At 38.7% G+C, this 72,089-nt stretch overlaps 2 protein-coding genes across 2 annotated transcripts; one reads left to right on the forward strand and one right to left on the reverse strand.

Moving 5' to 3' along the window:
- Positions 1–15,824: 15,824 nt before the first annotated feature.
- LOC140237500 (uncharacterized) lies at positions 15,825–46,704 on the reverse strand. Its single transcript, XM_072317427.1, has 17 exons — positions 46,686–46,704; positions 41,686–41,857; positions 41,156–41,267; positions 40,066–40,171; positions 38,951–39,108; positions 38,209–38,308; positions 32,673–32,842; positions 31,558–31,925; positions 30,298–30,548; positions 28,801–29,015; positions 27,787–28,332; positions 26,771–27,011; positions 22,596–22,780; positions 22,000–22,202; positions 20,558–20,660; positions 19,216–19,394; positions 15,825–18,990 (listed from the first exon to the last, which is right to left on the reverse strand). The coding sequence occupies exons 2-16, from the start codon at positions 41,817–41,819 to the stop codon at positions 19,245–19,247; spliced, it is 3,042 nt and encodes a 1,013-aa protein (XP_072173528.1). The 5' UTR covers positions 41,820–41,857; positions 46,686–46,704; the 3' UTR covers positions 15,825–18,990; positions 19,216–19,244.
- Positions 46,705–51,761: 5,057 nt separating this feature from the next.
- On the forward strand, positions 51,762–70,523 carry LOC140237934 (uncharacterized). The gene is made up of 9 exons (XM_072317864.1): positions 51,762–51,855; positions 53,400–53,539; positions 54,343–54,540; positions 55,627–55,725; positions 57,826–57,900; positions 58,416–58,569; positions 59,746–59,838; positions 69,347–69,546; positions 70,416–70,523. The coding sequence occupies exons 2-9, from the start codon at positions 53,432–53,434 to the stop codon at positions 70,521–70,523; spliced, it is 1,035 nt and encodes a 344-aa protein (XP_072173965.1). The 5' UTR covers positions 51,762–51,855; positions 53,400–53,431.
- The last annotated feature ends 1,566 nt before the right edge of the window (positions 70,524–72,089 follow it).

The following is a 72,089-nucleotide window of genomic DNA, read 5'->3' on the forward strand; positions in this document are numbered from 1 at the left end:
TATGGTATGCCTTTGGTCATTCACTGAGAGGTAAACACTGCTAGTTTGTGCAATAACTCTTTAACTGCTAGTCAGGTTTGGCAACAGTATCAACCAGAGGAGGAAAATTTACCAACTAAGTTTGTATTCATTTACATTCTCTCATAGAAATCAGCAAACATTTTTTGCAACCACTTCACCTAGAGTCAGCAAAACTTGGGCTGATACCTACACCTGTATGTAATTATGAATATTAGCTTTCGGATTGCACAATCTCTCAAGGAAGTTCCTCCACATTGCAGTGATACCTACAGTATAAACCTATTTTGTTTTTACTGGTGCTGGTGTCTGGTCTATGTGTACAAACTTTATGAAAACAAAGTAATATGAAAATTACTAGATGTGACTCAGGCAGGCGTGATTACACTAAGGTTGATTGATCAAATCAAAAGACACTAGTCAAGATCACATTCTAAAAGTTTGACATTTATGAGGAGAATTATTCATACTTCTTGCCCATTTTACCATCCCATTTATTCATACTACCAGAGCAGACAGGATGTAATGTCTAAACCTTGGGAGTCTGAAATCAAAGTGATATTTAAAGAGACATATGTCTGTATGAGAAAGTACCACAAATATTTGGCAAAGTCGGTGAATATTGTTGATGGAATAGACCATGGAAAATAGGATGCAATCAGGTAGATTTGTGGGATTGTTATATAAAATGGTCAGCGGGAATTAAACGCAATTACATCTATTTTGCTCCTAAAAGCATGCTATGGTTGAGAGTGAAAATGCAGGCAAAAGGGTCCACACTTTTGTGTCTGGAGTTTTTGTTTGTATTATTTAGAAGATGTATGAGATGTTGATGTGATTTTGTGGCATTTTAGTGCTGCTTGTATAATTCTATGAGATTATCATGCAAACTTGAAAAAGAATTGTATTTTTATCCACAGTGTGTTGATACAGTTGCAGTGTGTCTGTGAATATCCCATTCCTTGTCAATGTTGTAATTCAACTCTTACAAAAATATTTTTGCAGCAGCATTCTAATCATGGGAACTAATGCTCTGTGTCTTCTACATATTCGTTTTCCAATACTGTAGGTGCATCAAGCATTCAAGATTATATAAGACCACATTCAGTATGATGTCATTTCAGGCCATGCTTATCAATTGGTTCTAGGCTCTGTGAGTGTATTGAAGATCAGAGGTCATGCTTACATTACACATCAATCAGGTACAAACAATGATGGGCAAAGAGCCATTCAGATCAGAAAGGTAGTAACATCGAATATTGTTTTCATTCTCTAGAGAGTTATGTAGAGTACCATTCTTTGGTCATTAATTGGTACGGTACTGATTGCAGTATTCATGATGTGTGTAACCACTGTCAGTTTGAATCTCTGGCCCTTTGTCCAAGGCCTACTGGTTACTGAATCTTGCAAGCACTAATTACAAATGGGCTTCTAGGTGACCACTTATGGCATAATGTTTGCAACTGCATGTCATGATGAAGCAGCAGAAGATCCCTCTCCAGTGCCCATTACCCTGGTGATACGTTGGAGAGCCTACCCAAGAACAGTGGCAGTGTGAACAGGATTGACTTATGACTTTTAAGTTGGAATGCAGAACTTGATTTATTTTTCTACTGTAAAAGTGGATATTTTCGCGCGACTAATTTTTCGCGCTAGGCCGGGTCAGAAGAGTTTCGCGTGTTTTTAATTCCGTGGAATCAAGACATCACGCACAGGAACGTATGGCAAGCAAAAATATTCGCGTGTTTTTATTTTCGCGCTAGTTTCTGGTTGCGCGAAATGCGCGAAAATTTCAACACCGCGAAAATTTCCACTTTTACAGTATATCAAAGCCGACCATTTATGCCCTGTGACAAACTTTGCCCAGACAATGCATAGCCAACTCCCATCCCTACCACTGTATGCCATGGCAACTAAGATTTTATCATTGTGTGCAATAACATGACCGATGACCTTTTATAGGATATATAACACCTTCATTTGGAATTGTGTGATTTGGCAGATATTTCTATCATGTCTACCTATTGAACTACCCCTGTTTAGCCACAATATCAGGTTTGGTTTATGGTTGTGTGTGTCATTGTTGCAAGTAATGTTATTCAGGGCAAGCTTCAGCATGCTGCTTAGGCCCTATCAATGTCCTTTGAGTTGAATGACATCACCTGCATGGTATGATTTTTTTTTTTTTTTTTTTTTTTTTGTATGATGTATGGCATGCTACACAGTATCAAGTAGTTTGTAGGTCCATGTGTGGGTACCTGCTTGTACATGTATTATTATCCTGTGTTTCTGTGTTTGAAACAAGAATTCCAACAGTTAAGAAAGCTTGAAGACACATGTAACTAAAAACTGAGTCCATGATAGAATCATAGCAAAGAACAGAAATATGTGAACATTGTGACAGAACAATATACTCACAATGTGCGAATGTGCTAAATGTGAATGGTAAGAAATGGAACACCTGACAGAACTAGAAAGCATCAAGAGATGATGAAACTCAAGTGCAATCAAAGTGGTCAAAAAGACTGATAGGAAAAGAAAGGTACCAGTACTAGTGAGTGAATGTAAACTGTGATCTGGCTCATGTTTGGCTGTCTTTCATCTAAAATATCATGTGTAGTTCATATATTACAGACCCTTGGGGAGATGATGGTTATTAAATCAAATGCCCAACAGAATGTTTTTGGCCACACAGTGTCAGCAGAGCCTGAACAGGTCATCATCAGGCAGAACTGGATATTTGGGGGGGGGGGGGGGAGTATAATTTTGGTCTCATCATTTTAGTATGTGTGGATGAATAAATGACCAATTTGGCAGTAAGCCTACATATTGCCATGTTTGGGCTTTACCAGCTCTATGTTGACAAAGTCGTTATGCAGTGCTTCTGTGTAAGGAAGAGAGACATCAATGCTGCAATGCACCCTTACAGGAAAGCCTCATTCTACTTTTGTATGACCTTTAACCCATATTGCCTCTGAGATATTGTACTAGTAACTTGCACAGGGTCATTTTACATGGCACAACTGGTTCCTTTGAGAAGTGGATTTAAGCTTTTTTGTGTGATGCATTACTTTACTGCGTTCAAAAAAATGTGCACACCCTCTGATATTCAATAGTTAAAATGTGAAGTTATCTGTCATAATCCTTCATGAGAAATGCCTTGTGGAAATACCAGTATATACAAATATGTAGCTTTGAAAGGACCAAGGAGGTTTAAGAGATGGAGTTGTAACTGGCTGTAATTATTGAAACAGATGTCAGATTTCCATTGATGTACAGTAGAATTTCACAGGTGCATTTGTGCCTTTGATGATCAATGTTCGAAGCTGCTGTCTTGCTGAGCAATCTGAAGATTCCTTTTGAATGTTTTGAAACATAATATTGGCCATATTTTTCTTATGTATTTATTAAATGAAATGAAATTTCACTTAATAATAAAGCATGTAAAACAAAAGTCAATCCCGTGCAGAAATTTTTTGCAAAAGTGTAAATCAGAGCTGTATCATGTGAAAATGCTTGAAACTGTACCATCCTGGAAAGCCGGTTTTATCACTTTTCCACTCAATTCCGACAAATAAAACTAACATGGAATAATCTTCAAGTATAATTCCTTATTAGTAGATATATCAGATTGGTGCCCGGGTATGCCTAGTTGAGAAATTTTCAACTTTATTTCAGCATTTTTTGCGCAATTTCTGTTTGCACATCCTCATGTCTCTACCACCTACCCTTTATGAGAAGGGATAGCGAAAAGTAATTACCATCACAAAGACATATTATCTTCCGTAGAAAGTGGTTGGTAATTATGCAGTAGGCGTTTTCACATCAGCCCAATGTTTCGAAATAGCGTGCTATTTTCTGACTTGGGAAATTTTCCCGATAGCGAAATAGCGCGCTATTTGATAATGTGAACACAAATTAACGCGCTAATTGTATCGCTCTGATCGAGAAAATTTCTCGAGTCCAACTCGGGAAATTTCTGAAATAGCGGGATAGTAGCGCGCTATTTGATAATGTGAAAACGACTTGAGAAATTAGCGCGATGCATCCCATTATGCCTAGCGTGTGTGACCCGATCGATCGAGGCAAACTGCACACAAATCGCAAGGAATTTTTGACAGGGCACACACATTACTTATGCTGTTTGCACATACTCAGCTGTCGAATTAGCTCGACAAAAATTCGGGCTGATGTAAATAAGAAATGAAATAGCGCGCTAACTCGCAATCGCGAAAAATTTCTCGAGCTTGAATTTTTATCGGGCTGATGTGAAAACGCCTAGTGAGACACGAGTCAATAATTGTCTTCCTATCTGGGTGGCAGATCCTGTTTGGCACATGCTTCAAATTTTTTTGAGCGGTGGCATTGAACATTCAGCAAAGGAAATAAGACGGTTGTGACTCCATTCTCTTGAACCTCCTTGATAGGACCATATTGCACATGTTTCAGAGAAGCCCCACACTGGTAATATACCACTCTACATTTACTTTGTAGGGGAAGTGTGGGAGAGTTGAGCCAGTGGGAGAGTTGATCCAGGCCACCTCACGTCTTCATAGTGACTGACAGCAGTCAGCTGCTGCCATTTCTTGTTCATGCCTATGATTAACTATATACCAGTGTATGAGGCAGCGACGTTGGACGAAGCATGACAAAATAGTCAAAGAAAAACCATTTTTGGTCACCAAAAGTGAATGTCCACTTGTCAGATAAGTGGTTTTCTCTCACACCTATGGTAGAGGATAAGTGCGAATCAGTTGGAGTAGCACATAGTCTGTATATCATTTGTTTCTTTCAGCAAATTTCAACATGTTTGGTGTGGTCACTTTCATAGGTTTTGAGGGTTAGTTTGAATGGCGACTGTGGGGAGAGTTGTGCCAACGTGTCGAGGGAGAGTTGTGCCATGGCTAAACCCTGTATTTCAATGGCTCAGCCCTCAAGTGGCTCAACCCTTCCTTCAAGTGGCTCAATGAGTGCCATTTTTTGGTCAAAGAAACGGGTCTGCAATTGGATGAGGTGAGGAAATATTGGAAAGGTATGTGGTATTCTCGCCAGGGGTGACGCCCTACAGGCGGTTTCTTCTTCCTAACACCAACAGTTGACTCATTACGCAAATCCAATCAGGGTGCATCTAGAAATCCTGATCATGTGATTGTAGGTGGACACCAACAACATCCACATTATCAATCGGATGACCCGTAAGTCAAACAGGTGCCCCGCCCCCTCTATTACCATTACACCATCTTTCCTTAGATAGGTTTCCATAGTCATTTTCTTTTATAAGCCTGAACTTCTTAATATGATATGTAGGGCCTATAGCATAGTGGCTCAACTCTCCCAACCCCATGGCTCAACTCTCACCACATCAAGGGAGACTTGAGCCATTTTGCAAAATATTTTTGTTGAAGTGTCACCCCCAAGTTGTTTGTGCTAGGTGTCTTATTGGGCTATCATATTATGCCTGAATAGTTGTAGTATATACCAGCGAACGAATAATCCATGAATTGTGTATAGTTATTGAACAATATCACTAAATGTAAAAAGTGGCTCAACTCTCCCACACTTCCCCTACAATGTACATGCAATGTTCCAAGTCAGACGGTGTTTCTATAATGTGTGACCATTATGATAATCTGGAGAAATAATTGGCCATCACATAAACTGCCAGTAGAATTTGACCATTCATCACTGATGAGCAAAGAACATGATCATTATGCTATCAGCATAAATTATATTACAGGTAGGCCTACCAAATTACAAGTGATTTAGCCGATACAGAAAATATAACTAAGTCGTGTCTCCCTTCATGGCTTGCTAATTAATCACTGTGAATCTTTTCGACATACCATTCAAACACTCCATGCTCTTAAAATTTCTAATGATGATAGCACAATGTTTTATGAAGAAGCACCTCCCTTTTTATACGTGTATGTGTAATTATGACTGACATAATGAGTAACATCCTGTGTGAACAACCAGCTATTTCCTGCGTAGATTTGCGTTGTTTGTTGTTTGACAGGGTGAAGGATGTGCGACTTAACTTTATTTTTATTCAATACCTTTTGGCATTGTAAGCCAGTTGTTATTGACTAAATGTACAGTGTGGTTATCTTTCTGTCACAGAAGAAGCAATTAAGGACTATGATATGTGGTACAGTTCGGCCTTGATTATCCAGCCTCCTTTTATTTGGAAATCTCTATTATCCGGACGCGTTTAAGCAGCGAAGGTCTTTTTTTTTTTCATCCAAAATTTGAGAAAAAACAGTGACTTTCATGGATCTATTTCACTAATTTCATAAGATGTGCATGATAGGTTTCTCAATATCTAATGAGGTAAAACATGTATGATTTTCACATAAAGATATACTTTATTTTTGTGAAGAAGGGACTACAATTTTGCGCAGGCTAGCAAAGATTACACCACCGTTGCGGGGTATGCTACCTGCCTATAGCTGCCAGTGCACTGGGATGGCAGCATGTACGGCAGCTATATACATTAACATTTTGTCTGCCATATCCGCCCAATTCACTTATCTGTACGAGCGCCGGTCCCGACATGGCCGGATAATCGAGGTCGAACTGTATGTGCATGTAACTATCAACAGGGAAGGAATGTTGAATCTATGAATAATGACATAACTTTGATGGATGATGTCTCATGTCTTACGGAATCTCAGTGTCATACCTCAGATGTTCCTGCCGCTAAATATCTAAGAAATGTGTAAATTTGTTGTAGGTTTTTCAGTACTGTTAATGGTACTCCAAACCTATGATGAAAAACTGCAAAGTAACAATTGTTTGATGCTTTGCTTGTGGAGCTGTAAATGTTCTGATATGTAACGATTACTATGTGAAGATTGAATGTGGATTTTGGTGAAAAGGGTTTTGGAAGATATATGAGGTTTTAAATATTTATGGAATTTAACAAATTATAATAAAGTACAGGCATCACGTCTGAGAAACATCAAATATTTCTAAGCCAGTGCTTGGTTTATATGACTCCTAGTCATTTTACAACGTGATGGGTACAGTGGACTCCTGTGCTCGGGACCACCAGTGTTCTTTTGTTATATCGAAATTTTGTTATAACTGAATAGATAAACAATAAATAACATAGAGCTGATAATGCTGGAGCCTAGATTTTTACTTTGTTGTAACCGGAATTTCGTTTTAAACGTGTTCGTTATAATGGGAGTGCCCTGTACTCATTTACCACTGTCAAGAAATTTCCCATTCACGTATGTAATGAGTGAGTGAGATTGAGTGTATGTGGTGTTCCTCTTACGACTACAGCGTATCATCATAAAAAGGTGTTGGAAAAATTGTTTCATGTTGTGTGTCTGTCCGCCCTACCCAGATCCTGTTATAGTGAGTAATAGAAACCGTTTTGTAGATTTTGTATGGTGTACTTTGCTTGATGACTAGATTTGGGGCAAAGTCACTTAGGATTATAGGTCAGAGGTTACTTCAGTTTAGTTAAAAATTGCATTTTTCAACTATGATTTAATTTAGGAACGTCAAGTTGTAATATGATTTGGTAGAAATGAAAAGACAATTGTGAATGAATTATGATTACAGTGAAAGGTCAAAGGTCAAGGCAAAACTCCCAGTACTAATTAATGTCTATCAGGAATGCCAGTGGTGTTTTACGCTTGTGGACTGGGTAGATATGAATTGGCTTTTTTTTTTTTTCATGAACATAATGATAAAAGTAAGGTAGGGTCAAAGGTTACTGTACTTAAAGAAAAAGAATAAAGGGAGATTTCCAGTGTAACTGCAGATGGAATGTCCAGCGGTACAGTATATCATCTGGTAAGAAGAGTGTGCACATATGTATCATCCGAATTATTTGGGTGAAAGCTCAAAGGTCAAATATTTTCTGATGGAAGCAAGATTAAATTTAAATATGAGTTTATGGCCATTAATACTGTTATGTATGTCCAATGCACATTAATTTGTGTGTAATGCATCACAATAAGCTGGAAAATATTTCTTTTGTGCAGACCTACCCTTAAGATGAATTATTTCATCAAAATGAACCAGCGTTCATGTTCGACATTTAAAGATCAGGAGCCATGGTACCGCCCCCCCCCCCCCCCCACACACACACATACATACACACATCTTATAGGCTCGTACAAAACAAAACATAATCAGAAGAGAAATGATTAAAAGACACGATAAAATTCATGATCTACGGAGAGTTCCAACATACAGACATTCCTCCGGTCGAAGCGGGGCTTGGCGGTAAGCCGCATTCACACGTCCATCATTCGTTTTTGCTATGCACATAGAATCAATACATGTATTGTGAGGGTTACTGGAAGTAGCCTGCACTTAAAATTTGGAAGCAAATTGGTCGTTTACTAAGGGTGGGATTTCACGGAGCACGCAAACGATTTGCGAAGGACGCGAATAGCAAAATCCAGCATTCGCATTTTAGTCTGCAAAAGATCGCCAAACGAACGTGAGGGTTCGGAAACGTCGTCAATTGTTCGCGAATGTCGTTTTTACTTCGGCGAGAATTTTTAAAAAGTTTGAAATTTTTTGTGAACCTTTTCCGCACACTTGGTCGTGATTTGTTTGTGAATTGTTCTCGAAAGTGTCTTTAAAGCCTCCTCATTCGTTTTTGCTATGCACATAGAATTAATACATGTATTGTGAGGGTTACTGGAAGTAGCCTGCACTTAAAATTTGGAAGCAAATTGGTCGTTTACTAAGGGTGGGATTTCACGGAGCACGCGAACGATTTGCGAAGGACGCGAATAGCAAAATCCAGCATTCGCATTTTAGTCTGCAAAAGATCGCCAAACGAACGTGAGGGTTCGGAAACGTCGTCAATTGTTCGCGAATGTCGTTTTTACTTCGGCGAGGATTTTAAAAAAGTTTGAAATTTTTTGCGAACCTTTTCCGCACACTTGGTCGTGATTTGTTCGTGAATTGTTCTCGAAAGTGTCTTTAAAGCCTCGTCATATGCGCAAGACCTTCGCAAGACACGCGCGATGTTCGCAAAATGTTCGTGAAACCCCAAACAGACTCCAAAACTTTGGAGAATGTCTCGCGTATGTTAAGTGAAATCTGCGAAGTTTTTCCGATCATTTTACGACGTAATCGCAAACTGTTCGCGTACCTTTTGAGATATTCTTGCAAACATTTAGCGCACGTTTGGGGGATATACGACCTATACGTTTTCTACAAATAAAAATCGTAACATAATACATCTAAACATCAAACAATTATCAACAACTATAGTAACAAAAGAAACTAGACTCGGAATTTGTCAACACTGACAAATTAGGTGATCCGATCTATTGGGAAATCAATGATTTGAGTCCTGATCCCAATAGGCATGATCATACAGGTTTCATCTGTGTTGAGGGGACATTGGCCATGTGATGTTTGGAGTCTCATTTAGAAAAAGGGAGTCAGACCTGCCATCTTTGGTACCGAATTCCGTATGCACTAACGAAGATACAGAATGAAGTATATTTGACCTTTGACCCAATTTTCCACACCAAAGATGGCATCTGAGCAAAAAGTAGTTATTTTGTGAAATGATTCTTGTAACATGGTCTTTGCGTGTGCAAAATATGGGAAAGATAGGACAAGTATTCACCAAGATACAGGATGATACATTTATGACCTTTGACCCTAATTTACATACCCAAGATGGTGTCCGATCAAGTAGTTGTTATTTTATGAAATAATGTACGTAACGTGAACTAAACATGTGCAAAATATGGGGATGATAGGGGCTGTCTTTCTTGAGTTATTGCAAAGAAAGTTGCAGAAAGGAAGAAATATCTCAATACATCGAAGATAAGCTTTATATTCAACCAAATTTTTTGACGAAATGCCGACGTCGTATGAAAAAAATGAAGGGCACATCTACGATAGCCCAAAGTCTCAGCTACAACATATTAAAATTTGGGAGAAATTCACCGAAGCATAAGTGAGAAGGGAATGAGACCTGCCATCTTTGGTACCGAATTCCGTATACACTAACGAAGATACAGAATGAAGTATATTTGACCTTTGACCTCACTTTGCACACCCAAGATGGCGTGTAAGCAGGAAGTGATTATTTTATGAAATGATTCTTGTAACATGGTCTTTGCGTGTGCAAAATATGGGAAAGATAGAACATGTATTCACCAAGATACAGGATGAAACATTTATGACCTTTGACCCTAATTTACATACCCAAGATGGTGTCCGATCAAGTAGTTGTTATTTTATGAAATAATGTATGTGACATGTACTAAACATGTGCAAAATATGGGATTGATAGCCATTGTTGTTGTTCATCTATTGCACAGAAAGTAGAAGAAAGAAATAAAAATAAAGAAAAAATTATATTATTTTATAGAAATTTGAAGGAAAAGCATAAAAAAATCAGAAAAAGATAAAGTAAGGAAAGGGAGATTAAGATTAATTAAAGAAAAAGAAGAAAAACAGTGTTTAAAAAAATTAATAAAAATATTGGCAGGGGTGAGCCTCGAACCAGGGACCTTAGGATTACGAGTCGGATGCGCTATGCAATGACCTATTTCATTCTCCATAGGCCCTGTGTATTCAGCAAAATGACGCTGCATCGAAGCCTCGTGCCATTTTCAACCAAGTTTTTCGACGTGATGCCGACATCGTATGAAAAAATGGAGGGCACACTAACGGTAGCCCAAAGTCTCAGCTACAACATACTAAAATCTGGGAGAAATTCACCGAAGCATAAGTGAGCTAGTGCTCGAAAAAGAGAGTCATGTCAATTTTCACTGCCAGAAAAACTGCTCTCCCATAGAGATAACACGTAAACTGGTCAAATTTGACAATATTACTTTCAATCCATTTTTACGAGGTGATGCCGTCATTCAATCAAAATGTTGTTATTATATTAATGAAAGATCATTTAATAAGCTACAACATACTGAAATCTGGGTGTAAATTGACAAAGGATAAGTGAGATACGCTCGAGTGAACTTGAAATTTGATGACGTCATTTTGAAAATTTGCTTTTTTTACTTCATTAAGAAATTTGATATCTTTTAATCATTTTGTCAGCATCGCCAACCCATGAACTAACATGTCCAACTCATCAGCTTTCAGAATATGTAAAGAAAATGGGGGGTTACCGTCCATTCAGACGAGTAAAATCGGATTTAAAATTGGCGTTTTTTTGGCATCTTTGCACTGTATATCGCCATTGACGCGCGCGCAGAATTTCAACTTTGACGGGCCCGTATGACGTCATATTGAGTCGGATTGACTTGAAACTTGGTAGAAATATTCCTTGACATTTTAGGCATCCGATTAGAGTAAAAAAACGGGAAATTTCCATTGCATATGAGCTGTGTGTGCGAATATGTGCGCGCGCGTACGCGTCCGTCCAATTTTTTCAATTTTTCAAAAAATGCTCCAAATGGTCTGAAACGTGTGCAAAAAAAATTTGAGCTCGATTTGAGGATACAAATATTTCGACGCGCGCGTACGCCCACGTTTTGAGAGAAAATATGAATTTTGAGAACATGAGTGGAATTAGCATAACTTGAAATATATGTGACGTGAATTTCATCAAAAAACTCCATTCCATTAATGAGATATGAGTGAGAATGTGTTTTCATATAATGATGTCATAGTGACGTCACCATCGACCAATCACAATGATATATAAAATTTGTCGTCTTTGGGACATGATACATATATGGTATGAGTTTGATGTTGATACTGTGAGTACTTTCTGAGTAAGTAGATACACAACTTTTGTCCAGAAATAAAGAAAGAAGAAGAAGAAGAAGAACAAAGAATCCGTACAGATACAGAAGGTGATTCGAGAGGATACTCGGATCACCTAATTAAAGACTAGCAAGGATAAATAAATGTTTGATATACAAAAAAAAAATCGTATTATACACTTAAAATTAATCTAAAGTATGTAAAATTTCATTTGAACTATAGAGATTATGTGTTGGAGGAACTGTAAAAAAAAAAAAAAAAAAGATCAAAGGCTTTACTAGTGGAGATATGTCCTAGGAAAAAAAAAAATGTAGGCAAGCACACGATAGAGAAATGAGAGAAAAAGAAAGGAGAAATAGAGGAAAGAAAAAAATTCAACTCAAGACAGCTTCCACCTCTCCTTGGGTACATTTTCTCCCATGATTATTGAAAATTTTTCGTTGTTCGCATTTCCGTCGCGTGTTCTTCGTGTACGTAACATGCTGTACTTTAGCAATGATACACACGACATTCGCACATACGTCGTGGAAACTTCGCGCAAATTGCGCAAGAATAGTTTTCGGCTTCATTGTCAGAAAACATTCGGAGAAAAACTTTTCCGAATGTTGGATTTTGTCATTCGCGTCCTTCGCAAATCATTCGCGTGCTCCGTGAAATCCCACCCTAACTGATCAATGTCTAATCAATATTAAGCTTGCTATCGCGAACTTTCAGAGGAACCTTGCAATGTGGATGAAGGTGGGTTTTTTTTTTCTTCTTTTTTGAAATACTTTGATGTCATCACGGATCTATATGCTAGGTGTTACAAAAAACATTTCCCACTTTTGATCCTTAATAGTTCAAAAACTATACATCAGATAACACTGGCATTGATATGAGTCATAGCTGAATAGTGTACAATTTGGTTGGAGGTGATTTTAATTTGAAACCAACAATCAGTTTCATTAAATTTATGATTAATTTTAAAGTTAAGTTCCAGATTTTGGTAAAATCTAAACCCTCTGTACAAAATTGAACTTTACACAAGAAACAATGATGTGTATGTGAGTGTGTGCTTACAATGACACTGAACAATAGACATGAACACCACGAATACCACCTTTTCAGAGCTCTGCTGACTAGGCTTCTGGACTCCTGCTCCAAGGCACATGCTAATTCATGATGGCTTGCCCTGGGCGCTACTAGTCTGAATTTATGGTAAAGGTTTACAGAGACTCCAACCCAAAGCACCTTCTGATCTGGAGATTCTCCCGCCTGAAACCCCTAGCAAACGGGAGACTCCAAGTTGATGTGTGCGAAGCGCGAAATTCCTAGGGTTATAGATGCTCTCTAAGGCTTATTTCTTCAACATACAATAGCAATAAGTAAGAAATCCGTTCCAACGGGAGACACAGAGCCAGGGCGGGAGAAACTAAATCTCAAACGGGAGAACGGGAGATTTTGTAAAAATGAGTTTTCGGCGGGAGATCTCCCGTCGAAAACGGGAGAGTTGCATGGAGTCTCTGGGTTTAATGCATGCACATGAAAAAATATAAGCACATGTTTTCATGTGCTTGCATGCTCTACATTTCAGGATGAATAAAGACTAGCTGTGACAGTGGAATTTCTCAGGAATATGTAATAGAGCATTCAAATCCTGGCCATTGTTCAGGACCATTGTCAGGGTGTTAACCACACACTACCATACACACCAATTGACCCCTGTGCAAAATTACAATTTTGTACAGAGAGTTGAAAACAGAGCAAAACCTGAAACCTAACTTCAAAATAAATCTTGAATGTAATGAAACTGATTTATGCTATCATTTTTAAATTACCTCCAACAAAATTGTACACTATTCAGCTATTGCTCATATCAATGTCAGGGTTATCTGATATACAGTTTTTTAACTATTAAGGATCAAAAGTGTTTTTTTTTTTTTGTTACACCTAGTAGTTCTCTAACCATTGCATTCTGGGTAAACGTTTAAGAGCAGAGTTCCAAGAGCTGTCTCGGAGTTGCTGGATGATTATCATATCAGAAAAAAATGCAATATTGCTGAGATTCGTAACTGGAAATCAAATCCACCATAAATATGGAGTAGGTCTACGACATCCCCAGAAAATTACATTCTGGATGAAACAACTGTTTTTCATTTTGGAATCGCCAAGGAAAGCGCCTGCAAAAACAAAACAAAAATAAAAACAAAACAAACAAACAAACAAAAACACCTGCTACCATCCACCGTCTGTACCCAACCTTTTCCTAATCTGACTTTAGCGCTTTGTGTCTCGAGGAAATAAGATTGGACAGTGCTGAGTGTCGAGTGCGTGTGTATGTATGCACGTCTTCGTGTTCATTTTTTTAAAATGTTACCTTCATTGTATAACTCCACTTCCATATTTTGTCGAACATGAAAGCGCATCTCATTCGAAAGGAGTTAACATGCTATCAACAAACACTACATCATGACATGGTGATCAACGTAAGGTTGATGCTGAAGGCTTTCTTCTGTCTTTCTTTTTTCCTTCACCAGATGGTTCATATTCAAATTCGTGATTATTACGTCTGTTAAATGTAAATGCCTCATATAAATCACATTCTTTAATCCATAGGAATTGTCACATAATTTCAAGTACATTTGTAGGCCTATAATGCATATCGATGCCAATAAATGAACATATGCGTAATACATGTGTAGGCAACCTAGCGGGATATACTGTGCATTAAGGCTTGAGAACAAATCTATACAACGTATGTGTCACCAAGGTGGTTTAGGAGATGGAGTTCCGACTGACTGGTTGATTATTCAAATACATGTAGTTGTCAGTTTTCCATTGGTTCATTCACAAAAGAATTCCACAGGTGCATTTGTGCCCTTGATGATCATGGTTCGATGCCGCCGTCTTGCTAAGCTATCTGAAGATTCATTTTTAACGTTAGCATAATGTTGGCTATAATTTGCTTGTTTATCAAATTAAATGAAATCATTGAATGATAAAACATATAAAACAAAAGGCAATTCCGTCCAAAAATATGTACAAAACTGAAAAATCAAAGCTGTATTATGTGAAAATGTTTAGAACTGTATCCTCCTGGAAAGCCGGTTTTATCACTTTTCCACATAATTCCGACAAATAAATCTGAAATGGAATAAACTTCAAGTATATAATAATGGATATGTCTGATTACGTCGGGTGAGAATGTGAAGGGCGTTAAGTTGTCACTAAGCCCATAATGTCCTTCTCATTCTCAACAGACGACTATTGTTAGTGCCCAGGAATGCCCAGTCGAATAATTTCCATTTTTATTTCATCGTTTTTGCGCAATTTTTATTCGCGCATCCCCGTGTCTTTATCATTAGGCCCTATACATAATCTCTTATAACTTGTAGGGATGGCGAAAAGTAATTACCATCACAACGACATATATCTTCCTTACAGAAAGTGGCTGGTGATTACGCGATCAGTTGCCTTCCCATCTGCGCGGCAGATCCAGTTTGGCACATGCTTCAAATATTTTCGAGTGGTGACAAATCAAACATGGGTCCAAACAAAGGAAATAGACAGTTGTGACTTCATTCTCAATAGGCGTTTTCACATCAGCCCGATAAAAATCCAAGCTCGAAATATTTTCCGCGATTGCGAATTAGAGCGCTATTTCATTTATTATTCACATCAGCCCGAAGAGGGGGTAGCCCGAATAGTTAAAAATTTTAAAATAGCTAATTCGACAGCTGAGTATGTGCAAACAGCATCAGTAATGTGTGTGTCCTCTAAAAAATTCCTCATGACTTGTGTGCAGTTTGCCTCGATCGATCGGGTCACACACGCTACGCATAATGGGATTCATCGCGCTAATTTCTTGAGTCGTTTTCACATTATCAAATAGCGCGCTACTATCCCGCTATTTCAGAAATTTCCCGAGTTGGAGTCAAGAAATTTTCTCGATCAGAGCGATACAATTAGCGCGGTAATTTGTGTTCACATTATCAAATAGCGCGCTGTTTCGCAGGAAGCAGGAAAGCAGCAAAGGAACTGAAGGGAAACATACTATCTCCAGCACATCTATGAATGACCACTGCAAAACACTAATGAGATTTTGGTAGCATTCATGTGCTCTTTAATAGTATTGTATTTGATTTACAGTATTACACTGTACATTTGTACTTACATTTATGGTAAATATACTTTCTTTTAAGATATATATGTATAATATATATTTCACAAGGATCAAATCTAAGTAAAAAAGACAGTGATTAAAAGTCAAAGAGTACCTCACAGTCAGCACATACAGGAAGGCTTTATATAGGGGTTTGTTGAAGCTGAACATCACGATGAGCTCAACTTTTGTTTGCGATGCCATACACAATATATGTAAGTGGCCATGTACTGTATGCAGGCATAATAGGCATAGCTATCCACGCTTGTCTGACCTTTTCAACCTGGATACCAGTCCACATACAGTGGACTCTTGTTATAACTATGTCCTCTGGACTGTCAGTTTTCTTTCATCATATTACAATTTCATTATAACCAAACAAGTAAACAATGAAGAACATACAGCCAATAATGTTGCAGCCTGAATATTTATTTTGTGATAGCCGGAATTTTGTTATAACAGTGTTCATTAAAACGGGAGTGCACTGTATACAATATATTCTGTAGGGTGACCACATGAACATAACCTGAAATCTTTACTGCATTCCAGTTTCAACTGTAAATTATCAGCCTTGCCATTACTTTATACTTTTGAGAAAGGATTTCAGTCTATCACACAAAGTTGAGCAAAATGAGGTCAAATTTCTGGCCAGGGGTGATTTTGCACACTAATGACATATTTCACAGCTGCGTCTATGTATACGCCATGCAGGGAAGTAGGTGAAATCTTCCACCTTCCCTGTAGTACGCTGCTGGTATTGCGTACACTTTGCAAATGCAGTGCTATTGTGCTGTACATACAAAAATTGTCATTATCTTTTTATACTACAGGTTTATGGTACAATGTACTTTGTGTAATAATCTTGACAGTACTGAAGGAGAGGCAGCTAGCTTTCACAGGCCCAAATCATAAGTTTCTACCAATGTCTATGTGCAGAGAATAGGTGTGACTGCAAGCATGCTAATTTGTGATTTGTAAATTAACAAATATGTTTAATTAAAAATAATATAATTAATTCAATTGTAAATTAAAAAAATTAACAAATATGTCGGAAAAAAGGAACCAGCGGGACTTCCAACTTTTTTCCGACATATTTGTTAATTTACAGATCAGCAGTTGCGATCTCAACAAATTTAATTTGTAGAGGGAGACAAAGTGAAAAAACTCGCATCTGAACCTTCACCCCTCTGAATAATATCTTTCTTTCATTGTGATTTGCCTGTTTAGCAAATGTCTGATTGGTCCGTTAAGAAAACAAGCGTAAAATTCAACAAAAACGCTTATTGCCAGCTTTTCTCATATTCATTTTTGAATCATTAATGTAAAGTTTTGAGGCAATCATGGACCGGGGTGACAAAACTAGGCAATGAAATGATCGTAGCATTAGTTTTACATTGCTCAGGCCACTGAGACTGTGAAACGAATTGGTCTACAGCTCTGTCGATGGTGTCACACCAAGAGATGGTGGTATATCAATTTCAGCGATCTTAAATGGGATGTTCCCAGGGCGATTGGCTATTAACACATTACAACTGATTGATGTTATTAGAAATTATTGCCAGATTCAATTTCTTGAGAAAATAACAACATATAGAGAGACCTGTAATGTGAAAAAGGGCCATCTGGGTCCTCTAGGTCCTTTAAAAGAGCAAGAATTGCGTGTATTTTCACTGGATGATGTTAAAGCAAAAAACAGAGTGTCACTTTGATAAAAGCACTAGGAAATGAGTAACATGCCAGAGAATTGGAATCATGATGCTTATCTATAACACAACATGCATTCATACATGTACATACTATGATATACTGTAACCTTCATTCTTGCACACACAGTTTCACAGTGATTACACATCGTAAGATGGATAGAACGGCTTGCCCACAAAATGTTTTACCTTGCCCATGTGTCCTTGGGTGTGTCAGTACCACTGAGTACTAATGTTGTATTTTACACATACATTGTAGTCCAATCAGTTGTTTGTCTTGTACACTGGTGAAACCTATCATGAGATTCTAAACACTGCTGTTATTGGAGCAGAGAAATTGAACATACTGTATATACCCACTGGCATCTGATGTTCACCAGTTATTAGCCGGGTTCACACGTACAAAATAGCGGGATGACGATCGCGCTCCATATCTCGAGATTTTTTGCAACCGTTCACACGCTCCAAATTAGCGGGATAGTGATCGCGCTCGGAATCTCGAGTTTTTTGCAACGGTTCACACGTACAGAATTATTCCGCTAATTGCCGATCGAGATAACAGCAAAACCTGCAAACTGGGTAACACAGCGCCCTTTTCTATCACTGCCTGCGTGCGCTTCTCTATGCCCATTGTTTTTTGCGAGTAAGTGGTGTGGTTCTCGCGCTGTTATTGTGGTGCGCCAGAGAGGTTAAGGACCTCTTCGCAGAGGCCTCGCTGTTGTGATGTGCGCATTGCATGATGGGATATAAAAACTTGAGATTCTAAACCCGGCCGTTCACACATACCGGCGCAGGGCAAATTATCCCGCTAATTGAGGAATTAGCGCAAGATTTCTTGGGATTAGCACTGTGATGCTTATAATATCGCGCTAATTTTCAGGTTTTTTCTGTCCACACGTGCAAAAAACTTGAGATACCGATCGCGATGCAGATCTCGAGATTTGTATCCCGCTAATTGGTGTACGTGTGAACCCCCCTATTGACAAAAAGGACAGAGCAATCTTGGAATATTGAATTTAAAAAATTGCTGACATTTTATTCTATATCCTTGAAATTAAAAATAAAACAAAGAAGATTACTGCAGGAACAGCAAACATTGGGATGTGACTGATACTTTTGACTTTCACCGAATTTTGCTCTGCTTCCCCTTTTCAGTGAACATTTTCACATTTTTACCTGGTAATTCAATTGCTTTGTCATACTCAAACCATGTGCAGCAGAATTCAGATCGTCACCTAACAAGCAATTCAATGCACACAATGGATCTGGAAGACTGTACATGTGTATAGAAAACTGGAATGGATGGACTGATGATTGGTGGAAAGACATATAAAGACATCCTGTGTCCTTGATGGAAATAGAGCTAGAGGCTTGAATTCCTTCACTGCTATGATGACAATCCTGGAAATATTGAAAAGGAAGCAATGATCAGGGAGGATTGATTACAATGCAATCCAAACAGTTACAAAAATAAATGGTGAAAACAGTCATGAAGTGATACAAAATGGAACTGTGCTATAATGAATCTACAATATCAGTATTGTGTGTCATTTATCATTTCATTTTTAAGATGATAATACTCTAATCAAGTCTAAAATTTACTTATAGCATGGTCAAGCTGTTCACCTGCATATTGTGAAGAAAGGGTCATTGGTCTATGGCTGTGGAGTTGTACTCTTGAATTTGCTAGCCTTGTGATCAGCCACTTCTCTCTGTTTCTTTTCCACCATAGCTTGCTGCTCCTCTAGGTACTCTCTCTTTCCTCTTTCCTCTTCCTCCAGCTGCTCCTGGAGTTCCTTCCTCCACTGTTTAAATGAATTAGAAAGTGAATGCAGTTACACCGAGACTCTGATGGAAATACTACCACACAGCACACATGATAGTTCTCAATGGACCAACCATACTTATAATTCTTCTTTTAGTGCATAGCCTTCAGCATCGTACCAGTACAGTCCATATATTCAGTGACAAGGCATCATATCTTGCAGAGTTTAATAAAGATGGCACTGGAAATGCTCGTCTATTGAACTCTGTGTTTATGCAACAACACAAACAAAATGTGATTCATTGAAAAACAAAAATAAAATAGAAAAAGCAAGGGAAAAAAGATGGAGGAGATTACATAATCTCCAAATCTCTAATGAAATGATTATGAATGTGAAATTGAGAAATTTCCACTTTGCAAAAAGGAATGCCAATATTGCAAACTTGAAGTACTCTGAAAGAGTATGCCATCTGATGGAAACTATGTACAGGAGGTCATCACAATTTTTCATTTTTTATTTATTTATTCATTTTTTTGTTGGTGGTGGTGGTGGTGAAAATGGGGTAGCTTGGTGGAAAGTGGTGCCTTTGCCAATTTATTAGCATGTTTTCATTATTGTCATTATCATCAATGCATATGTATTAGTATAATAATTTCCTATAATACACTTAGTTGTATTATTCAGATTGTGTAGAGGATTCTTTGTCAAAAAGACTTTTATAGAAGTATGTAACAGAGGTCAGGGCCTTGTTTCACTAACATAAGAAGTACACAATGTAAAGCAAACCAAACAATGGACTGTAAAGTTGGGACTGATTCAGATCAAATCTAGTTGGAAAGGATACATAGAACATGGCCAGATGGGCACTAAATATTGCTTCCAAATGGCTCAGTGAAACAATTCATAATTTCTGAAGACTGATTAATCTCAAAACTGTCCTGAAGATCAGATGAACTGAACTAATGATTGATTTTATGGCTTAGTGATTTCACCTTGTCTGAATTATACCTTGTCTGAATTGTTGGAATGCAATTCCACCTTGTCTGAAGTATGTTGTAACAAAATGAACAGATGAAATAACAATACTATAATGCTAACCATTAGATAAAGCTTTTGGGGAAAAACACACACTTCAGACCATTCTCACACTGCAAAGGCATAGGCTCTCTAAAAGACAAACCATACAATCTACCCTGATGTACCTGATCCTCCACAATGCGCTTGAGGTCCATACTGGTCCTAGAGTAAAAGTCAGCCTGGGGAGTCAGCTGGTCTTGCAGGGCTGTGGCTAGTTGAATCTCTTGTCTAGAATGAGGGGACGAGACAAAGTCAGGAGAAGCCATTACTACAAAATCATACAAGGAAAAGTAGAAATTACACGGTGCGTAATATATGTCCCCGCCGGAAGTAGCATTTTGTAGCAAAATGTACAATATAGGTAAAAAATCAAGGTCAAAGGTCAAAGAAGTCAAAGGTCAAAATTCTGTGTAGAAGTTTTGAAGCCCTCACCTAGTGCCATCACATAAAGCAAACGGAATCGAAATCGGGTTAGAAATGGCGAAGGAGTAGCATTTTGTAGCAAAATGTACAATACAGGTCAAAAATCAAGGTCAAAGGTCAAAATTCTGTGTAGAAGTTTTGAAGCCCTCACCTAGTGCCATCACATAAAGCAAACGGAATCGAAATCGGGTTAGAAATGGTGAAGGAGTAGCATTTTGTAGCAAAATGTACAATACAGGTCAAAAATCAAGGTCAAAGGTCAAAATTCTGTGTAGAAGTTTTGAAGCCCTCACCTAGTGCCATCACATAAAGCAAACAGAATCGAAATCGGGTTACAAATGGCGAAGGAGTAGCATTTTGTAGCAAAATGTACAATATAGGTCAAAGGTCAAGGTCAAAGGTCACAACTGAAATTCTGTGTAGAAGTTTCAAAGCTCCCATGTAGTGCTATCATATAAAGCTAACAGAATCAAAATTGGCTCATAAATGACAGAGAAATAGCAAATTGAACATTTTGCACGGACGCACACACGGACGCACACACGGACGCACACACGGACACACACACGGACGCACACACGGACGGACACACGGACACACGGACACACACAAGTACGGAGCCCGTTTCATAGTCCCCTGCTCAAACTCATTCGGCGGGGACAATAAGTGCAAACTGAGTGGGGCAGAGAATGTCTGATTTGACTTTACAAAGCACTGTACATCAAATAACCAAATAGATATTGTTGGCATTTTTCTTCAATAATACTGTGTAAAATGAGAAATGTATCTCACATTCATCCAGGGAACTCACAGAATCAGAGTTTCAGACTAGATAATATATAAAGCTGTACATGCAAAGTTTCCATCCTAATTGTCGAAGGCCAAAACAGGCAAAAATTAGGCTAGACAAGAAACTTGTTGCAGAACTTAAATTAAGGGGCAAAGCTATAAGCTGATCCTTAAAGAAATGTTGAGCAAAGACCAAGCAAATTATTGATGGACCTTTACGGCAGCTTAAACATCACAAACAGCAAGATCTATCAATGAAGATGTATATTTGACTCCACGTGTTTTTCTAATACTTTATTTGCTCATCATAAGTCACACGATATTTGAAGGAAAAAAAAATGCAATGGTTCCTTACCTAAGAGAAAGTCGATTGGGACCTTTTCTGAGTGGCTCAGCTGGCTTAGGTAGGTCCACCTTTGGGTATTGGGGTCTTTTGGGCTGAGATACTGCAGGGGTGAGAGGTGGCAGATATGTGGTGGCAAGGCCAGCTGCCAGACGAGAATTCAGGTTGTGCAATGCTGGATTCTTCTGCATGGCACTTTCCAGGTGGGCATCAACCTGAATGCAAGGTCAGTGTTGGAGAGCCTTCATTCCAATAATCACATCAATGGTTATTTTGATGCTTTCCATAGTGACGTGGTCAAAGTCATGAAACACAGCTTCAAGAAATTGTTGAACACATACAAGTCCCTTCTAATAAACATGAAAGAAAAAGAGGAAAATTTTCCTATTTGCCCCCTCCCCTTACCTGTTTTGACCATCTCCATGTGTCATGTTTTAAACATACAATACATTTCTTTCATAAAGTGTGGGATTTTTTTCCTGCCAATAGGGCAAATTGAATACAAAAACTCATGTCCTAGTCTCTCTGCAAAATAGACCACTCATAGTTCAGTCATACGATACAATACAGTCCAAAGAATTAGTCTAGCACTCAGACAGTCAACCCACCTGGCCCACCCTGAAGGCCTCCATGACACGGTCATCCTTTTCCCGGCTGTGTCTGATCATAAGAAAGTTCCATGCCACAGTGCGCAAGCCCTCTTTGGCTGTGTCACCCTCACAACAGCGACAGATTGTGACCAGAGCCAGCACTGCAGCATAGCGCACCCTCCATGACCAGTTCTCACGCAGGCCTGAAGAAGATGTTGTTTTACGACCCAGAGTGAATGAAGGTAGAGTTTATTCACTTAACAAGTTAGAAAGGTATTGAAGATTCTGGTTTTTGCTTTGGGAATTTTGGAATTAATTATTTCCTAGTGTAATAGTGATTCTCCACTCTCCAAAAGACATATCCAACCACAATGATGTTGCAGCTTCCTAAAAAGTATCCATTCTATACCAGGGCATATGATTTATATAATTACATAACATATATGTACTGTAAAAGTGGATATTTTTGTATGACTAATTTTTCGCGCTCAGCCGGGTAAGAAGAATTTTGCGTGTTTTTAAATCTGCGGAATCAAGACATCAACTACTGAAACATATGGCATGCAATAATATTCGTGTGCTTTTATTTTCGCACTAGTTTCTGGTTGCGTGAAATGCGCGAAAATTTCAACACCACAAAAATTTCCACTTTTACAGTATTTGTCAAGAAAAAAAGATGTGTATGCATATTTCCACACTCTTTTCCCACCTGACCCCTTGTAGTATAACTAGAATCTGTACTAATGTTATGCATGACCCTTGGGACCTAGCCTTAGTATGGTACAGTCAACTTCGGATACCTCGAATTCGTCGGGACTGAAGAAAATGGTTCGAGGTACGCGAAATTCGAGGTACGCGTATGTACGTCGAATTTTCTTCGACTTATCCGACGTTTATCGATGTTCAACATGGTATCTGTTATAGTGCCTACCGATTGTTTGCATGCTTGTCAATTGGAATTGAATCGACTTTTATGTGAATGAACTGAATGAAAATCGGAATTGAAATCAAAATGTCAGAAATGAAGATTTTGGTGGCCCTATCGCGCCACCAAAAAAAAAAGTCGGATGTTTGCCTTTACTTTTGAAAATGAACAGCGGTAACAATCAGCTCCGTAAGATACTAAAATAAATGTCGGATGTTTGCTCATACTTTTGGAAATGAAAAACGATAAGACTCAGCTCCGTATGGTGCTAAAACTAACGTCAGATATTTGATTTTGCGTTCGGAAATGATTAAGGACAACATTCGGCTCCGGAAGACGCTGAAATAAATGTCGAATATTTGCTTTGACGTTCGGAAATGAAAATCAATATTCAACTCCGTACGATGGTTAGATAAGTGTCGGATGTTTCCTTATACTTTCGAAAGGAAATAACAATAACATTCGGCTAGGGAAGATGCTGAAATAAATGTCAGATGATCGCTTTAATGTTCGGAAGATCCAGTAACATTCTGCTCCATACGATGCTAAAATAGCTAGCTGTCTGATGTTTGCTTTTAAATTTCGAAATGAATAACAGTAACATTCAGCTGCGGTCAATAGTAAAATTAATGTTTGATGTTTGCTTTGACGTTCGGAAATGAGTAACAATAACATTCAACTCCTTATGATGATAAAATAAATGCTGGATGTTTGCTTTTACGATCGAAAGTAAATGGCATTAACATTCAGCTCCGGAAGATGCTAAAATACATATTGCTTTTACGTTTGGCATGTTTGAAAGTGAATAGCAGTAATATTCTGCCCCATATGATACTAAAGAAAAAGTATTGGATATTTGCTATTACATTTCGAAATGAATAACGGTAATATTCAGCTACGTTTGATGGCAAAATAAACGTCTGATGTCAGCTTCGACGTTCAAAAATGAAAAACAGTAACATTTGGCTCCGTACGATGATAAAATAATATTGTCAGAATGATTCATTTAGCTTTCGGAAGTGGACAGCAGTAAAATTCGGCTCCGTACGATGATAAAATAAATGTCGTATGTTTGAAATGAATAACGGTAATATTCTGCTTCATACGATGCAAAAATAAATGACAGATTGTTGCTTTTACATTTGGAAATGATTAACGGTATTAATCCGCTCAGTTAGATGCTGAAACAAATAGCGGATGTTTGCTTTCACGTTTGGAAATGGATAAGGATAGCATTCTGCTCCGTAAGATGCTAAAATGAATGTCGGTTGTTTGCTTTTACATTTAAAAATGATTAACGGTAATATTCGGCTCCGCAAGGTGCTAACAGACTAATAAATGTTAGATGATTGCTTTTACAATATAAGAAATGAATAACGGTAACTTTCGGCTCTTTACAATGCTAAAACAAATGTCGGATGCTAACAGATGTAGGTAAATGCTCCCACTTTTTCATTTCAAACGTAAGTTTTGACCTCCTAAATTTTTAGGCATCAACTTTTATAATAATCTATACGCCTGTTTGCTAAATCTTAAAACACAAAATAAGATGATTGGATTTTCTAATTTCAATTTCGAGTAAATTCGACCACCAAAAACTAAAAATCAGTGATACTGGTGGCCCGATAAAAGTTAGTGTGGAGCCCTGTCTATTCTATTCTTTATCATGCTCGGCCTATACTTCCACATCATATTCCACAATATTTTCATAATCGCATAGCTGGAAAAAAAATCAGTGCTTGCTTTCTCGGGGAAGAATAAATGAAACATACTTTGTGAAAGGCAAAAAGAAAAAAAGTTTTAAAAAGGGCACTACGCAGGAGATCGATGTTTGGACAGTGGACCGTGATTAATGCCAAAGATATAACTGTCAACACCCAAAACCTACGCAGGTGCGCCACGACGGTTTAGAAATCTACGCGCGCGGTATGACTATCATGATCAAGAATTAAAACACAGTGGTTAAAGAAAAGAAGATGATGGGCAGAGCGTAGTGCTACCGTAAGCACTCAGGCAAGGGTGCTATGTGCATACCGTGTACGTATGTAGGTAGGTGTTGGGGATTTTTCTTGTCAGCTGTGTACCGGGTATTTCTTTGGGCGCGCGATTGTTCTGGTCGGGAATATTTACAGTCGAGTGTGAAAAGATTTGTGACGTCTTCTTCGCTGTCCACGCGCGCTTAATCGGAGATGCTGAGTGATGTTGCAATTCGATTCGAGCTACATGCTGGGAAAAACAATAAGTTAATTAAGATCGGGACAGTAGATTTCACTTCGAGGTAACCGAACTTCGAGTTATTTCTTCGAGCTACGCGAATTTTAATACACGGAAACTCCATAGCAACAATCGGGACTTTCATTTTGCCCCCGAGGTAAGTGATATTCGGCTTATCCGACGTCGAGGTATCCGAAGTTGACTGTACGTAGAAGAAAATTAATGACTTTACTGACAAAATCAAAACACAGTGTCAGAATTATATCAATTCACTATTGTAATGGTATTCAATTTCTTGGCAAAGCATTTCATGAAAAATACAAACAACATCATACCAAGTCCATGCATGACTACTAACGCACAGAATTCTGCCATATGAACAGTATTGGACCTTAAAGGGGATGGCTAGTAACTGATCAGTGGGGATCAGGGGGAATGCTGGGGGATGATTGTTCCAATCTTGTGGGATTCACTCAGTAGTACATTATATATCTATTGTGTGAAAATTATTTGCTTCAGAATGGTCTCATATTCAAGTAATGTGCAGTTCAATGTTAATGATCGCCCCGTCACTGTACAGGCATGCTACCCTGGATAAATTAAACTGCACATTACTTGAATATGAGACCATTCTGAAGCAAATAACTTTCACACAACAATAGATATATAATGTACTCTTAAATGAATCTCACAAGGATTCTGGAACAATCATCCCCCAGCATTCCCACTGATTCCAACTGATCAGTTACTAGCCATCCCCTTTAATCATTCAAAAAGAAAGAAAAAAAAAAAAGCATTTCGCAGAGAAGACCACACTTGCTCACAATTGTGATGAAATTACATAGATTTTCTCTTCAGACCTGCAATGTCACTTCTGCTCAGTAATCAGTAATCTTTACTGTTTGTGTATGTTTGGCCGGACACATGTGATAGTGCCTCAGTTATAGCACTGATTTTTTCAGACAGTCTTGGCTTTAGAACTATCCTTGCACATCTGTCATGTTGGATACCATCCTGAAACAAACAAAAGCTGTTCGAAGGAGCTTCAGCTCACCAAGGTCATCTTCTTTTGACCCCTCAAACTCTGCCATGTCCAGCAGGCCTGCACTGGTCAGTCCTCCTAGCTTGTAAGCTGATGCAGACGGAGCAGTGCGATAGTCGGGCAAACGGTCACCAACCAGCGCCCTCTTCTGAATGTTTGCTGTGTTGCCATGGAGACAGAGCTGTCCCATGAGGTCAGTGTAGGCAAAGGCCACCTCCCAAGACCAAGCATTGATACCATCTAGTTCTGTCACCTATCAGTAAGGAGAAAATGGTATCAGTATGCTTTGATTCATTTGTGCCATGATAAAGACATTCATTCTAGACCAGCTAATCCAATTTCAATTGTTTTTCATCACAAATTTCTCTTAGATGGACTTGATTCCTAATCATGGAACAAAACATGACACAATATAACCCTACACCTTGCTAGCATGACTGATAAAGCATGCAACAGGATGAAATTTGAATACAAACCTGGAGCTGTGAACCAATCTTGGGCTATGCAGCAAGTCTTTGCTAAATGCAGGCAGGCATGGGGGAGGTGTTAAGTCAACAGTTTGATTGGAAGACGTAGTGAGAAACAGAGGAAATGTAGGCAATTTACCATTTCTTTGTGGGGGGGGGGGAGAGACAGCTGACTGAAAGACAATCCCCCCTCAAAAAAAAAAAAAAATAAAGTGTTTTATAATATATACAGTGGACTCCCGTTATAACAAAGTCCTCGGGACCAGTAGTTTTCTTTTGTTATATCGAAATTTTGTTATAACCGAACAAATAAACAATAAAGATACATTGAGTGGATAATATTGTGGCCTGAATTTTTACTTCGTTGCAACCAGAATTTTATCATAACCATGTTCTTTATAACGGGAGCACACTGTATTACCTATCTTAAACCTTGACAGCATTTTAGCGATAAGATTAGATGGCCTTCACAGGGTTTACAATCAAGCAAAATTGAGTTAATTTCTTAAAAGGGAGAGATGAAAAGAAAATGAGATAATACTGAAGGCATTGTGTTCTTACCAAGCTCTTTGCTTTAAGTCTTCTTGTTAATGGAGTCTGCTTCCGTGATGACATACCAACTCCTTTAGATTTGCTTTTGTTGCTTACGTCTTCCTGTATCACACTTCCTTGCCATGGTCTAGTAGCCTCCTTTCCAGGCTGCTTTGTATCAGCTCGTGCCTTTCTATCCTGAAATATGTCCTCTCCTGTCATAGTCTCCTCAACAATATTCATGTCAAAGCTCACCTCTCTTCTCGTTCTGAGTTCGGGCATGGCAATGTCATCGTCATTCTCTGGTTCCTGGGATTGCTCTGGCACAGAGTAACAGTTTGTAACATCTTCCCGATTTATTTCAATGTAGCTCTCATCACCAGGGGCAAGGTCACTGTCAACGTCATCTTCATCCTCCTCCATGACGGGCGAGCGAGAATGGATGCGGTTGGCAAGGAGGGCCCCAGCCGAGTCCAGCTGACTCTCTCGACTGCTCACATCAGGAATGCTGTGCACACTGCTCCCAGAGCCTTTCAGTACTGTGCTCCGGTCACTTAGGGATGCTGCTCGCTTATCCTGGCATACAGGTAGGATATAACAACACATAAAATCGATACATTCTCCGCTTTTCTGCAGCTGCAAAAACTACAAAACAAAACTGCAGAAATTTCACCAAATAAATGTAACTTCTGTGGTGCATGATAATTTGACCACTTGCTGTGTTCATGCATAAACATTAGGTGTGAAACAAAACAGACAATTTCACTGTTTATCGACAATGCTCCTCTTTGCCAAGGGGTATCAATGAGTACCTGATAAAAAAAGAAGCATGTGTGCATTGCAAAGTGGCATCCTGGTTGGACTACTAATCAAGGAAAACCGTGAGCAGTAGGTTTGATTCCTGTGAAACAATAATGACACAAGTAAAACACTTTGAGCGCATCACTATCTATAAAATCCCAATTATAATACTAACAGAGTGTTATTAATGACATATTGTTTGTTTGCTGGACACTAATCCCATATCGTACACAATAAGTATACCTGAGGGCTGTCTATCATCACAGCTACAGAGGCATTTCGCAGGCTGGTGGATTTAAGCAGTGAGTTACTGCTCAGATTGCTGAACTGCTTTGGTCCAAGGGACAGCTCAGATTCCATGCCTGATTTCTTGGTCTTGGAGTCGACGCGCATTTCCATCTTGGAATCAAGCATGTCATTGAGTTTTATCTCCACGCTCTGTGTATCACTCAGACATTCTGTATGGGGAAAGGAATAGGAGGTTGTTAGAGAAATGAAATATGCCACAGCATATGCCCCATTACAACCAGTCTAAATGGTTGATATGAGTTTGATAATTTACAGAGATAGCTAATTTTGTATGGTACTTGGCATCATTTTCATGTTTTTGTAGTGACAATTAATCACTGCAGTGTGATGATATCTCCAGCACCACTAGAGGCATAATGAGTCACAATCTACTTTTCATGGGCAAAAAGATGAATGTGAACATTCATTACAGTTCATCATATGACTGTGTACAAAAGTGACATTGTACAGTATCTTTCTCATATTGTTGAAATGTTGCACAGATGATGACAGGTGGGGTTATCCTCACTTTCTTGACGCATCTGAACAAATGCAATTATTCCCAACTACAAAAGAAAAAAAGTAGAAATTATGCAGTGCGTAATATATGTCCCCGCCAGAAGTAGCATTTTGTAGCAAATGTACAATACAGGTCAAAAATCAAGGTCAAAGGTCAAAGAAGTCAAAGGTCAAAATTCTGTGTAGAAGTTCTGAAGCCCTCACCTAGTGCCATCACATAAAGCAAACGGAATTGAAATCGGGTTAGAAATGGCGAAGGAGTAGCATTTTGTAGCAAAATGTACAATACAGGTCAAAAATCAAGGTCAAAGGTCAAAGAAGTCAAAGGTCAAAATTCTGTATAGAAGTTTTAAAGCCCTCACCTAATGCCATCACATAAAGCAAACGGAATCGAAATCGGGTTAGAAATGGCGAAGGAGTAGCATTTCGTAGCAAAATGTACCATACAGGTCAAAAATCAAGGTCAAAGGTCAAAGATGTCAAAGGTCAAAATTCTGTGTAGAAGTTTTGAAGCCCTCACCTAGTGCCATCACATAAAGCAAACGGAAACGAAATCGGGTTAGAAATGGCGAAGGAGTAGCATTTTGTAGCAAAATGTACAATATAAGTCAATGGTCAAGGTCAAAGGTCACAACTGAAATTCTGTGTAGAAGTTTCAAAGCTCCCATGTAGTGCTATCATATAAAGCAAACGGAATCAAAATTGGCTCATAAATGACAGAGAAGTAACAAATTGAACATTTTGATCACACACGGACCCACACACAGACGGACGGACAGACAGACGGACGGACGGACACACACACACGTACGGAGCCTGTTTCATAGTCCCCTGCTCGAACTCGTTCGGCGGGGACAAAAAAACATATACCGGTATATACATTTATATATTGTCCTATGGTCATGGATGCTTCAGTATGAATGAATAGGATACCTTTCAAGCTCATTTCACTTCCATCATCTAAGTCCTCAGGATCAGCTAACCCTGGCTCATCTTCAGACTGTCTGCCACTGAGAGGGCGGGTCTGTGAGGCGCTAGATGTGGACTGTGCTGAACTGCTTCCTCTTGAGCTCACAGTGGCCCCTGGCACCACACCCTTGGCCAGGTTCTGGAGAGTCTGCATCACCTTCATGTTGCCCTTGGCTGCCTCTGAGATGATGCGTAAGGCAACCACAGCATCCACCCTGGGAAAACCAAACATGACTATTACACAGGTTGTAGCATACAAAGATTGTCATGTACTAATAGCATTTTTAATACATGCCAGGATACATCTTCAACAGATATCTCAGCATATATCTCTTCTATTTCTAGCACAATATTCTAGTTTGGGCTTACAGTACTCCCTCTATTTTTGAAGAGGGGGTTAATAGAAGGAATCTTAGCTATGAGTTGACAGAAAAATAACAGCACAACATAGAATGACAATGCCAAAGCACACCTTTCTCCACTTCCATGGTTTCTAGTTTTCCTTACCTGGCCAGTGGCAACCACAGCATCCACCCTGGGAAAACCAAACATGACTATTACACAGGTTGTAGCATACAAAGATTGTCATGTACTAATAGCATTTTTAATACATGCCAGGATACATCTTCAACAGATATCTCAGCATATATCTCTTCTATTTCTAGCACAATATTCTAGTTTGGGCTTACAGTACTCCCTCTATTTTTGAAGAGGGGGTTAATAGAAGGAATCTTAGCTATGAGTTGACAGAAAAATAACAGCACAACATAGAATGACAATGCCAAAGCACACTTTTCTCCACTTCCATGGTTTCTAGTTTTCCTTACCTGGCCAGTGGTTACCGCTAATCATTATTTTGGCTGCCAACTAAAATTGTTCTGACAATGTTTGCAGCAAGTTAAACTGCACTTCAGAAAATAATGGATATTTCAGACTTTGATTTCACTTTAACAACACCAAAATCACTGGAAGGATAATGTAGTGGTTGCATAATTTTCATTTAAGCACTCATGAAGCTTAACTGTACAAATTACATATTGCCTGACAAATATGATGTAAATCATTCCCTGAATATTGGCCTATGAAGTTTTTCAATTTTTAACCCACGGTATATCCACTGCGCACATGGATCATTTCAAGCTGAAAGATCTGCTAGAGGATTAACAGTCTTGGGTAAACTAGAAGCATGGAACTAGTTCAATTCATAGATGCTGTATCACTCACCAGTGTTCAGAACCTAGCGTGGTTCCACATAGTGCTAGAGCCTTAAGAGCCTCAGGGAAGCCAGCACTGAGGTGCACAGTACATCGCCATACGTCCAAGGCATGCCACAGGCTGGGGCTCAGGTCATGAATGCTGCTGGTGTAGGTGTCGGGCCGAAGTGGGGCCTGAGGCTGCTGCGTTACTGGTGTGTGTTGAGGAGACAGCCCTGATTGCAGATGAGCATTTCGCTGGGTGCTTGACTGGGCCTGCTGGAAGGGAGGTTGCTTGGCCATGGGTGTGTCTCGTGATCCATGGGCAGAGTGAGCAATTGTGTTAGGGGGACTGGATGGGAAGTGGGATTCTGGCTTGTTGTTAGCTGCTGGTAGATTCTGCAAATAATGAACCAATACTGGGATTTTGGAAACTGTTATCTGAGGAGAAATTACCAAAATCAACAACAGTACCATACTGTGTACATTAGTATATTATACAATGGCTTTATTTTTTCTGCAAATTTCATTAGACAACCAATATTTTTGCTTTTTTAAAATGCATACATATTGCCTTGCATAACACAATGGATTGTTTATCATTTCCAAAGTGGATATTATCTTTTGAGAAGGTATAATTCTTCATGATTTCTTCAACACAGTTTTCAGTCACAAGTTCATCCACTTGTAAAACTGCTTCAAAAGTCCCACTTCACAAAATATATGGTGTATACAGTAATACATGTAGTAACAAATCAGCCAACATGTCTCAAATGCTGGGCTGATGCATTTTAATACAATATATACATACATTTCCCAGTTTTTCAACAAATAATTTCTGGAATAACTCTATTAAGAGTTACATGGTATATGGAGGGGCATAATAATGACAACCATGAACAATACAGATTTTCTGGGCAAAACTTTAGATACAGGCAACACTTTTTTTTTTTCCAATCTTCAGTTGATATGAAGGAACATCATTATCAACTGTACACTGAATATTACAGAAACCTCTTAAACTGAAGTTCAACATCTGAGAAACCCTCTTCTTCCCCCCCCCCCCCATCAAATATTCAGTGAACTACAAACTTTGATGAAAACCAGCCACTTGCAAACAAGTGATAATATAAATTGCATACTTACATCAACTTTATGCTCCGATGCACTGACATCAGTCCCAATATCTACCGACTGTCTCTTGAGCTCATTCATCACAACCTCACCCACAATCATCTTGCCGATGGATGCAATGAGTCTAAGGCACAAATGAGCCCCAGGGTAGGGATTGTACGCCTCCTCATTTTCAGCAAAACCTGTCGTCATAGAAATTAAGATGCTAACAGTAATATTTGAGCAACATATTTCAGCATTCCCTGGCTTTGAATTTGAAATCCCCGACTTCTCACCAACCCATCACTTCACTGTAAGGAAAAGAAAAAATATAATTTATAGTTCAAAATGAAAGCTAGCTCCTAAAGGAAAGGCCTCCAAAACCATTATTGACATGAACTGTATAACAAAGAGGCAACAAAGGAGAATGTCGGATGCTACAGTTCACTGAGATTTTGTATCATCATTCAAATAGATAAACTTGAGATGACACTAACTGGCTATGTATTATTGATAATACATATAATTGCACATTGTATAATATGTATTACACATTGCAGGTATTATTGGTGGAAATAAGCTTAGCTCAAAGCCCCAAGAATCGATTGCTCTCTATAGTGAGTAAAAGGCGCAAACTTGATTTACACTATTGAAACTCTACTTTTTGACTCTGTGTAGTAGGGAAATATATATTGTTCATAGACCAATAACTGCCGTAACATCTGCAGCTTTAAGTGCATATTATGCAATGTCCATTTAACAGCATTAATCACAGCAATCTGGAACATTAAAGCGTGTCATATGGCTGACTGGAGTAAAAAAAAGAAAACCAGTAATGCTGAACTCACAAACGCACACACAGATAATCATGTACTCAGTATCAGTTTCTGAGAATCAAGGTACTCAAAGAATCCTTTTTTTTTTCCTTCTTGTCACACAGCTTTGATAACATATATTGATGAAAAGCAGCTTTGGCAGTTAAGGTAGATTACTTCTTCTGTGTGCCACTCTACATGCTCCCCTTTCTGCGTTAGGGTCAGAATGGCAGCTGCGGCTTCATGGTCAATGGGCTGTTTGCCACAAATGTAGATGTAGGTATGAAATCCTCACAGTTACTGCATTAATGAATATCGATTCACACTCAAAATGGCAGTGAGCTCTATATAAGCTCAAGAAATATGTTTCACACTCATTAGGAAAAAATGATTAATTGAAATTTTAAGGTTAACTTTAATGACATTTCTCACACATATGTTTTGAAAGCATGAATGGAGATGTATGGTCTGTTGATGTTTGTCTCTTCATTTTTAACTCGTCTCTGGGAGCAAGTTTGTAACCTGAATGGTTTCATCTCTGAAACACAATTGAGGAGGTGGAGCTTCACTTGACTTTGTTTTCACCTCCACCATGGTGAGTGTATGTTTATATGCGCAAACTTTGGCCTGATTTGTTTCATGGAATGTTGCTTGCTTTCAGTGATTACCAATGAGGCTATTATGGTGTCTGAACATGAATGTTTTAGAAATTTGAATAAAACTTCACACAACAAAAATGAAACTAACCCGATAATCAAAATGGCAAAACTTTTGAATAGGTTTTGAGGAAAATAATTTAGCAGGGGTATTTCCTACACTTGTTGACTATTATACTTCTTTTTGTGAAAATGAGTCATGCATAAATGGGCAAACACTAAAGACAAAATGGTCACTTTTCAACAGTCTCAAATTAAAGTAATTTTGGGGGGTCTATGAAACATTATGTTTCTGGTGAATGTTTAAGTGATGTTGTTTTATCACCCATTGTTTGACCCCCTTATGCAATTTTAATAGTACATTTTAGCAGTTTTTGTTCCACCTTTGCAATGTGTTGTCACTCAACCATAACATAATATCTTCCTCTTATGTTCACACACATGCTTTTACATAATATCTAATGTCAATTCTTCCAATAAACTGAATGGATTTTGCAGGTATAGGAACATTTAACATAACATAACAAAACAAAGTGTCAGGATATAGGACTGAGGGGGTGAAAGGATGGATGACAAAACAACAAAATCTACACATTCACCAGAGACAGAAAGTTTCACAGACCCTTGCCCCCCCCCCCCCCCCCCCCCCATGGCTCCTGCATCTTTTGAAAAGTGACCATTTTGTGCTCACTCATGCATGACTGAACAGATCAAGCTAATTTTTGCACAGAAGTTAGTTAATAAATGTAGGAATTCCCTGCCAAATTATTTTCCTCAAAACCTCTTTGTTAAAAAGTTATGCTTTTTTGATTGGTGGGCACCTTTTGTGTGTGTGTATTCTACGCTCCTATGCTCGATATGACCGATTTACAATCTATTAATGCATGAAAGCAGGCACAACCCTTGCATGCATTCAGGATACAAAGCAATTTCATAGTGTCATGCCATGTATGAATGTCCAGCACACCCATGGACTGAAACGTTCAATTTACCTGCCCACGAAAAGATTTACTTGCCCTCATGAAAAGACAGATATATGCATGTAACTCAGTCCTTTTGCACCTGCACCCAAATTATGAGTACAGTTATAGAAGCAGTAATATTTGGATTGCGCAATGAGTGAACAAGTGAACAAGCAAACACACAGACACACACACACAACGCACGCACACAAGTGTTAAATCAATATTATCAAAGATATTATCTGCAAGTAATTACTATATTGCATTTATGCATAACTTTATCAATAGTTGTACAAACTGAATTTCTACAGCTGTTAGAAATAACACACATTATGCTTGCCATTGCAAAATTACTGAGAGTTGTGTTGTGTTGTGTGTCATTTTAGTTTGTTACAATGTAAGCATATGATGTTAGTTTAGGTAAGAATATTTTGCAAATTATGCAAGCTTTACTTGACTTGCAAAATGGGATAAAAAACAAACAAACAAACAAACAGAAACAAAAAAGCCATGATATGCCTGCCTTGCCCTTCTGTAATGGCTGAACATCACTTAGACTTACCTTCTGTGATGGCTGTGTTGCAGGCATGGATTTATATGAAGAAAATAAATGCATCATTTGATCCTGACTAACATGATTGAAAACAATCCAATAACTGAATGAAAGAAAATATTTGATTACCTAGGGTTAAAGAATTAATTTTAGTGTAACTTCATTGGGAATACCACTCTCAGAGAGAGAGAGAGAAGGATGGAGTGTGAGTAGACAGCTATTTGTATGCAGGATTGTGGCTTCAAGTCAAACAAAAACTGGTTGACTGGTCAGTCATTCCAGTGCTAGTGTGAAGATTTGTAACAAGACATGTATGAAGATTTGATGAGAAGAACCAGTTCTTATCACAGTTAAGGATGAAATATATTTAACTAGAAATGTCGCTATGGCGACTGATGCCTCCGCCATAATGCATGATTCTCCCAATAGGCGTATAGTACAATGTCTTCACAATGTGTGATCCATGACAGTTTCACATAACTGCCAAATATTGAAATGACATGTTTGTCAGAAATGTCTTGAACTGGGTTTGCTATAATTTTCTAAGAGTGCAGGTACACATATTTGGGGAATTTTGGGGAAGTTTACGCATTGAGTAATTTCCAAGGTGTCAAGAAAGAGTGTGATGATGGCACAAAATAGATTTTGTGTGTGTGTGTGTGTTTTGTTTTTTTTTGTTTTTTTTTTGGGGGGGGGGCATTGAAACCTGGCCTTTGACCCTTAACCTTTGACCTTCTGGCTGGAAATTTCCCGGAGAATCTCCATTAGGTAATGCATGTATTAAGTTTTGAAACTAATAATACAAGCATTGCATATACTAGTATATGAGGGAAATAGTAAAATTTTGAGGAGTTGACCTTGACCTTTGACCCCTGACTATTGACCCATGACCCCTAAATTCCCTAGATAATCCCTGCCAGACAGTACATGCATATGTACCAAATTCCACAAAGATACATTGAACCATTTGCAAGAAAAGTGATATTGCAACATTTTCACCTAACCTTTGACCTTTTGACCTTTGACCTTATGACATGAAACTCTCTCTGGAGAATCTTTACGCAGTAGTACATGTCCACACCAAGTTTCAAGAAAATACCTTTGGGCATTGCATAGATATGGGGGAAATTGCAACATTTGTAGCATTTGACCTTTGACCTCTTGCCAATGTCACTAAAATCTACTCAACTAATTGTCCCATCATACATCATCCTTGGACCAAGTTTGGTGAAAGCTGCTTCATCCAGTTTTGAGTTATCACGTAAACAGATAAATTTTAGGATTTGACCTTGATCTTTGACCTTTGACCTCTGTCCGATTACACTGAAAAACTAATCAAGTAATTGTCCCATCATACATCATCCTCCAACAAAGTTTGGTGAAATTGGCTCCATCCAGTCTTGAGTTATCGCGTAAACGGATACAATTTCATGATTTGACCTTGACCTTTGACCTTTGACCTTTAGCCGATTTCACCCAAAATCTAATCAAATAATTGCCCCATCATACTTCATACTTGGACTAAGTTTGGTAAAATTCCAGTAAATATTACTCAAGTTATCGCGTAAACGAAAGCGGACGGACGTACGGACGTACGTACGGACGGACGGACAACCCGAAAACATAATGCCTCCGGCACCACTTCGTGGCGGAGGCATAAAAAGTAGTAGATATTATGAGGGCACCAAATATATATACTATGTAGATGCTCAGGAGTACCAGTGCATCTGTAATTTTCAGTATTGTTGTTTCCTTGAATACAAAGGTCATAAATGACCATCACAAACAATCCCAGAAATCCTATATTCCTGATTTGATATGAACGTAATCTTTTAGTTTTCATGGAATTGAGGAGTGCTATGACAGCATTGTCATGGTCACTTGACCAAAAGGTGACTGATCTTTAACAAAATATGATCTCTTTACATTCCTGGCTTGAAAGAAAACCAATTTTGATTTGGGGTTTTATTCATTTTTTTTTTTTCTTACAGAAGGCTACCATCAGACTCTTGCCATCTTATACAACATGAATGCAATGAGGATATAACAGGTAGTAATTTTTGCCTGTAGCAACCAAATCACATCTACATGACCTGTATGTAAGCACTTTCTGTTCTGGGTATTAGGAGCCCATGCAGGCATCAGCATCTTGTGATAAGATAAAAACATTCTTGACTTCGACAATTACAGAAAAAACAAACAAACAAATGTCCAGATTAAGTAGACAAGGATGGGCTATGATGGAAGTTCAGCAAATCAAACTAACTATCAATATCACTTTCACTGTTTGTTGGTTTTATTTATTCTTTTTGTCCTACAACTTGCAAAAAGGCAGGGTTAAATATGATTCTCACTTATCCACACCTGATTTATAAAACTGCAGAATTTGACCCTGTAGTGGACTCATATAATTGACGTCCATGCACTTTAGATGTAAATTTAAAGAAAAAAAAAAGAATACTTGGATAGTATTTGACAAAAGAATTTGCTGCACTCTGATACCTGCCTGAAATTCAAAATTTTACTACATTGTAGTAACACTTTACCGATGAGATAAAAAATCCTTGTCTTATGCTGTATTACCTGAGAGATATGTAAGAAGTCTTGTCTTGAAGTCAGATCGGCCTTGAAGATGACCAGCCATGTGGTGGTAGAACAACCTAAGAAAAACAGCTTGGCCCATCTGTCACAGTAAAAAGAAGGAACCTTTAACTGTATTGTGTGATCTCATCCACATTACATTAGATCTGGCACAAAAAAAACAAAAAAAAAAGAGAGAAAAAGAAACCCTTGGGAATAATGCAGGCATACTACACAACTCCATTTTTGCTGTATCAACAGAAATAGCCTGAGGTAAAGCAAAAACAAAGAAACCTGGCTTCAAAAGAATGTTTACTCTCTTTCGCTGAGGCACTGGACAGAGTTCACATGTGATTTCCTCACATGACTCGTAGCCCAAACCTTCCAGAGAGGATATCTGCTTGCAAAAGCGGAACCAAGAACCTCCCTTATAAAACACACTAGATATCCATGCACATACAGCTACATGAGTGTACACAAGTTTTCTGTTCTATTTACTGTCCTCTCTTTCTCCATTCTCCTTTGAAGTCTTTCGACTTGATTCTCTAAAAGTTAAATAGTTAATGATATATCATGAACATACCACCAAAATCTTGTAAATTTTATACAAACAACCAGCTGTAAGTCCAACAAATAATCATAGAATCCTTTTCTCTCTCATATTTTCCCTCCAAGTCACCTACAAGAAATGACAGAGAAGAGACAGATAGGAAGATATTTAAAATGGAACAGAAAATCATCAAACCTTGAGTAACTTGATCTCCCCTATTCTCAGAAAGGGTTGATCCATGGCATCAGTTCTTAGCCAGTAAAGAGTGGTTTCAGCTAGATAAAATAGGCTTGGAATGTGGTCCACTGAGAACTCAGCCTGACGTAGTGACACAATCAGCATATCAAGGCACTCTGTACAAGGAAAGGTAGTAACAAACAGTAAATATTACATTTGTCTGCACTCTCCAAGAAAGGAGCATTAGCTGGGGTGTACATATTCAGTAACTAATGCAAGAGTTCGTTATTATTACTTTTTGTTTTTTCATTGTGAGTGGGGCTCATCTGGTATTGATGTTATTGTACATCTGCAGAAATTACGCGTCTTACCACACAAACAGAAACACTCTCAACTTCTCAAAGTTAATCATAATCTCCTTCCCTAGACATACCATTTTATAAGTTTCAAAATGACTTAATAATTCACCCTTAGTTTTTCGCTTACCACATGAAAGGGATAGCTTTGGCTTGTGACAATGCCTGCACAAAACATTATGTACTAAAGATAAAAGGATGTGTGCTTTGTTTTCACGTTGTCACTGTCATTCTGCATATTCAAAACACAAATGCACACATTAATGCTGCAAACAGAATGTGTATAAATAACAGTTAAGGACTCTGCCACTGTGCCATTTGCATGTAAAGTGCTTCAAGCACAATCACAAATTTGTCATGCAAAAGATCAAGCTCAAGCAATTGCTGAAATCCGTATGCATAACCATTTGCTTGTGATCAAACCTTTTGCTTGCCTTCATTGAAAAAAACAAAAATAACTTTCTTTTTTTTTCTATCTCTCCTCTAATTGCAAAAACAGTGGCGGATCCAGGGGGAGCACATCAGGCGTGCCCCCCCCCCTTTATTTTTTGTTAAAACAAAAGAAATAAAAAGAAAAATGGGGGTGCCCCCCCCCCCCCTTTAATTTTGTAAAGGCGCCCCCTCTTTACAGAATTCCTGCATCCGCCCCTGAATAATGTAAACACAATTGTATGTTTTTCCTTGTCAACCTATGAGACACTCTTAAACTGATGACTAAGGTGATTTAAAGGTATTGGGTAATACTTTTTTTTTAAATTTAATTACTATACACACTACCTTCTTGCACTTTTCCTCTGCACTGTGCCAGCATGGAGAGTTCTGACCAGGCCCTTGGAATATCGACATGGCTTCCAACGCCACCTCCCTTTAACCCTGCTCTTCTCTGAAAGAAACCAAGAACACACCAGGACATTAGTATCATGGCACTCATCAATATCTGAATGATCATATATTCATACTTAATTTCATCCATTTCCACACTGCAAATTAATAAATAATAATACAGGGTACTTATAATGCGCCAGTTCCACATAGTTAACGTGCTCAAGGTACAGTAGAAGACGAAGTAAGTTATGAAATACAAAAATCCTTACACAAACATACACATGAAAATGAATGACACAATAATGATAATGAAAAAATATACATCATAATATGCAATTCTACTGGAAAATGGTCATGAACAAATGAGTCTTGAGGGCAACTTTAAATGACAACATTCGAAATGTGACCGTGCAGGGGTCGCACTTAACTTTTTTTTTTAACTAGCCAGGCGGACTACTTAGAATCAATTTTGACACTGTAGCAATATTTTGGCTAGCCAGACGGACTAGTAGCTTCAGAATTTTACGATTTTTAGCTAGTCCGACGTGATTGCGGGTGGCCAATGGCCAGCGGACCATCGCTAATTTCGAACCCTGTGACGGATAGCTTGAGGCAACTGATTCCACAGGTAAGGTCCAGCATGTGCAAACGACCAATCCCCCCATGATTTCTTCGTTTTTGGAACAACAAGCAATCTACAATCGGATGACCTTAAACATCTGGAAGGATTATAAAATGTCAGTAAATTAACATTGTACTCTGGGGCAGATCCATGTATGCAATGAAAAACAAATAGTAATAGTTTAAATACAATGCGAGATTCAACAGGTAACCAATGCAATGAGGACAAAACAGGGGTAATGTGAGTATTTCTCCTGGTAAGGGTAACAATGTGGGCTGCTGAATTTTGCATCACTTGAAACTTTCCAGTATTTGTCTAATGTAATCTGGAGATACTCCTATGACAATTTACCAAATAAACAAGAATGAATATTTATCAGTACACATATTTTGACATAGTAACAAATCCTGCTGCACCTACCTTTATTCTTGCAAGTAGCTTGAGGGCAGTGTCTTCATTTTTATCTTTCTCTTCAATGCTGACTGGATTGTTGAATTGCTGGATGAATGTTTCAGACAGCTCCAATGGATTTCTGCCATAGTTTGAGGGAACAAAGAAACAATCACACAACATTCAAGTTTCAGTCTCATCAAATTCTTGAACTTTTTTTTTTTTTTGGATAAAGGTCATATCTCATTAAAACAGAGGGGATTTCCTTGATTGTTTGGGCAATGTGAAACCCTATTCAGAAGGTGAGACTGCATGTATAATATCTTTTGTACTTTTTAGGCTGCAAAATGCAACTTTTTCACTCCCTCAAAAAAAGAAAAAGAAAAGATAATGAATAAGTACACAAAGGGAAAAAAGCTCAAAGGTTGTGACTAAAAAAAAAAAAAAAATGAAATAAAACTGAAATTGATATCAGTGCCAATGATGGTTATCAGCATCAGCATGTATAGCAAGTAATCTACAAGTACATGTATTGTTAAAATTCATATCATTTTATTCACCTGGTCGTCTGAGGGATATTTGTTGTCCTGGTTTGCAGAACACTCTGCTGCAGGAGGCGTGCCTGGAGTTCATCTCGTTGAGACTGTGAGATGATTCCAAACTTGTGCACTACTGGAACTTTGGTTATTGGCATGGTCGATGATGCTGACAGTCACTGTATATCCTGGTTTACTGTAAAGAAATGTCGAGAGTACATGTACCTTGGTAGTTACATGCAACAGGAGAGCAAGACTAAAGAGCACTATGGTACAGCCTTTGTCTGTCACACTACAACAAGAAGAGAGTAGATTTTTCTGCAAATTCAGCCACATCATCAATGTGTAGACTCCAGTTGATCCACAGCCCTGGCACTGTGGCAGGTACATTGTACAGTCATTTAGACCTGATGTGACAGTGTAGATAGGAAGTACACTTATTTTACAGGGCTGCCAATTCTAACACAATCAACATGAGACTCAAGAAATTCACCAATTCACCCAGTCTAACTGTCTCACTCTGGTGAACAAATTCTTATGCTGACCACCCCCCCCCCCCAAAAAAAAAAAAAAAAAAAAAAAATGTTTAAAAAAAGTCTCCAAAGTCCCTAATATTTCAAACATTTAAAATACCCAAGCCCAAAGATTCAAGATTTTTCCACTGGTTCAATCAGTTTATGTATATATGTGTTGACATCAGGACTAGAACACGTCTACACCCAATTTAAAGTATGCAAAAGATTGCACCATATAAAATAGAAAATTGTCAAAGCTCCCGAGAAGTTAGAGCTCTACCATGGATGGGGGAACACCCCTGTTCCACATCACCCCCTTCAGCTGCTTCACCCATTTTTACTCCAAGTTCTTAAGCTGGCAGCCCTGTTATATGTAAGGAGTTATAGATGTTCTAAAAAAGAAACAAATTGAAAAGTACCGGTAATCAAAAATGACAGAATTAAAAAAAAATCAAATAAGAAACTGTAGTTTAGGGTGATCAGTCCTATCCATGTCAATGGGCACAAGGAAAATAAATAAATGAAGTAGAATTCTACTAAATGAAATTAGTTAATATTTATGGAGTCAAACGGGGCCTGAGCTTTTGATCCTGGAAGAATTTTCATCAGCGGCAAAATGACAAACATGTAGGGAAAGCAATTACATTATTATATGAACTACACTCAACAAGCACAGTCTAAGGAGGGCCAGGGACACTGAACAATGAAAACGAAAGGGATGGATTAGATGTCAAAGGCAGGGAGCCAAACAGGTATAGGGAAGGAGGATCAAAGCAAGGGGGTAAAAGGCAGAGGTGGGCCCGTGATCATCCCAGGGATATTAAATGTATTTAAACCTGGCCTTTGACCCTCAACTTCTGACCTTAAAGTTCTAAAGAGAATACTGTTGGGTAGAACATGCATAAATATGTAATAAGTTTCATGATGATACCTTGAGTTATTTTCCAGATATGAAGGAAGAAGGGAAATTTAGCACTTTCCCTTGACCTTTGACCTTTGACCTTTTGGCAAGAAACTTTCCACAGAATATCTATTGGGTAATACATATAAATATCAAGTTTCAAGAAAACATCCTGCAGGTATTGCATAAATATGAAGGAAGTAGTGACATTTTGAGGAGTTGACCTTGACCTTTGACCCACGACCCCCCAATTCCCTAGATAATCACTGCCAGTCAGTAAATGCATACTATAAAGTTCCATGAAGATACCTTGAGCCATTTGCAAGAGATGAAGAAAAGTGTACAATTTCAACATTTTGAGTTGACCTTTGACCCTTGACCTTTGACCTTATGACCCGAAACTCTCTCTGGAGAATCTTTATTTGGTAGTTCATACATACACTAAGTTTCAAGAAAATACCTTCAGGCATTGCATGGATATGGGGAAATAGTGAAACTTTGAGCATTTGACCTTGAACATGTGGACCCGAAAGTTGATAGGCACAATTTCACCCCCTCATACATATACCTGCCAAGTTTCATTAGGATACCTCACACGCTTTTTAAGTTATGCTGTCCACAAAATTGATTACGGACGGACGGACGGAAGGACGGACAACCCGAAAACAATAATGCCTCCGGCACCACTTCGTGGCGGAGGTATAAAAAGAGAAAAAGAGAATCAACCAATTGCAAAGTGCAAAACAAATCAATGTATGAAATAGGGTAATACATACTATATCAGGGTATTATTCCATACTCGCCAACATTTTCATTTAAGAAAGCAGTAGAATCCAGAATGCCTACGCGAGCAGCGCTAGCTTGAATGCTAATGAAATCTCTCAAAAGCAGTAGTCTACCACCAAATTTGGTAGAGTTTTCAAGTATGTATGTGATATAATTATGATCGAGGAGATTGCAGTCCTGGGGAGATTGCAATGAGGAATACTGAGTAAGGATGAGGATTTGTATGTGCTTCGTTGATTTGGAGAAGGCATTCAATATAAGGTTCCGAGAAAGTAGTTGAATGGTCAGCTTGTATGGACAGCCTGTACGCAGGGGCAAAGACAAGAGCTACAGTTGGATCAGAGCTGTTGGAGGAGTTTGAGGTGGAATAAGTTGGCAGACAACTAAGCTTCTGCCCCCCCATAACTACGAGTGGGTCCCACTCGATGTTAAACCCACAAAACCAAAAGTTTCAGCCCACACTGCTAACAAGGCGTCTATTTCTTCTTTAGTCCGACCCTGTCGGACTCGCTTACCGGTACTCTTTTTCCCACCGGCGGCACCAGCTTCCTCTGTCATGGTATGCAGAGATAGCACTGCTTTATGCTTTACGAAGATATTCATCGAAAACAATTTTTTAGTGTCGGAGAAGAATATAGAATAGAGTAGCGAGTTCGACGTGTTCAGTTTCAGAGATCAAGCGCATGGGAAGAAAAGATGATGTTGTTGTGATGTGCGTCACAGGTTTTTCACCTCGGGCGCACATGTAGTGTATTTGTGGTGTACGTTTGGGAGGTTGACCCGGAAGCAGAGGGAAATTGTGGGGGCTGGAGTTCACGGCGAGGTCACTCTTAACTTCGAGTTCGTTGTTTTTTTGTGTCCACACGGTGCTTAACTACGAGTGGGGACCCCCCGCGGCTCGTGGTTAGAGCGCCAACCACAAGATTTCTCGTGGCTCGAAACATCGAGCAAACCTCGAGGTTTGCTAACTACGAGTGCGTCTTCACGGTCCCTAACTACAAGCTCTAACCTCAAAGTTTCCTAACCTCGAGGTTAAGGGCTCCCGTCTGAACGTAACTATTATAGGAAAAGGTTTTCCTAAATGAAAGGAAGGGATTATCTGATCGGTGTTGTGTGAGATCTGCAATGATGTATGGGAGTGAGATGTGGTGCTTGAGGGGAAGCGAAATGGCAATTTTGAGGAGGATGGTGAGAGCTAATGGCGAGAGCGATGTGTGATGTGAAACCAGAAAAGAAGACTGAGGATATGATGGAGATACTTGGGTTGAAGGAATGAGTGGAACAGGTGGCAAGGGCAAATGGAGTGTGGTGGTATGAGCATGTTTTGAGGACGGATGGGGATGATGTCCTGAGGAATATGCTAGAGTTTAAGTGAACGAGCCAAGAAAGCGAAGGGGACCAAAGAAAATGTGAAAGAGACAGGTGGAGGAAAAGCTCAGGAGGGTTGGCTTGAGAAAGGGGGATACCCCAAATTCTTGGCAGAGACAGCAAGAAAGTGTGAGAGCTATTGCTGTGAGAGCTGTGAGGTACACTTCCAGCCAACCCCCACTAGTTCTATATAGGGAGACCTAACCTTAGACCCAGACAAAAACTGCTACTGGTAGGATGATGATGACAATGGGGAGGTAGACGTCTATAGGGTGGTGAAGTGTGGGCCCCTTCCTTAGCGCACATCCAAATGACACTGTTTGACGATGAAAGCTATTTCCAGCATCCATCACTGAACTTGTAATTCCATTGGAATTTTTAGCATTTTCCTCTATAGATTATGTCAGTAGGATTTCATAGAATTTCAGTGACGCAGAGTGAATGAAATACCATGCACTTGGTAAACATTGACTATGGCGATGTGCGGGACACTCATGTATAGGGGGATGTATACAAGAGGAGCGCAAACAAGAATCTCCCCTTTGTACCCGTGGCCATGCTATGTGCCACCGAGAAGTTATGTAGGCCTAGACCTAGATTCTACTCAATCACAGCACAGGTGTTTAATAAATTGCTTTGACAAGAGACAACACTTGTGTTTACAACACACGTTTTGTAAGTGACGCTACGCATCGTTCTTAATAAAATAAAACAAATTTACATAGCCAGCAACAGTTTGCTGTCCCCTTCAATATTTTCGGCAGCAACTGTTTTATTTACAAAGAATAGAAAAGGACGGACACGTGAAAAAAAGAAAAAAAAAATCGACCCGGACTAGACTCGAGATAACATGTTAGGCCTACCGGTAACTGTTTAGCGTTAACGCTTGTTAGATGTCTAACGTTAAAACAGTTAATAGTTAGACTGAAGAGGTCTATCTATGGCAGTATACTGTAATACGTTAGATCTCTACAAGTAGGCCTAGAAAATCTAGGCCTAGGCCCTACATCTTTTAGGCCTAACGTTACCAACTAGTAAAGTTATAGATAATTTATAATTATAGAGACCTCTAACGTTATAGTCTAACGTTAGTTTCTACTCTCGACGTTTCTGGATTCTACCCCTACCTTGCTTGTCGTTAGGCATTTCATGCGATCTCAGTTGCGGCGTCAGCTTCTTCTGTACTCTATGAATATGATGTAGGCCTAGATCTAGACTCTATGGATTCGTCATTGAAACAACCTGGACAACTTGCAGATGCTCTGTTAAACACGACACCACACTGCACCACACACAAGTCATAACTAGACTGTCTCTACCTAGTTAGATTCAATCTCACCGGTCACAGATATACACGTCGGTCGAGCGAGTCGCCGGCGGATCGATCACCTCGACCACCGTAACATCGGTCTACCCATCTCCTCAGCCTAGCCGCTCTTCACGAGTAAACTCACCTCTTCCCGTGACGATGCATGGCAACAGCAAGCCAAACTATAGATAAATGAACGTTGATGGCAGCACCTACTATACAGCTGCTAATGCAGGAAGGCTCTGTACAGCGGTAGTTATCCATGCCTGTGTTTACTCGTCACCTTCCTTTATTTCGATTTTTTAAGATAAGCTGAATTTTCCATGATAATCAAATTATATGATCTATGAAGTTATTTTATTCAATAATATATTACTTCATAAGCCCTGTCATTTCTAATAAAAAAACTTAACGAGAAAACTCCTACGTGAGTATATGATGGGGTGGGACAATATAAAAGATTTCATATTCATATCTGTATAATTTTGACATTTGATTTTGCACCCTCGCCCAAAAATATGATTATGTATGTGATTTTTTTTTTCGATTAATTTAGTGAAACAACTGATAAAATGTTGTGTATTTTGTGCTGGTGATCTCGTTTTAGGTGATATATTTATTAAGTCGTAAATTGTGAATGAGACTGTTATTATTTCCTCTATTATGAACGTAGGGCAAGAGGAAGGAACTAAAATAATGAAAAAAATATTGATAATTTGTACAGAGTCATAAATCAATCTCAATCTCAAATCAATCAATCTCATAAATCAAGCCTCAGTCTTATTTGTTATTTTGATTAATTTCAATTAATTACAAAAATGATATTATGTTTGCAGGTAAAGCGAAAATCACGGTAACTTGATTTGCAAAAGTTCAAGTGAAACTTAATCACATAAAATTTTCCATTAAATCATAGAGGATTGGTTTTGGAAACAAAACCTGTATTTGGAATTGGTTTTGTTGAATGTCATCTAACAGATTTTACAAGTAGTAGTTTAGAAGGTGGACACTACATTGGTAAAACGTAGATTTCTCTAATCCCATCTAACCTTGCTAGTAAAAAAAATAAAGAATAAAAAGATATGGAGCTCCGACCGTATAACAACACCATGTCCAATTTTTCTTTGATAAAAAAAAAAAAAGATAGACAGGGAAGCTAGGGATGGTAGATGAGAATCGATGATGTCATCACCTCGCACATCTCCAATTTTCAGCGGAACGTTTTTCAAAGTACATGAAAGGCTCCACCACTGTCTAATATGAAAGGGAACAAAGACGTCGATCCATTTTCAAAATCTGGTGGGGGGGGGGGGGGAATTGGGAGGGGCATCTTATACGAGGAACATTTTCTATGGGCCAATAGTAGACCCTATATGCAAATTGTAAACACCCACTTTGTTTCTTCGCTGAGTAGGCCTACTAAGTCTATGGAGATTGACCAAAGAGCAAGGGCGCCGGAAGCGGGGGTGGGGGCAGGGGTGGCACTCCCCCCCCCCCCCCCCACCAAAATGAACAATAACGGCACTTTTCTTGACTAAAAGTTGTCAATTTCATATCTGAAAATGCAAGATTTTCGCCCCTAACGGGGCGAAAATCATAATTCATTTTCAATTTACATTACATTTTCCCTTTCTTCTATGCTTTTTAGCAATATAAGAATAATTCTTATTGCTCGAACAATGCGATCACGTTTAAGCTTTTAATCTTTACTTTTGCACTCTGTTTTTTCAAAAAGTCCCTGCCGTGATAGCCCCCTCCAACACCCTTCCCCGCTCGGTCGTTTCGCTCCCTCGCCGAGGATCTCACACATAGGACCTAATATACCCCGTAATCACAATATAGTCCTTCACACTAATTTTTTCGCCAAGTTTAATTCCCTAGAAAATTGCTTTTAAGTGCTCTATAAACAAGACTTTTGTACTCTTGTACTTTTGTTTTTACAAAAAGTCCCTACCGTGGGAGGGGGTATCCCCCTCCCCCCCCCCCCCCCCCAGGATCTCACACCGTCACAATGTACCCCCGTATAATGTTATCATTATAATCCTTCGCACTATTTTTTCACTATGTTTAATTTCCTACAAATTTGCTTTTAAATGATCTATAAACGCGACTTTTGTACTCTGTTTTCACAAAAAGTCCCTACCGTGGGAGGGGGGGGGGGGTATTCCCCCTCCCACACCCTCCCCCTACTCGGTCGCTTCGCTCCCTCGCCGAGGATCACACCGTCACATAAAATTTGCTTTTAAATGCTCTATATTATGTATGCGACTTTTGTACTCTGTTTTTACAAAAAGTCCCTACCGTTCCCTCGCTCCATCGCCGAGGATTTCACATTCACCGTCACATAATGTGCCCCCGTCAAGATTTTGCTCCCCCCCCCCCAAACACACACACACACACACACACACAACACACACACACACACACACACAAAAAAAAAAACACCATAAGTTCCGGAGAGCTTGCCAAAGAGGGAGGGTATATGGGGTATCTCCCTCCAAGACGAGTAATATAAGTTTACATTTTTAGAACTGGAATTCACTGATCTGGTGCTCACTTTCAGTGGAATTTTAATAAAATCATAAATCAGTGAAGTAAACAAAAATAATAAATGTTGAAGAACAAATATTTGGGCTGTTAATCGTGGAATCTGTCATGTCTTGTTCCATGCACGTGTGTGCCTTCATTGCATGTATATGTCTATGCATAAGGTAGGTCTATATTGCTTATATTGGCAATGACAAAACAAACGGAAGTAAATGGATGAAGACAGATATCACGATCATGCCATTGTGTCACACCATCTGGGATAACGAGATGCAAGGAATGTAATGAACAAACACAATGAATAAAATAAAAAGATGATGAAAGTAATTACGGAAGTCTTAAATCAGAGTTAAAAGCAAAAGGGGGATCATAGCACATAAAAATAGTGAAGGGAGCTAAGAGGAGGAAGGTGTAGGAGCTTTTGCAATTTTTGGAATTGAAATTTTAAATTTCAATTAATGATTTGGTAGACACGTTTGTTGAACTATACTACGGAAATTATGGGCACATCAAAAACACCGACGAGTGGTATAGTATGTCAGCTATTTAATGGGACTTCAAGGCTGGCAAAGTGATTTAAGCTATCAAATTTCTGCATGAAATGAAAAAATATGAAATTTCATTTTAACTTCAGATTTCAAATTCACTTAATCGTAGGACCTATATCTCTCTTTTTATCCTTTATCAAAATGTGCCCAAATTTCAGAATGTTGTATATAGCTTACGGGCACAGTATAATACATTATATAGATTCTCTGTCGAAATTGTCATTATTATCCATTCTGACATCATCGTGAAAAAAAAAACGATTGAAGTTACCCTTGTAAGATTCGACCATACGTGTTATCTCCACTGCAGCCCATTTCCCCTTCGAAATGTCAATAGACATGACTGTTTTCTTCAAGCAGATCCATGAGCTCTCTCATCCTTCAGGTGAATTTCTTCCAGATTTTGAAATTCAGTCCCTATACGTCAGTGGCAACATTAATAGGCCTACAGTGCAAAGTGCGAAAAACAACGCTTATTTTAGATCCGTTATAGATCGTTAGAATGGATGATAATCCAACCCCCACGACTTTGTTACATATTCTGAGAGCTGATGAGTGGTAGATCATAGATGTCAGCTATATAGCGTCTATCTTCCAAAATAATTCAAAGTTAACAAAATTCCTGCGTGAAATGACACACACAAAAAAACATGACCTATCATAATGACGCCATCAGATTTCAAATTGCTCGAGCGTGTCTCACTGATCCTTGATCATTTTAGTACAGAAAATTTTAGTATATTGTAGCCTATCAAATTCTCAATCGAAATTATCTTCAGGCACAATTTTACAATTTGATGACGTCATCCTTATATATAGGCCTATCCTTATAATGTGAAATTCGACCATTTTACGTTTTTCATTGGACCAGTTGATAGCTATGCCATTCACAGTTTTTTAAATGAAACGAAAATGGTCATGACTAAGAATATTCATTGAAGAGTAGGGAGCCTATAGCTCACTTATCCCTAAATCGATTGCTCCCATATTTCGATAGGCCTGTGTTGTATATAACTTGCACTTTGGGCTATTTGTGGCCATTATCTTGTTTGTTAATCGGATGTTGCAATCACGTTACAAGAATGTAGTTGAATCGTAGAGTTTGAAACTCAGGCTAAATGTACCGAGATTTTTGTCTATATGCCTACTATATGCCACGTGTAGGCCCTATTATCATGCCTGAGCAGACCCTGAAGCTTTATATATATATATCGTAAGATGCCAAGTTCAAATATTTATGTTCTCTTATAAACATATCGGAAATCGCATGGCCACTTGCCCGCAATCAGAAATTAAACGGATCACCTAATTTGTCAGTTATGATAAATTTCGAAGTCTATTAATTATTTATCTATTTTTTTTTTTTTGTCAGCCAATAACTATTTGACAAGACCATATAGGCCTATGGAGCCCGCCCCAAAATGTGAGGACTTTTCTTTCTTTTTCTTTTTTTTTTTTCGCTTGTGATGAGCCGATTTATGCCATGAAAATTTGGAAGAAAAGAATGCGAGAACTTATTTATTTTTTTTTTTTTTCGTTTTGATTGTCAGCCCATTTGGCGGGAAAACTGTTTCTTTTCTTCTTTTTCCTCCGTTGATATAATGTAACATAATTTCAATGCATTTAATGATAAAACCACTGCCGGACCGACGCAACCAGTTAGCCTTTTTTCGTGACAGTCGAAATATGAAAGGCCCGTTTTACACGTGAAAGTTTTCACGAAGATGTCAGGTGTAAACGTGTTACAATATCGTGTACACGGGAAATTTGATTTCTTAGTCAAATCAGCATTAATTTTGATCTATTATGAATTTTGTTGTCTGAGTAGCATCTTGATGCAATGTCATTCAAGTACATGACTATTGTAATCTAGTCCTGTATTTGTGCGTGGTGTGATGTGCGTGCGCGTTCACGCGCGTACGGTACGTCAAGCAGACTGCGTGTACTGCTCACCTTTGCTGCTCACACGTTACAGTACACTGTACGTGAATAGAGAATAGACATACATGTCGCCTCTAGATAGATGTAGGGCGTCTAACGTACGTTAGAGGCCGAGTCCGTGTACCGGAAACATAAGGAGAACTTCCGCCTCCATGTTAAAATCGAGGGATTTTGATCAATTCAGAGAGATTTACGAATTGAGACCCTGAAAGTAGTTTTCGTAGAAACTACTTTGCCGAATGATTTCAAGAGGTGTGTAATAGAAAGTCGCATTTTCCCGTAAGTAACACCTTTCTTTGACATAGTGTACTGTGACATTTTTGCTTCCGGTGCAAATGAGTGAGGGTTCCAAAAATGCTTCCTGTGGGTTTTTGTCTTCCCTGCAGTCCTCTCACTTCCGTAAACAATACGCGGGTCATATCAAAATCTTAATACATCAATTAATCAGAGTTCGAAACATCAAAGCAAAGTCATGTTTTTCGTGTGCTGGTTTGAGAATCTTCAATATGCGTTTACGATGGTAACATGTAATGTTAGACTTCGTTCACACTCCTGCTCTTATAATGCTACGGTAACGGCCCTACGCCGCCGCGCCATCCGTGTATGGACAATCAAGACAGTACGCACCTCTCGTGGGTCTCGGCATTAAGCACTTGCCTGGAGGCGCTGCCCGCCCGGCGTGTAGCTATTGCCTACACTGCAGAGACTGTACATGTATATATACTGGACTGCGTAGGCTCACTGAAAACAGCGCTGCAGCGCGCGTGGGAGGTGCAAGGTGGAGCAGTTGCTCAAGTCAAATGGCTAGTTTAGTGGAAATTTTGACTGGGGTGGATTTTTTACAGCTACAGTGCAGATCAAGTTCTAAATTCTATACATAAACTTGATGTATGAAACTTTTTGGAACCACACACAGTGTACCATTTGATTTTGATTCACGATTTCATTAAAGTCAGCATGGATATTCGGATTTTAATGTTGGAGGTTTTTTTGGCTATTTGCAGAACAGTGGTCGGTGGCATATTATGTTCGACACGTAGGGCCTGTGTGACCACTCGCCTCAAAAAGAAAACATGCAATGTTAATTCAGGTAAACGCATGAAAGCAAGCCGTCCTTGATTCAATCATTAACGCTGTCCAATAAGTAAACCTGGCCTACTAGAAGAATGTTTGCGTTTGCACGCGATCAAATTTTTGCACTGGAGGTCGAACCTTGGTGCTGGTTTTTAACATTTTAAAATGCGTTGGAACTGCAAGGAAGAAAAAGTGAAATTAGATTTATTGGCTTCTCGAAATTATTATTTTTATGTTAGTTGCCCAAATGCCAAGATAGCTGTATGCTAGAAGAATGTGAAATACACTTGTACACCATACTTGATTTTTAAAGGTGTGTGTGTGTGTGTGTTTTGTTTTGTTTTTGTTTTTGTTTTTGTTTGTTTTTTTGCCTGTCCATTGGGTTTCACAGCTTGAGCAAGGGTGTTGTAAGGCGGGTTCATGAGCTCTAGCTGCCCTCGGGCAACTGCTCAAAGCGCATTTTTATATAATATTCAAAGTTTTATTAGTAAAGGATCAAGTCATTGTGCATTAACAGAAACCTACAAAATTATGGCACCTTTTATGTGATAAGTCTCACAAACATTCCACACAAATTAATCATAGTACCAGGTACAGGTTTAATTTCTATTAAATTAGATTTGAATTTTTGATACTGTGATATAGCTTGTAGTATTATTGCATCGTGCATGAAAAAGGGGTGTGATATAATCATTTAAAAAAAAAAAAAGTTAAGCTCCGAGTGTCAAATTATATTGATTATTTTGCAGGTGGTCGATGGTCTGTGCCAAGCTGATAAGATATGTCCTTGGTTGACTTGGGCAAGAAACTCCTGGAGGCAGCTAAAGGAGGTCGAGATGAAGAAGTCAGGGTTCTCATGACCAATGGTGCACCTTTCACCACAGACTGGGTAAATATTGTGGAAAGAATCAATGTTTGTGTGGCTGTGATTAGAAGCAGTGATTAGAGCACTTATGTGGTAGTTTTGAGTGAAAGGAAATAAAACAAAGCCTTCTCGATCCCGATTTCTAATTGCATCTCTTTCATTTTGTATTTCTTGTTGCCCTGCTTCAGAATGCATATTATTTAGAGCTTAAATTTGATTGCATGTACAATTAATGTATGTGTTGAAAGTAAATGAAGATTGAACTGCCATTTTTTTATTCTTATCGTATTCTTTCTACATTATTAATCAGGAGCCAAGTGTATCAAATGTGTGGCTATGTGTTAAATGTTGTGGTCATCTGTTCTTCAGAAGCACCAGGAAGCACAGAGTTAGTCTGTGTTGTTATGATTTCAATTATTAACGTACATTAATTGTATTACAGATCTCTATGCTATAAACGCAAGGTCCCACAGAGAGTTTCAAATTTGATATTTTCTATTTTTCACAAGAGCAGGAAGTCATTGCATGTTAGTCGTACATAAAAGATAATAATAGCAATAGTACGGTAATAGTAGTAGTAGTAATAATAATGATAATAATAATAATAATAATAATAATAATAATAATAATAATAATAATAATAAGCAGTATCCTGAGCAACTACATGTAATCATGTGTTATTGAATTTCATGATAAGTCTGTTTAGATGCTGATGGCGATCATAAAGCACGGGTCCAGTTGATGTTCCATCCTTCATAGAAAATATTATATTATTGAGTGAAACAAATGTGAAAACTTCCTGTGATTGTGCCTTCCTCTTTGCACAGCTTGGGTCTTCCCCTCTTCATTGGGCTGCCAAACATGGCCATGCAAGCACAGCAGAAGTCCTACTCCGTGCAGGAGTCAGCCGAGATGCCAGGACTAAGGTAGATAGGACTCCACTCCACATGGCCTGTCAAGAGGGTCATGTTCTCCTGGCTGAGATGTTGTTGTCTCATGGGGCTGACATCAATGCACAGGACATGGTATGTTGTATGGCAGTCCTCCCCTGTCGAGAGCCTTCTTTATAAGCCTTTTCAAAGTCCATGAATCTCATTTCTTAAATTTGATGGCATCATATTATGCCAAATCCTAGGCAAAACGTTTGTTGGTCTATGAGTAAATAATAAGAAATTTCAATTAATTTTGCCTTCACTTTCTTCTTTCTTTTTTGTTGTTGTTGCAATGTCTGCTATTGTTACATACATTGTATCAACTCCAAAGAATCAACAATTCCACTACCTATCTCTTGCAGCAGTGATTAAAAAGATGTGTGATCAATTGCTCTATGAGTGAGATGAGCAATTAACCCTAACAGGTGAAAAAGTAGTATTGCATGATAACAGGAACTGTCCCTTTAGTGAAGTTCTTTTTTTTTTTTGTATTTTTTTTTTCTTTATTTACCTGTCCTCTTTATAACGGTTTGGAAGTATTATATCCATTTGAAGGGTGTAGTACATAATTTGTATTCTTAGAATGTCTGGGTAGTGTGCCAGTGTAATCTGATGAAGCAGCCTTCAGTGATTTTTATCCTAACAATAATGAGAGCTGAAAGATAGACAAACCAGGGCTTGTGAGACCTCTCTGATATGTACAAACCATGGTGTGATTTCTTTAAAATGTTTTAGTTGTTGAATGCCATCTTGTTTAACTGTGGATGCACTATACATGTACAGTATGTTGGATAAATATATTTTCCCTGTTCCTATTTGAATGGAAGCATTAAAGAAATTACCATTCAGGAGTTTTGGTTTCCTAAGTGAATGATACAGAGAAATTCACAATTGTTTTACCAAAAGAAAAAAAGAAAGAAAAAAAAGGCTGTTCAGAAGTTTTAGTTTCTAAACGAATACAGGAACAGAAAGCCCATGAGGAAATTTCTCTCCTCTCTGTCATTGTTACTTCACTCAATCAAGAATGTAGGACTCATCAATTTGTTTTGTTTATGTGCCAACATTTAGAATCCTGTGTCTAAATACGGTGAAATTTGTCATTCTTTTTTTTTTTCTTCTTTTTTGAATTAGTAAGAAAACATGTTTGTAAATAATGTTTGGTCTGTGTCGCCTTCACAGCTAAAAATGACTCCATTACATTGGGCAGTAGAGAGAGCACATGTAGATGTGGTGGAGTGTTTGCTGAGGAAAGGTGCTGATGCCACTAAACTCAATAAAGTAAGTATCTAAAGAGTAGTTTGCTCTCACTCTGACATTAAAGCCAGAACAAAGTTCCCAAGTGCTTGCAGAAATGTTGACTCATTGCTTCAAACTGTAGATTAATGAAAAAAGTACCGGTAATATGTGAGAGAACCCCATAATAACACCATTACCACTGGGTACTGGTAATGATAGAAATGCTAGATATTAATGAAAAAGGTTCACCGGAAGTACTATAGTTTAAGAGCTTACCCAATTGTGGTTGCACCTGAATGTTTTAAATTCAATAAAATCAATTAAAATTCATTGAGCCACAGTGGTATGCACCTCTCACAAGATTGAAGTGCATGCAGTTTGTTCTGCGTACGATTCATTCAATACCACTACTAGGACACAATTCGATCATCATGTTCTACACACCTACTACTGAACAGGAAAGGGCGCTTCTGGAATAAGAGTTGTAAACCAACTTTTATTATTTGACACTCCTTGATCTCAAAATACTACAAAACAACTCAATAGCCTGGCAAATTGCACCAGCCAGACAAGTTTTGTGGTACACTTGTAGATCAAAAGTAAATCAGGTAAGGATGAGCATGACATGGAATTTGCATTAATTCATGATAAACTTGATTCAATTTTTAGGAATTGCATGCAAAATCTAAAAGAAAAGAAAAATAAAAGACCAGCATCTTAATCTATGCTGGCAATGTTTCTTGACAGATTTTATTCAAATCCAATATGGAGGTATGTCATTAAAAGTGTAACTTTTGGTGGTAGGACCCTCATGTGTTCTGGCTCTATACACAAATGAATAATTTTTTTTTTAAGGTCTCCATGTCTGCACTCTATCGGCTACATTTTTTGACAGAATTTGTTGAAGTTTTGTACAGAGGTGTACCTTCATCAAAATCTTGACTTGTACTAGTTTTGTTATGCTGCCCCTAATGTTCATCCCTTTATTGGGTCAAAGGCCACGGCCATGGATGTGCTCTATGAACGATATTTCTTGATGGATTTCCCCCCCCCCCCAAAAAAAAAAAAAAAAAAAAAAAAAAAAACTCTATGAACATAATGGACCTGCATCATGGTGCAATTAGATCCCAGATGTTTCTAGTAAAGTTACTCCCAGTGTTTTGTCTTTTACAGGGTCAAAGGTCATATTTTGATGGCTTGTCATATAGGAGGCTTTTTGTGACAAATATTGTTGAATTCTTTTTTACTTGGACATATGATGGTCAAATCTAGACTCCTGTCATTTTTGGTGATGCTGCTCTATAGGCCTATGTTCTTCTTTTGTAGGGTCAAAGGTCATATGTAGGTTTGCTGACTGGCACACCTGGTACACTCCTACTAGCCACACTTTATGGCTGTTTTTTTTTTTTTTTTTTGGGGGGGGGAGGGAGTTGGTATGCAGGTCCACTATGATGTACTCTTAACCCCTATTGATTAACAGCCTAGGGATACACAATACTCTTCCATTGTGTGCCAATGGATATTTCTAGTTTTATATGGCAGCAAATGTAGTTTGCTACCTAGGAATTTACATGGCACAATTTTGGTACAAGATGTTTTCTTGTAGAAAAAGACTGAAGTTATTATTATACATGTTATTACCGGGTATTGCTTGGGGATCGATGATATTGGCATCATTAGTCATGTGTAATAATTTATCCCATGATGCAGCTCATGCAGTTCTCTACACTGGTTCTAGCACTTTATTCGTTGTGCAGGCCTGTCATATGCAATAGCCAGGGCCGTGATGCATAAACAGATGCAATCAAACATAAGTCAGGTATCAGCCAATCAGAATCAAGTATTCAGAGACTTATTATTATGTTTGATCTTAGCATTTGTGCTACAGGGCACTGGTATTCCTTGAAAGCTAAACAAAGTGCCCTAATGGGGGAAGTAAGATCTGTGTCTTTTATTTGTTTATTATGTGGAAGACTAGTATTTCCAGTATTACTTTGCATTGTTTATTCATTGCTGTATGCTCTTTATCAGATGTGGCAAATGTGCTGCATTTAATTATTTTGTATATGAATTATTTTTGCTGTGATATTTAATGTGTAAGTTATATGTTTGTAAATGCATTTTTTATTTTTTATTTTCCAGTTTGACAAACTCTGCCTGGACATTGCAAGGGAGCACAACAATTCTGTCATCATTAATTTATTATCAAATACTGTGGTGAGTTCATATAGCTATATCTTTAATGAACAGTAAAACAGCAGTGAGTGTAACATTGATTCTTGAAATAAACTGTTACAACAATCCTTGATGAATCTCATACTTGCCAACTAATAAGATTTTATCAGATTCAGTAAGATTTTTTACATTAAAATAGCAAAATAAGATTTTCTGTCAGAGAAATAAGATTTTAAAAAAATATTTAGATATACATTGTACCTTTCATGTGTATTTTCTGAAGATTTGACTGAAAGTAAGATTTTTAACTTCAGTTTTGCATATAAAATAAGATTTTTGCAATCTACGAGTAAGATATTTCATCTTGAAATGTTGGCAGGTATGGAATCTGTTTATTATATGGCATGCAAATATATACTCTTGTCATGTAATTGAAAGATAAATGTCAACGTGCATCACAAAACCAACAAAAAGTTGTGTGCCCTGATTTTATGTGAGAACTGAAAATAGGTGAAACGGATTAATATAGTTCTTCTCTTTGTTGAAACATCATTCAGCATTTGAAGAATGGAGGAACTTCGTCGCTGGCATCAACATCGAGTACTGTCACCATATCAACTACTGCATCGCCTTCGGTAGCAAACACCATCAAAACAACTACCACGGCCATCACTCCAAAGGCCAAGATCACAAGTTCTGGCAAGATTAGTGGTAAGAAGTACACATCACCCGACATTAGAAGCTTTAGATCTGTGTCTAATGTTTATGATGTACCTCCTCCTAGGTTCGACAATGGAAACAGCTGTCTCGCGCATGTGCACAACAGCATTTCTTGTCTAATAGCCATGTCATAGGATTAGCGTTGCAGATCCAAAGCTCGCCTTTGTGTGGAAACATACAAGTCATGTTCAGTGTAGGCGAAGATGTAAAAGCCAGTTCACAGTTCCACTTTGTGCATGAGCAGAAAAAAAAAAAGGTCATTAGTACCAACAGGCATGTTGGTTTTTTAAATTCACTGGAATTAGCATCTGTGATGTAATGGTTATTCATGTAATCCATTAAAAAAAATGCTGCTTGCCAGCACATCCACCTGACAGAAAATGTGGTATTTAACAACATGAATAGAAAGAGATTGTTAATACATTTAATGCAAATGAATGAAATGGATGCTCTTCCAAGTGTTAATTGACAGAGCATTCTGATCATCTGGTCTACGTAAGTTCATTCTTTGTTTGAACAGGATTGATGAATCCCATAAATTGATATGTAAAGGTTATGCAGCATGTTGCTCTGAAAACGAGTGAAGTGCCCCCAATGAAATGAGAAAAAAAAAAAACCAGAAGGGTCTTTAGAACGAATGTGCCCATGAGCTGACTCTGAACTGGCTTATTTCATTGTTGTAGTTTGTTAATCAATAGTTTAGCAGTGATTGACAGATAATGGCATCTACAGAATCTTGGTTTAGAAGATTTTTTTTTGTTGTATCTAAGTAATCTGAAGAAAAATAGCAGAAAAAATATCATGAAATACATGGCACGTATTTAGATGCTCATTTGGCCACATAGGTGATGATGATAAGGGTATTATAAATCTATGCAAGTCAGCATGCATTTGCATTGCATAGGTCTTGTAAACAAAGAAAAGTACATTTGGAAGACTCATGAGATCGTCTATAGATAATGAGTTTCATTGTCTGTCATTTGTTGATATCCTAAAAAAGAGCAGTTTGCGTTTTCGAGATTTTGTAGTTCTGTACCTAAGTATTAAAACACAATCATGTTAATGTATTTGTGTATACTTTGTAAGATGGTGGAAGTGTAACATTGTAAATTGCCAGCATGATATTTTTTTTTTCATATCATTTGTTGTCTCCTCCCTTTCTCTTAGTTGACCTAGGCCTGAAGGGAAACACAAGTTCAACATCAGTACTAGCAACACTAGCGGCATTAGCTGAAGCATCAGCGCCACTCAAATCAGCAGGTAGTGACAAAAGAAAAATGACATTGAAAGTGCTTTAATGTAGTGTCCAGTGAGTCAGTCTACTTGGTCCAAACCTTCTCTCTGTCTCAAATTCAAGAGAAAAAAAAATCCTTCACATCTAAACAGCATTTGAATCAGTTTGACAAAGTGCTTCTCATGATCTAGTTTTATGTAATAAAGTGCAAAAAACTCATTTACAATAGACCAGAAATGAGGCAGGTTGGGTGCCTCATTGAAGATGTATCATGCTCCATATTGGATAGCAGGAACTTCATCCTTTTCATTTCAATTTGCACAAGCATGTGCTCCTGTGGCCTTCATGTGCTCACACCAACCTTCCCTCTCTGTTGCTTAAAGGGATTGTACAGTTTTGGTTGAGACCTAATTTCAGGTTTCTAACATTTTTTGGTGAGATAATGAGAAACCTCTCATGAAATATGAAAGAGCATGTAATTCCATGAGGAATTCAACATTTACTTGATGAAAATTGGTTTTGAAATGGCTGAGATATCCAAAACAGAGTGATTCTAATAAGTGTGGGACCCACACTTTATTATGATCGTTTTGTTTTACTTTGTTTTTAGATGTTTCAGTCATGCCAAACCCGATTTTCATCAAATAAACTTTGAATTCCTCTTAAAATGGTATGCTCTGTACTGTTTCATAAGTGTTTTCTGGGTATCTCGCAAATTATTTAAGTTAAAAGCCCAATTCTCATCTCCACCAATACTGTACCATCCCTTTAAAGGGATGCAGCCCAGCAAGCCAACTGTGTAATTCTTAAAGTTTCCAGTCCAAGCTGTTACTGGTTTCCCTTGCCTCCCTTTGAAAATCCACAAAAAGCTGCAAATTAGGATTCTCTGTAGTGGACCAAAATTTGTCATCTGGGTTGACTGACTAAAATCCTCTTTTCTCCCTTTTCTATGAAGCTCCACCTCCTAACTCGCGTCAAAGGTTCGCCTTTTTGCCGATGATGCAATTTCTTACATGACCATCGACAATCAACATCATACGCAAAATCTTCAAGAGGACCTAAACAAAATTGGTGACTGGGCGAAAAAATGGATGATGGATTTGAACACAGATAAGTGTAAGGTTTTGACAATATCCAGGAAAAGAAGTAAGGTGCAACACGTGTATCATCTAAATAACGCCCCTCTTGAATCTGTTGAATCCGTGAAGTACTTGGGTGTAACCATCACTTCTGATTTGAAGTGGACCCATCACATCAACAATACTGTCAATAAAGCCAATAACGTGCTTGCATTTCTAAAACGCAATCTTCACATAAAATCTACTGATGTTAAAGCCACAGCTTACAAAACGTTGGTTCGACCAATTGTTGAGCATGCTTCCACAGTTTGGGACCCATCTACCAAGAACCTAATCCACCAAGTGGAAATGGTCCAGAGAAGAGCTGCGCGATTCACTTTAAATCGCTACCATAACACCTCAAGTGTCATTAAAATGCTACAAGAACTTAATTGGACCACTCTGGAACAGCGCAGAGAAAATGACGGGCTAATTCTATTACGTAATACTCGTATAAGTCTTCAGAGGTTAGCATTTCCCAGGTGTTTAAGGCAGTGAAGTCACATAATGAAATTCAAAGTAGGTAAAAATTCCAGGCAGTCCCAGTTTGCTATAAATACCCGTGTCAGTGAGCAGTAAGCATCTTTTTCAAGTGTGACGGCAGTGAACTATACCAGGGAGGTGGGACACCTCCCTGATTATACATCTCAAACTCCAATGTCTAGTGATCAGGAAGACGACGCTACCTCTCAGCCCCCATCCCTGCGGGGAGATCAGGGCATGGAAGGCCGCCTTGAAGCTCAACTAGAGAGACCGAGATACTCTCCCGCTTCATGGATAGGGCGGCGGCACACCGTGGTAAAATGACAAACGGCATGCGAGCCATGCCAGCTGGTGCAGGAGAGCTTCTCCTCCCGGCGATTAGTCCGGACATGCGAGCCATGTCCCCGGGGACAGGGGCGCTGCCCCGCCCATCGAAGATTTCAGCGAGCTAGCCATCCCCATCGGCAGCTCAACAGACGACGATATTCTCATGTCAGCCTCCTTCCTGGCAAAACTGATTGCGTTACCCTGTATGGGTGGCCTTGACTCTGCCCTTGTGGTTATGGTCATTTTGACAACCGAATTGATCCGGATGCCATGTCCTTACAGCCAAACTCTTTCAAGCCTGGTACCAAATTTGATTTTAACTTAAATTCTGATCTCATTTGGGCCAAATTTTAAAATTGGCTGATTTGCTAATGAAGGCAGTCACACTGCCCATATCAGAAGGTAAGTGCTCTATAAAATCGCGAAGCAAATGCTCAATTGCCATCGAATGCCCAAGCAGTTCTCACACCAAAAGTCGAGAGCAAAATTTGGGCGATCCTCCTTCACGAGGTCTTGGGTCTTGTGAGCTCCCAACTTCTACAACAAAATGTAGTGAAGGGACTTCTACCTCATAGATAAATCCTTTCTGAAATTCACAGATCATGCACGGATAATCATCCATGCAATTGACACAACGAGAATTTGAACAACTCATGTCACCATCGATGGCCTGACACTCCCGGGCTTTGCTTATCGTATGATCTGAGCATGCACCATCGAGGTATCTTGAAAGCCCTTCTCAGCAACACTTGCGCAGCAAGTCGATTCCACTTGGTAGAAAGTTACTAAGAAAGAGATCTGAGAAAAATTGACAAATACATCGTGTGTCATGAATGTCTCTACGCAAGCCAGCAAAAAAAAAAAAAAAAAAGGATGAGTACTGTCCAAAACCGTTCAGTGCTGGAAATCTCAAGCTTTCCAAAGATGACTGTGGTCAAAATAATTCCCGAGCCTTGGATATTGGCCACAATATTTGGCTATGAAGCCAATAATTTCATTTCAACCCCATACCAATACATTTTTCCTCTACAAAGTGTACATTCTACCGAGGAGGAAAAGGCAACCCATGAAGAATTGTCTCCGAACATTCTCGCAAAGCAAGCTATTAGAGAGATTCCTCACATGGAGTATCAACTCTATTCTAGCGCTACCAAAGACTGGCGGTCTAAGTCCAATCATAAATTTGAAAAACTTGAACAAATTTGTAAGATACGAACACTTCAGAGTGGAACAGTTTCGCTTGATTACGGCCTTAATTTTGCCCCTCCAAAGGGTGCATATTTATCCGTATCCGTTCACCTTGTTCATCAAGCACAGTCTTTCGAATGGAAATACTAAGTAGTATTTTCACTGCATTCCTTCAGTGCCTTCCATCTGGCCTTAATTCGACCCCACAGAATTTCCTTAAAGTTATGAAACCTGTCTTTGCCTCGGTGAGTAGTGGCATTAGAACAATTACCTATTTCGATGATATCCATATTCTTTCTCACACCAGAGAAGAGTGTCTTGACAAAACCAATGATCAACTTGTCACCCTTAAAGAGTTTCAGTAAGGATTTTGACAAATCCAGTCTCAACCCAAAGCACGTCGAGACCTTCCTTGGTTCTCATATTAATTCCCAGCAAATGATTTTCAGTTTTTTTTTTTTCCTGAGAACAAGATTGACAAGGTTACTGCCCTTGGAAATTCAGTCTTGTATGGTAACGAAACCAAATTTCGGGATTTTAATGCCTTCCACAAAGAAATTTACATTCTCGTCACTTGGGACTAGAAAAAATAAATCAACTAATGCTCTGCGTAAAGCAGAAGATGACATCGACACGAAGTTTGGTGTCGTTATCTAGTCATGCGATACAAAACATTCTTTGGTGGTGGCTGTCTCGCAAGACAAAGAATTATTTTCCACCTTCATTAGCATGATAATTCAAGCGATGCTTGCATCTCAGTATGGAGAGTAGTTAATTCTGAACAATGACAATTCCTTTGCTCAGAGAGTCTGGAGTGCCAAACAGAATTCCCCGCATAGCAATGTGTGTGAACCTCTTGCAGTTCAGGATGAACGGTCTTGAAGCCCTGTGTGGCTCGTGTACAAAAAATGTGCTTATTCATAATTCGGTCAGACATTTCTACAGCTAGTAGCATACCTGACCCGAACGAATTCACGGCCAACATTGGAATATTGGTGTCTAGCAATTGGATATCACCTTCACATTCAACAAATGTAGATAATTCTGAAGTTTTCTGCTTGTCTCGCAGAGACATGAACAACTAATTACTATTTTACATGTTCTTCACCACACAATCCACAAACTCTACATATAGATTAGCAACACTCCTCATGTCAAATGAAAGCCAAGTTTTATTGCCCTGAATTTTGATGCCTTTTTCCTTACCTAGAACGTTTTCAGTCCTCCACAAGCTTCAACTGAACAAGGTGACCTGAGCAATCCTCACTGCCCCAATGGTGGCGGCAGCCATGGGTCTCATTATCGCTCAAAACGCGAATAGCCCCACCTCTATTACTCCAAGAGAAAATTCTTGCCCCACACCCTCACCCACCGACGAGCCTCCAGCTCACACTAGCCGCCTGCATGGGTGCTCTCTGCTAGCGATGACAAGTGGCAGACACATCGCAGCACATTGCAAAGCTCCTTTCATCATCATGGCGAGACAATACCAATAAACAAAACAAATGAGGGTGCTTGAAGACAGTAGCAATGTCTGTATTCTGAACAATCTTGTGATCCTTTTTAATCCGTCTACAGAACATGTTGTCAACATCTAAGCCTATAGCATAGCTTTTCAACAAAGCCCACTCCACAATTAACTCATAGACCTGCTCGGTCTTCCATACTACCTGAAACCGAGAGCTATGACATAGGCAAACAGCCCCTATAGTCAGACTTATGAAGGGCGTATCTAACTCCGACCCTCGCAAGCCTAAATACAACAACACTTGGGATGTCTCAATTGTTTTGAATCACTTTTTATCGTTTCAAGATACCTATGAACTATAGATTCCTTCAGTGCCTTGAGCCAAAAACAATTTTCCTAGCTCGTTTCGGCAAAACGTACACAAATGCTGAGGCATCTAGTTCTTATGACATTACCGGAAGATGATGCCACGTTTGCACATTAGAGATATGGAAGGTATATCTCTAACCAGGTAATTAAAGTGCCTTCTTTTACCTCCAACCCTAAACTCTGTGTTCCGATCAACTCTTCATGAGTATACTACATGCACAGAACAAGTCTCCAACGAGCAAGTTCAGAAAGCAAACTCATAATTTCTCCGAAACATCCCAACAAATCGGTGACGACAAGCATCTTGGGGCGGAGGCTGAAAGCCAGTCCCTCGTAGCTGCTTGTATAAACACTTAAAATATAACTAATATACTGTCAATAGCTGTACGTATACATCCCTGTACACTGTACTGACTGCTGCATACAATTAGGTATGAATGTATTGTTGCTATGGGAACATGTACCGAGTTTGTTCTGTCTTCGAGATCAGTATGAAAGGGTACCACAGGACGTACCTCGTGTTCATATACATAAGGATTTGGGAGCACAGTCATCCCGCGTTCATCCCAGACCCTGGTCTGGTAAGACATCCACGGATGCTAATATGAAAGTGGTATCACATTCTCAGCTCATAGCTACAGAAGCGCCGCAACTTCTAAACTTTCGCGCATGAAGTATAAAGGTCATAATGAAATCTTGTCCACAACTGACTGGACGAACGCTGGTACATTTTGAACCTTCTACCTTCTAACAATTGATTCCACATTAGTTCAACAATATTCTCAGTTCTGCTGAGTTAGAAAGATACATGTAAATTGTGGCAGTATGTGTATACCTGTATATTAGTATCTCAGTTAAGAACAATGTCATAATACGAGTCAGAGAAGACACAAGACCATAAATCACGTTACGTTGTGCATTGGAAAATGGCGACACATTATTCGGCCACTCGTTTAGGAGATTCGGTCCACCAAACTGATGAATTTAAACTATAATATCAACCCAAAATGCAATGGACTTGCCTCTAATTATTGCTGCAATATTACTATGCCGAGTATGAACTGGTTAATGTCTAATTCTTCCTTCAAATATACATGAATATTAAGGAACATGATTAGGATAATTTCTTGATTAGAAAATCGGTACAAGAGGTCCATTGTATTTGATTAATTTGTCTGTGCGCTATCATGCTTAATCCCGCTCCAGTTAAAGCACGCAAGGTATCAAAATGATATCATACTCAAAACCTATGCCTTGCACCTTATACTAGTAGGTTCTCAAGCAAACTTTGCTCGAGTTCTTCTCTTGTTTGCGACAATGTGTGTCACCATCGATAGACATTCTCTATGCATGAGGAGTCATGACCAAAGTTTCAACCTTGTTGTGAAAACTCATCATCCTTGTCCTCTTGCCCTCACTCATGCCACTAGACTGACTTCTGTACGGAACTTTGAACATGCTAACCTCTGAAGACTTATACGAGTATTACGTAATAGAATTCCTAAATTATACAAGTAATAAGAAGTATAATTAGAATTCTATTAGTAATAATGAAGTATAAGTCGAAGAGGTTCCCACCCAGCATCTCATTTGATCGATACTCTTCAGTTCTGAACCCTCCCTTTACAACACTGTACAGAAGTCAAAACTGGTGGGCCCTTATACTGTATGCTGATGTTCTGCTTAATTGCTTGACTTGAGATGTCCATACGTATAAGAATGCTCCGTGCCTTTGGAACAGCAATGATTGTGCTTTGTTTATTGCTTGTCTGTATGATGAGAAGGACCAGTGAGCTAATTGTCTGCATTGAACCCAATACTGCATGGTGTTGCTGGGCTGTCTATTTTAAGCCGCATTCTCTTTGAAAAGATGCTTACTGCTCACTGACACGGGTATTTATAGCAAACTGGGACTGCCTGGAATTTTTACCTACTTTGAATTTCATTATGTGACTTCACTGCCTTAAACACCTGGGAAATGCTAACCTCTTCGACTTATACTTCATTATTACTAATAGAATTCTAATTATACTTCTTATTACTTGTATAATTTAGGAATTATGATGTACAAAATACACAATAATCTCACTCCTCTTTCAGCACAGGACTATATTATCAAACAGGCTACTCAGTTAACGAGAGCCTCGCAACCACACTCCTATCAGGTACCATATTCGAGAACAAAATCGCATCGCCATTCGTTCTTACCAAGAACTGTAAGGAACTGGAATTCCCTGTCGTCAGAAATTGTTTCAGCGCCATCTGTGGGATCATTTCGAAACCGTCTAACAGTTGATCACAGTGGCTAGTTTTTTTCGTCAAATTTTCTATGTGCTTGTAAATATCTGTAAATAAATTGTATTATAATGTAAATAGCACCAGTCTGCAAGAATCTTCAGTCTATTGAAGGAGGCAGACCTAATCAGAAGAAGAAGAAGAAGAACTCTCTGCTGTTTCAGTCACTTTTAGAATCGGTTAGGATGGCCCAATATTAATAAGTTATATATCATTTTAAAACATAGAAGTTCACTCTTTTGTAAACCACATATGTAGAAAAGTGGAATTTCATTATGGCATTCTTTTTGTGGGTTTTAAGCTGAGCGGTGGACAGGTCACATATAGAGATACAAACTTAAGATCATTTGCAACACTGCCCATGGAAATGTTGCACACAAACACGTTATCATGCAAGTAAGAATAGTACTGTAATATTCCAATGAATAAATGATATTATTAAAATGAATAGAACAAAGAACCTCATGAACAGTATAAATGTGTTATGCATGAAGTCAGACAAAGGTCTATTTTCGATTGCACATAGCCGAGATGATTACCAAAAAAGCAATCAATCAGAAAGGTACAAACATAGAAGAGTCATATAGAATTAGACAGTTCTTCGAGACATTTGTTCATAAATGCCATTCAGGGACTGTTTTTTTCTATTCCTCAATGCTCTTGTAATTTCCCCTGGTACCACTCGATACTGTGGATTTAGCAGTGGTACGTTGCTACCCCTGTGTCACATTTGTGTGCCCGAAGCTGACCATATTTCTGGACAGATTTTATTCAAGTTCAGTATGGAGGTGTATCATTTAAAAATCTAGTTGCCTATAACTGTTGGTGTTAGCATCCTCGCTTGTTCCATCTTCATGCACAGAAAATTGATTTTGGAGGGTGTGTGTGTTTGTGCCCTACTAGTCACATTTCTTGAAGGATTTTGTTGAGGTTTTGTACAGAAGTCTATCATAGTCAAATCTGTAACCCTATGATATTTGGTAATGCTGCCCTCAATGTTTCACCTTTACAGTGTCAATGGCAGCCACCATTTCTTGAGTATGCTCTACCATGCACATATCTAGATTAATTTTCTTCAAAAGACGTATGGAGTTGCATCATGGTGACACTTAGGCTGTGGCTGCATTTTTTGACAGATTTGATTTGAATTTGATATAAAAATATATTATCAAGAAATCTAGCTGCATGTTACTTGGTGATTAATACCTCTCTTGTTCCTTCATTACACGCGAAATGGTTGAATTTTTAGGTCTCATTGTCTGCACTCTACTGGCCACATTTCTCAGAGTACTAATTCCATTCAAGTTGCGTACAGAGTGTATCATCATCAAAGTTTACTTGTACTTGGCTTGGTTGTGCTGCCTCCACACGTTCAGCTTTTTATTGGGTTCATGGCTGCCGCCATCTTCTATTTCTTGTGTATGCTGTATCCTTAAAACTTTTTTGATTGATTTCTAAAAATTCATATTTATGTGCACCACAGTGTAATTTAGACCACTATTGTTTCTGGTAATGCTACCCCCAGTGTTCCATCTTATATGGGATCAAAGACCATGCTGTCAAAAGCTGTTATTTTTGCATACAAATATTTTCATGAATGAGGAGGTCACAGAAATATTTGCTATTTGACACCGAATGCTATTCTTCACTCTACCACTTTACTGTATGTGGCGATATTTTTGTGTGATGTTAAGTTTGCGGCCCAACAGTGGTTCTCAAAATTGTTGAGAATTAAACCCTCATGAAAATAACTGCTTTTTCAGTATTTTGATAGGTGTCTTGTGTCCGCCATACAGGTGATGTATTGTAATGGATATTGTTGAAATTTTATGCTTAGGTGTATGATGGTCAAATCTAGACACCTGTCGTATTTGGTGGTGCTGCCCTCAGTGTCCCATCTTTTATAGGGTCAAAAGTCATATTTAGCTTTCTTACTGTACTGGCCACACTCTTTGTGACTGTTTCCCCCCCCCCCCCCCCCTTTTTAGCAAAGCTGTTCAAGACTTAACTCATATATTTTTTCACTGATATTGGTGAAAACTATGGGATTGATACCCAAAACAGTCCAATGCACAAACAAGCACTAAGACTAGTGGCATGCCATTAAGAAAATTTACCACAAGTTTCTAATAGAATGACATATTGTATCTTCTGGTAAAGGTGAGGGGCTCAGAACTTCAAAAGTATTTGGTTGTATGGATACAAGTAGCTAGCATTTGTTCTGAGCACCAGAGATCTAATTTAAATGCTAATTTTTAATACCATGTGGTTTATGAACTCACCTAGGGTCTACAAGTGGAGCATTGTCATGGTTACAGGATGCTTCCATCTCCATCCAGCCAAACCAGACATACACCCTGACAGAGGCAGGGAGGATAGCCCTGAATCTCACTAAGCCCAAGGAGAAGGCTAAACCAAGAAAACCCAGGAAGCCCGCTGTCACTTCTCATGCTACAACCATTGCTGGAGATGTCACGTTAGAACAGGTAAAATATACATGTGATGATGATGAAAATTGTACCTTTCTTTCTTTTAATGTGGTTGGAAATAATGTAGAAACATTGCCAAGGTCTTTCCTTTTTTAATCATCAAATTATTGTAAAAGAGGTCAAGAACATTCTATTGCAATTGAAGATTACGAAGAATCAGGCTCCATTGGTAGACGTGTAAAAAGAAAAAAATGACAGTTGTCAGATTGTGTTGTGTTTGTGTGAATGTTTATGTGCATTTGTTCGTGTATGGGAAGGGGCAATGTATCCAGCGCTTTCACCAACTCATATTCTGTAACATAAGAAATGTAAGTTTTGTACAGATATTATTTCTATATTGACCTTTTCCCATCAGTCCATATGCTAGTGTATAAATATTGACTGCTCATGAGGATGCTGGTGGAAATTATTATTCCCGTTGTGCTTTTCATACCAACCCTTCTATCACCCCTCGTCAGTATGAAAAGTACCAAGGGAGTGATAATTTCCACCACCATCCGAATACAGAGCATTTAATATTTGTTTTATATACCTCATTGTTTTAGAATAGGTCTTACTAGTAACTAGCTATGTCAAGATCTGGGGCTAGTCAAATACGAAGTAGATTCTAGGCCTAGCCCTAAGCCTAATTCTAACAAAGAACTAACGTAAAACAGGCCACAGCGCTCGCTTGCATTGTTTTCGTACATTTTGTAGACTACCCAGTACTTCTTAGTCCAGGCAATACTAGTCACACGGCCTTCTGCGAGCTCCTGCATAAAATCTTGACAGAAGATTACAGTATCCAACTTCTCGTCACTTGTGTTGTAATTCGATATTTCCAACATTGTATGTTGAGATTTGTCTCTGCTACCTACGAATCCTAGAGTCACTGCTCCAAATCCTCCGGCCTTGCATTCAACTCACTTCAAATCAGGGAGGAGCACTGGGAATTGCCATGCCATGTTGGAACATGCTTGTGCGCTAATAGCTAGTGTAAGTGGTGTGATGATTGTGTTGTATATACGATCCACGTATTACAGTGAACGTCCTTCGAGGGGGTGCGGACACCGCGCACGAAGTCTATGTGTACTTGTTGTGTGCAAAAGTTGTGGAGGGTTTACGAATTCTATCACGAGGGTTTTGACTTACTATCACAAGGGTTTTGGCTTTCTATCACTTGACCTTAAAACCCTGAGGCAATGATAGACGGAACTGCATCTTGTCACATGATATACTTTTGACCAATCCGTGATAAGAATCTCAATTATGAGGTATATATTGTTTCCTGTCACCTTGAATGATAACTGATACAAATTGTATGTGTGTAGGTGTTAAAGGGCAAGTCATTTAGGCCTATATTGTATGACAATATCAAAATACTGTGTCAATATTGCTCATATACCTTTTATTGAGAAGATCTGTGCACTTCTCTAAACTTCTTTAAAATTACCTAGGTCACTCATATATTAGGTAGTCTGTCCGGCCCCTTGAAAAAGTAGGGACCGGTCCCATTCCTTGTCAGGTGTCCTGTTATGTAGCAAGGGGAGTGTACTGCGATTATCTTGCTGTAAACTGTGTACTTTACAGTGCAAGGAATTGTGTTTTTGTTTGGATATGAGTGTATATCTCAAAATGGAGAAGAGGTGTGTTGTTGGTGGGTGCAGCAAAGGCACCAAAGATAGTGTCAGTCTGCCCACCTTTCCAAAAGATGATGCCACTCAATTTTGATTTTGAGGAATTAGCTGATGTGAGCTCCCTGGGATGGCCCTTCTGCTTACAGCATTGTTGCAAGTGCTACTTCCTTTTCTGATATATGGCACAATGTTCCTGGTTTTTACTGTTTGCTGACTATTACCAGTCACCTGGGGCAAATCATGAGGGGTCGGCATCAGTTGCCTGTTTTCTTGTGTGGGTGGGTAGGGGGACCACTTCACTGGGTTGGCACCCTGCTTTTTGCGATGAATAAATGAAGTGGGATCTTTTACGTGCATGAGTCTTGGGTAACTCACACAGGGGACCTCCATTTAGCGTCTTATCAGAGGGACAGAGTGTTTTGCCTCTTACTAGAGGGAACAGAATGCTTACACACAACATTGCTCAGTGAGACTCGGGGATCAAACCTGGTATCCTTGGATCTGAAGAGAGACACGCTACCAACGGAGCCATATCACCGCCCTTGCCTCCAAAGTAGATGGATTACAGTCACATGCCACAACGCCCGGTGCAAGTGGTACTGAACATACGTGGCTAGGTTATCAAATATGATGCATACACTTCGATATGAACACGGTCTCATGTACACGTTTTTGTAGTGTGTATGCAGCTAACTAGCCACAGCCAAAGATCTGATATGACTGTATCAAGACTCTGTTGTAGCATGTCAATTGATTCTAGTCAATTGCATTGATTTCAAATCCATCTTACCGTATTGATGAAAACCAAGATATGGTGATAATGGACTGAAAAACCTGGTAGGAAAATAAGTTGTCTAGAATGTAGGAAAAATTTGTTTTTTAATACTTGCTTCACTTCGTGTACATTGATTATCTGTACAGTGA

This window comes from Diadema setosum, chromosome 14, assembly GCF_964275005.1.
Source record: "Diadema setosum chromosome 14, eeDiaSeto1, whole genome shotgun sequence".
Taxonomy (NCBI): Eukaryota; Metazoa; Echinodermata; class Echinoidea; order Diadematoida; family Diadematidae; genus Diadema; species Diadema setosum.

Excerpts from the sequence above, each read along its gene's own strand:
- LOC140237934 (XM_072317864.1), top strand. The coding sequence starts at position 53,432 with ATGTCCTTGGTTGACTTGGGCAAGAAACTCCTGGAGGCAGCTAAAGGA. Across the intron at positions 54,541-55,626 it reads ACATCAATGCACAGGACATG|CTAAAAATGACTCCATTACA; the intron begins GTATGTTGTATG and ends TCGCCTTCACAG. Across the intron at positions 59,839-69,346 it reads AGCGCCACTCAAATCAGCAG|GGTCTACAAGTGGAGCATTG; the intron begins GTAGTGACAAAA and ends GAACTCACCTAG.
- LOC140237500 (XM_072317427.1), bottom strand. The coding sequence starts at position 41,819 with ATGCCAATAACCAAAGTTCCAGTAGTGCACAAGTTTGGAATCATCTCA. Across the intron at positions 41,268-41,685 it reads AATATCCCTCAGACGACCAG|AAATCCATTGGAGCTGTCTG; the intron begins GTGAATAAAATG and ends AAACTATGGCAG. Across the intron at positions 27,012-27,786 it reads GACTTAAAGCAAAGAGCTTG|GTGACAGAACTAGATGGTAT; the intron begins GTAAGAACACAA and ends CCTTACTGATAG.